Source organism: Hordeum vulgare, chromosome 7H (genome assembly GCF_904849725.1).
Source record: "Hordeum vulgare subsp. vulgare chromosome 7H, MorexV3_pseudomolecules_assembly, whole genome shotgun sequence".
Lineage (NCBI taxonomy): Eukaryota > Viridiplantae > Streptophyta > Magnoliopsida > Poales > Poaceae > Hordeum > Hordeum vulgare.
In genome coordinates, this window is record NC_058524.1 from 497,333,303 (window position 1) to 497,405,391 (window position 72,089).

General features: G+C 44.1%; 1 protein-coding gene and 1 long non-coding RNA gene across 3 annotated transcripts; one reads left to right on the top strand and one right to left on the bottom strand.

Moving 5' to 3' along the window:
* Nucleotides 1-5,318: 5,318 nt before the first annotated feature.
* On the bottom strand, nucleotides 5,319-17,814 carry LOC123412455 (aldehyde dehydrogenase family 2 member C4-like). 2 transcript variants are annotated; one of them, XM_045105403.1, is made up of 8 exons: nucleotides 17,591-17,814; nucleotides 7,331-7,473; nucleotides 6,856-7,239; nucleotides 6,505-6,768; nucleotides 6,282-6,419; nucleotides 6,032-6,169; nucleotides 5,874-5,935; nucleotides 5,319-5,779 (listed from the first exon to the last, which is right to left on the bottom strand). In XM_045105403.1, exons 1-8 carry the CDS (start codon nucleotides 17,727-17,729, stop codon nucleotides 5,506-5,508), a joined length of 1,542 nt encoding a protein of 513 aa, XP_044961338.1. In that variant the 5' UTR covers nucleotides 17,730-17,814; the 3' UTR covers nucleotides 5,319-5,505. The 2 variants fall into 2 exon arrangements, with proteins under 2 accessions (XP_044961338.1, XP_044961339.1); XM_045105404.1 differs by lacking the exon at nucleotides 17,591-17,814 and adding an exon at nucleotides 14,908-15,173.
* An 859-nt stretch (nucleotides 17,815-18,673) lies between these two features.
* LOC123408786 lies at nucleotides 18,674-23,362 on the top strand. The gene is made up of 2 exons (XR_006612788.1): nucleotides 18,674-19,013; nucleotides 19,741-23,362. It is a non-coding gene; the product is annotated as an uncharacterized LOC123408786 (long non-coding RNA).
* Nucleotides 23,363-72,089: the final 48,727 nt, after the last annotated feature.

The window sequence follows — 72,089 nt, forward strand, 5'->3', positions numbered from 1 at the left end:
AATAGTTATTCTATTTGCTTGAATAATTACCTTCAATGGTTTATTAAATCTCGATCTTAGTGTTACACATGTTCATAATATTGGTGCCAAAAGATACAAAGCAATAATGATAGTACCACTTACTTTTGGCACTGCCACTTGAGTCATGTTGGTGTAAAATGCATGAAGAAGCTCCATGCTGATGGATCTTTGTACTGACTCATTTTTGGAACGTTTGAGACATGCAAACCGCACCTGTTGGTATAAACGCATGAAGAAACTCCATGCGGATGGATCGTTTGGATTCACTTGATTTTGAATCACTTGAGACATGCAAAATCATACCACATGGAACAACAAAACTTGTTGGAAGCAATGCATTTTGATGTGTGCAGTCCAATGAGTGCTGATGCACACAGTGGATATCGTTGTGTTCTTACTTCACTGACGATTTGAGTAGATACAGCCACGAGTATTTACTTGATGAGTCACAAGTCTGAGATATTGAAAATTTCAAAGTTATTTCAGAGTGAAGATCGTCGTGACAAGAGGATAAACTGTCTACGATATGATCGTTGAGATGAATATCTGAGTTGCAAGTTTTTGGTACACACTTAAAGACAATGTGGAAATTGTTTCGCAATTCATGCCACCTGGAACACCATAGTGTGATGGTGTGTCCGAACGTTATGGCCGTGCCCTATTTGATGTGGTGCAAACTATAATGTCTCTTATCGAATTACCACTATTGTTTACGGGTTATGCATTAGAGACAACCGCATTCACTTTAAATAGGGAACCGCGTATTTCCGTTGAGATGACACAGTATGAAATATGGTTTGGAGAAACTTGAGCTGCCGTTTCTTGAAAGTTTGGGGCTACGACGCTTATGTGAAAAAGTTTCAGTCTGACAAGCTCGAACCCAAAGCAAATAAATGCATCTTCATAGGATATCCAAGACAGTTGGGTACATCTCCTATCTCAGATCCGGAAGCAAAGTGTTTGTTTCTAGAAACGGGTCCTTTCTCAAGGAAAACTTTCTCTCGAAAGAATTGAGTGGGAGAGTGGTGGAACTTGATGAGGTTATTGAACCGTCACTTCAACCAGTGTGTAGCAGGGTGCAAGAAGTTGCTCCTGTGGCGCCTACACCAATTGAAGTGGAAGCTGATGATGGTGATCATTAGAGCTTTGGATCAAGTTACTACAAACCTCGTAGGTCGACAAGGTCGCGTACAACAACAAAGTGGTATGGTAACCCTATCTTGGAGGTCATGTTGTTGAACAACAATGAACCTACGAGCAATGGAGAAGCGATGGTGGGCCCAGATTCCGGCAAATGGCTGGAGGACATGAAATCCGAGAGAGGATCCATGTATTAAAACAAAGTATAGACTTTAGAAGAACTACTTGATGGTCGTAAGACTATTAAGCAAATATGGATCTTCAAAAGGAAGACAGACGATGATGGTGAAAAGTCACCATTAAGAAAAGCTCGACTTGTCGCAAGGATGTTTTCGACAAGTTCAAAGAGTTGACTATGATGAGACTTTCTCACTCGTAGCGATGCTAAAAATATGTTGGAATTATGTTAGCATTTGCTGCATTATTTATGAAATATTGCACATAGGATGTCAAAACATTGTTTCCTCAACGGTTTCCTTGAGGAAAGGTTGTATGTGATACAACCAGAAGGTTTTGTCAATCCTAAGGATGCTAACAAGTATGCAAGCTCCAATGATCGTTCTATGGACTCGTGCAAGCATCTCGGAGTTGGAATATATGCTTTAATGAGATGATCTAAGCTTTTGGGTTTGTACAAGGTTTATGAGAAACTTGTATTTCCAAAGAAGAGAGTGGGAGCACTATAGAATTTCTGATAAGTATATGTGGTTGACATATTGTTGAACGGAAGTAATGTAGAATTTCTGTAAAACATAAAGGGTTGTTTGAAAGGAATTTTTCAAAGGAAGACCTGGATAGAGCTACTTGAACATTGAGCATCAAGATCTATGGAGATAGATCAAAATGCTAAACAGAACTTTCAATGAAATGCATGCCTTGACAAGTTTTTGAAGGAGTTCAGAATAGATCACCAAAGAAGGAGTTCTTGGCTGTGTTATAAGGTGTGAATTTGATTGTGACTCAAAGCCCAACCACGACAGAAGAAAGAGAAAGGACGAAAGGTCGTCCCCTATGCCTTGCCATAGACTCTAAAGTATGCCATGTTGTGTACCACACCTGATGTGTGCCTTGCTACAAGTCTGTTAAGAGGTACAAAGAGTGATCCAGGATTGAATCACTGAACAACGGTCAAAGTTTTCCTTAGTAACTAATGGACTAAGGAATTTTTCTTGATTATTGAGGTGGTTAAAGAGTTTGTCGTAAAGGGTTATGTCGATGCAAGCTTTGACACTAATCTGAATAACTCTGAGTAGTAAACCGGATTCGTATAGTAGAGTAGTCATTTGGAATATTTCCAAATAGCACGTAGTAGCAGCATCTATAGGATGACATAGAGATTTGTAAAGCACACACGGATCTGAAAGGTTCAGAACCGTTGACTAAAACCTCTCTCACAAGCAAGACGTGAACAAACCCCAGAACTATATGGGTGTTGGATTCATTAAAATCACATAGTCATGTGAACTAGATTATTGACTCTAGTGCAAGTGGGAGACTGCTAGAAATATGCCCTAGAGGCAATAATAAATTAGTTATTATTATATTTCTTTGTTCATGATAATCGTTTATTATCCATGATATAATCTTATTGATTGGAAACACAAATACATGTGTGGATACATAGACAAAACACTGTCCCTAGTAAGCCTCTAGTTGATTAGCTCGTTGATCAAAGATGGTCAAGGTTTCCCGGCCATAGACAAGTGTTGTCACTGGATAACGGGATCACATCATTAGGAGAATCATGTGATGGACAAGACCCAAACTATGAACGTAGCATGTGATTGTGTCATTTTATTGCTATTGTTTTCTGCGTGTCAAGTATTCATTCCTATAACCATGAGATCATGTAACTCAGTGACACCGGAGGAATACCTTGTGTGTATCAAACGTCACAACGTAACTGGGTGACTATAAAGGTGCTCTACAGGTATCTCTGAAGGTGTCCGTTGAATTAGCATGGATCAAGACTGGGATTTGTCACTCCGTGTGACAGAGTGGTATCTCGGGGCCCACTCGATAATACAACATCACATACAAGCTTTGCAAGCAATGTGTGTAAGTCACGGGATCTTGTATTACGGAACGAGTAAAGAGACTTTCCGGTAACGAGATTAAAATAGGTATAGGGATACCGACGATCAAATCTCGGGCAAGTAACATACCGAAGGACAAAGGAAATGTTATACGGGATTATATGAATCATTGGCATAGAGGTTCAACCAATAAGATCTTCGTAGAATATGTAGGATCCAATATGGACATCCAGGTCCCGCTATTGGATATTGACCGAGAAGTGTCTCGGGTCATGTCTGCATAGTTCTCGAACCCGCAGGGTCTGCACACTTAAGGTTCGATGATGTTTTAGTATAGTTGAGTTACATGTGTTGGTGACCGAAGGTTGTTCCGAGTCCCGGATGAGATCACGGACGTCACGAGGGTTTTCGGAATGGTCCATAAACGAAGATTGATATATAGGAAGTTGGTGTTTGGATTCCGGAAAGTTTTCGGGCATTACTGGCAGTGTACCGGGAGTGACGAATGGGTTCCGGGGGCCCACTGGATGGGCCCACCACGCCCCAAGGGGTCCACGTGGGTTTATTGGATGTACAATAAGGTATAATGGGCTGACAAAGTCATCCAAGGAAAGCCCATGAGGAAAAAGTGGAAAAACCAAAAGAGGTGGGAAAATAAGGAAGGAGTCCTAATCCAAGTGGGATTGGAGAAGGACTCCTCCCTCCCACTTCGGCCGACCCAAAGAGGGTTTCCTTGGTGCGACAAGGATGCCCAAGGCTACCTCTCCCCTCCTCCTACATATACTAGAGGTTTAGGGCTTTTGAGACACAACTTTGCCACGTGCAACTCAAACCTACACCTCGTAGTTCTTCCTCTAGATTAGATTTCTGCGGAGCTCGGGCGGAGCCCTGCAGGAATAGACCATTACTAACACCAGCGCGCCGTCACGCTGTCAGAGAACTCATCTATTTCTCGGTCTCTCTTGCTGGATCAAGAAGGCCGAGATCGTCATCGAGCTGTACGTGTGCTGAACGCGGAGGTGCCGTCCGTTCGGTGCTAGATCGGAACACATCGTGGGACGACGGTGATTTGAATCACGAAGCTGTACCACTACATCAACCGCGTTTCTTAACGCTTTCCGCTTAGCGATCTACAAGGATACGTAGATCTAATCTCCTCTCGTAGATGAACATCACCATGATAGGTCTTCGTGTGCGTAGGAAAATTTGTATTTCCCATGCAACATTCCCCAACAGGTTTGACCCAGCTTTTTTCCATTGCACTGGAACGAGAGGTGAAAATAAGCTAAGCCAGCTTTTTCAAAACCAGTTCTTTTCAGCTTATGCCTTATTTTGACAATAAGCTGTAAAAAGCTACAAAAGAACTGATCCTAAGTTCGCCCAGAGATACTATATCACTAAGCTCATTAGAATTAGAGATCTTTCATCTATTTGAGGTCATCAATTTAAAATTGACCGGATCAACAATCTCTTACTTACACCCGCAAAAAAACAATTTCTTACTTAATTATTTTAATTAAATATGCTCTTCTTTTTCCTTGAGAAATTAAATATTAGATTTTGTTAACTGGGTCAACAATTTTTTAAATAAATTGAAAGCAACCGGTCTATAAAAACTTATTAATCCTAGACACCGTCTCATTACCTAAAAAATAATGTCAGCATGTGGTACTATAGCATAAATATAATACATGCAACTATTGACGCAGATATTTTCCACATAAATATGAATTGATTAACAAATTAAAAAATCACACCGTGAAACCCCACATTAAATGAATTGAAAAATGACACTCCATCATCTTCCCCACTAATCAAACCTAATACTCAATCCGTTCTAAAATCCAAGGTGTATTAGTTTATTGTAATGCCATTTCTTTGAACTTTGATCAAGTTGGGAGGCAAAAATTGCAACATCCACATTACAATTAATAAAATATGAAAATTCATTTCATGATCAATCTAAGAATCCGATTTTATATTACGAATACTAATATACATTTATAAAAATTTGATTAAATTTAAAGAGGTTTGACTTTTGAAAAAACTAATACACCTTATATCTTAAGATAGATGGAGTATAAAATTACGAAAAATCTAAAAAACATCAACAACGCCAGCAAAACACGCACAAACCTTCTAGTATATATGAAGCACCAATGCAAATTACTTGCACGCATTATTGCCATGGCATCAACAAATAACACCTCTAAAATGAACAATGTTCCTCGATTTCTCGTCATTGCGGATTCTCCTGGTAAACTAAATTTGCCAGACAAGAGAAGCAAACAAGCTAGAGAGAGGTAGCCTAGAGCCAGGGCGAGTCGTAGACGGGCGTGACGACGGCCTTGACGGCGAGGAACTTGTCGAGCGCGTGCATGCCGTCGTCCTTGCCGAACCCACTCATCTTGCGCCCCCCGAACGGGCAGTCGCTGTCCATGGCGAAGTAGCAGTTCACCCACACCACCCCGGCACGGATCGACCGCGTCATCCTGTTGGCCACGTCGATGTTCTTGGTCACCACCCCCGCCGCCAGCCCGTACCTCGTGTTGTTGGCCCTCGCGATCGCCTCCTCCACCGTCCTAGTATAAACATAGATGGATGTAACTCTTTCCCTGTCATCATAGATTCAGAGTGCGATAACCATTCTTTGACGATGAACCGGGATGGACTTACGTGAACTTCATCAGGCACATGACGGGCCCGAAGATCTCCTCCTTTGCTATGATCATGTCATCCTGTTCGCCATGAGAGGCTTCCTACCATGTCAGAAGCTAGATAGAAAATGAAGAGTTTTGCGGACTACAGTTTGAGATTTCGCGGTGAAATTTGACCTTGACATCGGTGAAAACTGTGGGCTCGATGTAGTAACCTCTCTGGCCACAGGGCTTCCCTCCTGTCAGAACGGTGGCCCCTTCTCTCTTGCCATGGTCGATGTAGTTGAGCACCCTCTCATATTGAGCCTTGTCCACCTACACACACACAGGACATGAGCGGCACCTACTAAGTTTCTGATACAACCAAAAAATCAACTTGTGACTTGTGTCGCACAAACAACAGGGGATGGATATCTGAATTCTAAACCTGAGGCCCTTGATTGACACGGGGATCGAAAGGGTCCCCGACTACCCAACTCTCCATGCGCTGCGCCAGCTTCTTCACGAATCGATCGTAGATGCCTTCTTGCAGGTAGACACGGCTCGCTGCAATGCAAGCTTCTCCCTGAGAATTCCCGGTTCAGTATTCAGACCCATGAATGATCCGTGGTCCAGTACGACCACGATGGCATCATTTAGATTTTGTTCACCTTGTTGAAGAAGTTGGCGCTGATGGCGAGTTCCACGGCTATGTCTACGTCCGCGTCGTCGAAGATGATGAGCGGAGATTTGCCGCCCAGCTCCAGGGACACCGGCTTCAGGTTGCTCCTCGCCGACGCCTCCATTATGAGCCGCCCAACTGCTGTTGATCCCGTGAAACTGACCATGTCGACGTCCATGTGAGACGCGATCGCTGCTCCCGCTGTTGGGCCAAAGCCGGTGACCACATTGATCACCCCATCTGGGACTCCCGCCTGCACAAGAACAGAACCCCAAATGTTCAGAACAGAGGAGTCATACATCAATACATTGTGCGTGTCGTGTCAAGTGACCGATCTGACCTGCTCGGCTAGGTGAGCGAAGTAGAGCGCGCTGAGCGGGGTCTGCTCGGCCGGCTTGACGACCATGGTGCAGCCGGCGGCCAGCGCAGGGGCGACCTTGGCGAAGAACATGATGGCAGGGAAGTTCCAGGGGATGATGAGCCCGGCGACGCCCATGGGCTCGCGCAGGGTGTGCCCCTGGAACTGCCTCGACATCTTGAGCGTCTCGCCGTGGATCTTGTCGGCCGCGCCGGCGAAGTAGCGAAGGGACCTGACGGAGGTACCAATGTCGACCGCCCTAGTCGCCATGCACGGCTTGCCGGCGTCCAGGCTCTCCAGCAGGGTCAGCTCCTCCGCGTGCTGCTCCACTAAGTCCGCGTACTTCATCATGATCCGTCCTCTTTCCTGCGCGCCATTGATCGTTGTTTTCAGATTGGTAACGTAAACATTCTTCGGGACATTCGTGATGAGTTGATTGATGAAGAAAGAATCCTACGGATCCGGGCATGCGAGGCCATTTGCCATGATCGAAGGCTTCCCTTGCCGCTTTGACCGCCAAGCCCACATCCTCCTTGTCACCTTCGGCGATGCTGGCGATCACATCCCCGGTGCGGGGATCCCTGGTCTCGAATGTCTTACCTGATCAATAAGAAGCCCGACATGGCAGCCATGAAGTTCAGAACGGGACGAAAACTACGGAATACAATACCACGATGGCACGATCAGCCAGTGGCGGATCCAGCCTACTAAACCAGGGTGCGCCAACAGTCGATACACTCATAAAAAATATTATTTATTTATTTATTCGATTTGTTTTGCTATAGTATAAAGTCTGAATATTAAGGGCCTGTTTGGGATCGATTCAATTCATCAAAATCAGCTTCACTTCATCAAATTCACTTTGAAGCAGTTTTAGAGAATGTTTGGCTTCCATCTAGCTCCAGCTTTAAAAATAGAAAATCTGATGGAAACAATCTATTTGATTGGTTGAGGGAAAATAAACGAATGGGTATCCACTTACTGGTGACAGTGCTGGGTAATTTTCCTCCAACTCTAGCTTCTAGAGTATTTTAGAGCACCCTCTCAGGAGCTTCATAAAAACTTTGAAGTTATATCCCAGATTCTTTTTTTTTTACGGAGCGGCATATCGTGAAGCTACCCCGTTTGGCTTGTCTTTTCTGGAGCAGAGCTGAATTTTAAGGAGCAGGGCAGTCCCCTATAGCTCCGCCACTGCGATCAGCTACTTAAATCTTACTCCTGTTGTTACCCGTGGGGCCGTACTTGACACGAACTGATTAGTCTTTGCAATTTCAAATGGCGTACGGATTTCTTTCTCTTCGGTTTTCCAAAAATACTTGGTTGTTGTTGGATCAGGATCTAACGGCTTCATATTTCTTACTAAACTGACAAAATCTTAGTTGATCAAGCTATAGATTCTTATAAGAGCGATCACAAGATTTCGATGTTCTTATAGGAATACGAATACATCTCTCAGCTATTAATTGAGTTAGGAAACTTTTTTTTTTTTTGAAATGTTCACCGGGGGAAGGCTCCCGACCTGAATATATGCTCATTTCAAAAACTGCCGGGTGTTACAGAGTTAAGACAGTTGTGTGAATAGGTAGTCACGCCACAGGCCGGCATGGCCCTTTAGAGTTTCAAGTTTTTTTTTTTTTTGAGGGAAGAGTTTCAAGTTTTAAGTCCATGAGACCAAACAATCAAATCATCTAGGATAGCTCTCAAGGATTGGAACATTACAATAACACGTCTCTTGAAGATTGTAGCAATGGGCGACGCGACGTCATCTGATGTCAGAGATTGAGTTTGCTTGGCTCTCTGAAAACCGAGTTGTGATCTCTTTGTTTTCTACTTCTTTCGTTTCAAAATATAAATCTTTCTCGAGGTTTACTAAAAGACAACATATGGATGTATATAGACATACTTTAAAGTATAGATCCACACATTTTGTTTCATATGTAGTCTCGTACTAAATATCTTAGGAATGGGAAGTATATCTTGTGTGTACTATTGAAAGCCTTTAATACAAATGCAGAGAATTGTTTTCAAGAAAACATCTGACAAAAGGGCAGTCCTTTTTAACGGGGAAAGGCGGAAATTCGCAAGGGCACACACCTGCCCGGCCATTTGATTGTCTCGCGAGTCGTGATGTAGTTAAATCCCGCATGAGGGCACAATAAATTAAGTTTCAGTTATCGAAACTTATGATTTTGCATCTGAAAATTCCAGTTCTCTTGCTTGCTTGTACAAGTTCCAGAGATAAGACTTCAAAGGATGTTTTGTCGGTCATAGCACAAACTACGTGATTTTATCAGTCCGCTCGTACTAGGTTTCAACAGTTAAAACTTAACATGTTTTTAGAAGTCATTATTACATATTTAAAATGAATCTTATTTGAAAGCATGGTCACAAAAAACAAGAATATGAAAATAAAATTTAATTTAAAATTTTGATTCAAAAGATATAACAGTTTGAAAATGGAATGCCAAAATAAGAAGCCCATGCGAGGGACTCCTGCCGTGGGACTTGCATGTCAAATCCTCTTCGATGGAAATAGCGTCCTTTTTTCCTTTTTAGGCCAACTCCTACGCACGCATAATTCCAAATGGTCCGTGTGTGGCTAAACTGGCACAAACATGACACAACACGTAGGAGCAAACGGACAAAACATCTGTTTTTTGTCCGCCAACAACCCTTTTTTGACATAAATTTTGACCAGGTTTGCGTTGAAACGGACACGCGCGGAAGGACGGGACGCATGCCCTTGTCCTCCCCTAGCCCGCCCGTCGAGGACACACCATTCGTTCTTATCTTCACACACGGCCGGACACTGCCTCTCCCTCCTACACCACCTCGCCATAGACGCTGCTGTCGCTGCCACGACCATCGGATTTGTGCCTCTTGCCCCGTCGCCGGCACACTACGTGTAAATCTATGGCTGCTGCAGACGCTGTCGGAGTTAACACATTCGGCCCCCGACGACGACGCCTTGCCATGGATTGGTCGGGTAGCGGACCGCACAGCCCCGACTACTCCTCTGTGTCGCATTCAGGTATTGACCCCGCTTCTAGCCACTCGGATCTCTCCCGTCGACGGTTCACCGGCAAAGAATCGCCCGTCCGTCCCCCGGGCTCGGTATTGGACTAGCGGCTCATCGGCTCTTCTTTACCGGTCATTAAGTGTGACGACTGCCTGTGGCAAATCTTGCACCGCGTTTCTACCACGTCAGAACATTCCGGATGGGTGTTCTTCAAAGTGCAAAAAAATGGGGTATGTGCTTCTTCTGAATCGGTTGTGCTCAACGTATTCAGCGTAATTTCGTTGGCTAATTGCTTTCTTAAATTGATGTGTAGGACGGATGGAAGTTTTGATTTTAGAAAGAATAATACATCAATCTATTGATAACATGAAAATCGATAGAGCTTGTGCATTCTTTGCTAGAATAGAGGCTAGAGATAAGACTAGATTCGAAATCAAAAAAGAAAGAAGTGTGCAAGCTCAAAATCCCTGAATTAACAATGAATACATAGAAAAGATATTAAACCAACTAATGAGAGCAGTTATGAAAATTAGATATCTATTAAAATATGAAATTATGATTATTGTTTTCTTTGATTTTGTTCTCATAGCAAATAATTAATTAATTATGTACTCTAATGTATCAAAATATTGATGATTGAAATACAGTAATAAAAAATTATGTTTCGGTGACAAAAATGAAATGAAAATGAAGAAAAAACCAAATATGAATTGATGGATGGAATGCGTCCGTCCCGTTAGACGCACAGCCAACGCAAAGAACAAAACGACCGTACGCCGTCCATTTATTCGTTTCAAATGAATAAAATCCAAATAAAACAGACATTTGTTTAGAAATCGTGCATAGGATTACAACCCGTGGAGGGACCGCGCTCTGACTCACTCCTTACTCCAAACAGATTTGTCATATTGCGTTTGGGAACGTACGTACGCCGGTACCGGCATCCTAGCCGAGCAGCCTGGAAGGCTGGAGCATGCAGACGAGCAAAGGGGCCAAGCGCCATCCGAACGTGAGGCTAACTCCACCGCGCTACTCGTCCGATCCCGTTTGTTTCGGTAAAAGAAAAAAAACGGGTCGGCCTAGCACGAGACGGCCGGACCCATCTTGTCTGTTTTATGTCTAGGACGACCAATTTCAAGCGTAAACTTGCGCGGGGTTTGGGTTGCGACGGACATCAAACGAACGCACGCTCGTCCGCGTTGGGGACGCGTGGCAGGCGGCCACCTACCTTCCACCCGTCCACATCAATGTGCACGAGCGGCTGGGCCCGTCTGTCATCCGTTCAGGAAACGGTCGCGGTCCTTCTTAAATGGGGAAGCCGTGGACCTGTCGTCGTCCACAGTTCCCATCGCCACCCCCGCGGCCTTCTCGAAACCCGACAGCCAAACCCTAGCCTCCTCGAACTCGTCGGCCGTCCACCTCGCAGCCATGGGGTTGTGGAACTACGGCCACAAGAAGAAGCACGACCGCGAGGCTGACTCCTCGTCGGGACGCCGTCGCGGCTCCGTGAAGGAGGAGGCCGCATCGCCACTGCGTCGTGCCTCCGCCGCGACTCCCTTCACCATCGGCCCTAGGCCCGTCGGACAGCGCTGAGGTATGCCGGCGCTACTTGGAGACGATGACGTCGGCCCCGTGGAGCGACGTCCACCTCCCCACACGTGGCACCTCTCCGCCGACCGGGTCCCTATCCCGTCGGTGCCGACGAGCGGCCGTGCGCGTCGCGACGAGATTGAGCGCCGCCACCGCCTCCTCCCCGACGACCTGTACTACGACGACAGGTACGCCGCCGACTCCACCCTCTGGGACACGTGGCTTAGGGACGAGCACGACGTGTGGCGCGCCTCTTAATTCGCCGGCACGGTCTTGGGGCCGCGGCGAGCATGGGAGGTACGCGGGCGTACACGGGTGCATGGCCTCACGCCCACGCCGTCGCCTTCCCCGTCTCCGTCACCACCTCCACCTCCTCGCACGACGGAGGAGGAGGAGGCCGGCTCATGCAGCGCGTCATGGAGGACCCCATGATGACGCATGATGAGCGCCAATGGCCGGCCTAGACCGCGCGATGGCCCTCTGTGCGGCCGACGAAGTCGTCATCCCCGAGCAGATGGAGGAGGAGGAGGTGGCCGCATTTCCTCCGGATCTGGTGGGCGTGTCATGGAGCAGGTAGTGGGGGGTCGTGAACTGGCGCCCCACGCCGTCGCGGTCACCGGAGCGGGTCGCCTCGCCAGGGAAGGAGGTGCTGCATGCACCTGCCAGCTTCCAGCCCGTCCCCGCGCACCAGGGACCGCCGGCCCACCTCTGGACGCCGTCGGCCTACGTCGACCTCATCAGCGACGGCGACAACGACGACAACGACGGCCAGTGAAGACGGCGATGGCCACAACCTTGACGGGCGGTCATGAAAATTGGACCATTTTTATGTTAATGTTATTATGTTTTAAGTTTTTTAACTGCGTTTATTCACTTTTAAGTTAATTTTTTTTAATCACGTCCAACACGAACATGATTTGGGGTGCGGTTGCGCGGAAGCGGACATAGACGAATCTATTACCGTTTCAAACGGACAAAATTCGACCAAACCGAACCTCCGTTTAAAGTCGTACGGTGGAGTTTGCCTGAGCGTCCGCTTCTAGAAGGCGACGGGGCTCGACAACGACGGACCCTATTCGTTGCCCGTCCCGTGTCGTGTGCCGTTGGAATTGGATTTACAGGATCGACCCGGAGGCGCATCTGACGATCGAATTTTCACGGGCGCACGCTCAGTACAAACGAGTAACGCCCCCCCGCGTCACAACTCACAAGGAACAATCGGGACCAGAACGGAAGCAAGCACACGCGGGAGTACGGGTACTGCATCGCTGCACCGCGCTGCGGATTCCGCCATGCCCTCCCCGTCCCCTGCCGCACGTGAAATGGTACCAGGACTGCACTGCACTGCACTGCACATGAGCTTCTAGAAGAACACATGTATTGTTTTGGCCATTTTAACATGCCCAGTGGCTCCTACGAGTTCATCAGTCCCATTTGGGTAAAATAAGCAGGTCAGACGGGCTACAGCTTGATTACCAAATTTAGGTTAGCCCCCACTGTCCTGTGTTTTGCCACTCTTCTCCGTCTCGATGCATAGGACATCTAATAAAAATCAAATGATCTTAAAATGCTAGGACGCCAAACAGTACTACTAGTTACATTCATATCTTTTACTCTCCCCGTTCCTAAATATAAATCATTTTTAAAGATTTTGCTAGAGGACTACATACCAATGTATATAAACACATTTTAAAATTTAGATTCACTCATTTTACCTCGTACATAGTCCTCTAATGAAATCTCTAAAAAAAACTTATATTTAGGCTCATCGTAATGAAAGTATTATGGCTAGTATCATGCATGTCAACTAAAAAGTTGTGATGAAGTATCATAGAATTAAATGAAGAAAGAGATCGTTGAGTATCATATCAGTATGATACTGTATCACAATAAATATTATACTACTCTGTGTTATGCATGTCAATAAATAAAGTGATCTATGATAATAATATAGGATGTTAACTTATAATACACTATTATCATATACATGATACTAGCTTATGATACCACCCATTACAACCAGTCTTAGGCCCTGTTTGGAACCATAATAGATTATAATAATCTAGATTATGAAGATAGATTATATAATCTGGTTTATAAAAATAATATAGGTAGGCATGTTTGGAGGCCAGATTATATAAACTGTAATCCAGCTTTTATATCGTACAATGGCATGTTTGCCCTTTGTTTTTTAGTTGCAAAGGTAATAATCTAGGTGGACATGTTTGGAGGACGGTGGGGGTGGCAGTAGGTAATTATCTTCAAGTTTCAAAGGGTAATGGGTCATTAGTAATCCATAATCTGATTTTAGCTGGGGTAGAGTAGATTATGAGTTTTTAATAATCTGGCCATCTAGTTTTTATAAACTGCAATATAATCTGTTATGTTTGAAGACATAATAGATTATAAAAACTGAATTATATAATTTGGGTGGTTCCAAACAAGACCTTACGAACAGAGGAAGTAGACCATATCTATTAATTGAAGGACAAATGCATACAATTTCTGTGACACACTATTGAGATTTGAAGACATCTTCTAATTAATAGCATGTTTTTAGTAGGAAAAGAAATGATGTGATTGGCTTCCTTCGCGATTCAATTTTGTTCCTTGCCCAATCTCTTTTTAAGTCTAGGTTACGATGCACCTAGAGTACTAAAATTCAGGCTGCATCGGATAGAATAGACAATTTCCGTACCTTTTTCTATAGAACTAGAACGCGCTTTATTTAATGTCTCAAAAGTTTATAGGAAAACGAAGATGATCCGGTGGATCGATAAGAACGGCCATAGTCTAAGGTAGTCGCCATTCTAGCTAATTATGTGCCTCACCATCACTTGCGATTTGTTCGTGGACGAGATCACAACTCTGAAACTGCTGCTTCCTGTTAATTCACAGGACATTTTTCTAGCTAAGCACCTCGTCACGCCAGCTAGCCATCTTGTGGCTTGTTCTTTTTAATCTGTTTGTCAGTGTTCTACTTTGATGACTGGCTTTATTTTTTGAGAAAAGCAAAGGGGAAAATTCTGGGTACCGCTGGCTTATTTGGCTGCGGAGAGCGGACATGCCATGTGTCCCCAAGAACTGTGCGTCGTCATGGACCTGCGGCACGGAACCGAAAACTGACCTCATATCACGCCCCTTTCTAGCTCGATGATCGAGCATTCACTATTCAGGATTCAAGGTTCAGCTAACCGCGACCGAAGCTTACAGCAAACTAGCCAAACAGCAGCTATTTAGTTTGCAAATTGCGCCTTAGTTCACCACAAAAGTGGTGTTAAAAATATTTGCGTTGACTGCAATAATCGTTCCCAAGCACTTTCGTGAGATGACTAGCATCGATCCGGCCTATCTTACCAAGGCGACCATGATAGTGCAGGCAAGTAGATGTGTGCGCAGGAGAAAAGAGAAGCGTAGGCACGCACCGGAGACGGCGTCGACGAAGGCCCCGTTGATGAAGAGCTTGGTGTACCTGATCTCCGGCATCTCCATGCACACGCCGCCGCCGTTGCCGTTCTCCGCGGCGCGCTCCTTGCTCCCATCGCCATTGCCCTCGCTCGCCATGGCCTCCTCTCCCAGACTGAGACCGGTGTCGGTTCTCCGTTCTCGCGCAGTGTGTGTGTGTGGGGAGAGTGGACCGTGGCGTCAAGACAACAAGAAGTGATCCCTTCCCGTTTTAATTATGCGGCTTGGCTGTGACCTCTGCCCGTTTTGTTAGCTTGTGGAGCGGTGGAGGGGTCTCACACACGGCGCGCCCGTGTCAAAAACTAACCATGCCCCGCCGACAGGTCTGACTTCTCAACTGTTAACGTCTGTATCAGTCCGCGCCGGGCGCGACCGCATGCAGACATCACACCAAATTCCTTCCCACAACCGCATGCATTTAAATCCAATACTGAAATCCATATTAACGAATGCAGATGCAAGATAGCAAGAGCATTACGCCCCAACGCCTTAAATAACCTCTCGTACATTCACATTCACAGACGCATTCGAAAAAAAAAATCCCCAACCGGACCCCTTGTAGCATCGGTGACTGTACGGTCTGCCCGGGAACCCTTATTCCCTGTCGGTCGGCAGCGCCTGACAAAGGTGGTGCGTGCTTGGCGGCTCCGGTGGTTGGAGCTCGTCGGCCGGCGTGGGAAGGGCAGCGGGCGGGCGTGGTCGTTGCTCCGGTCGTGGGAGGCGGCGCAGGGAGGTCCAACATGGTGCCTCCCGGTGTCGTGGGGTCTTCACGATGGTTTGACGGTCTGCCTGCGGTGGCGGCCGACTTCTTCGACGTTGGTTCGTCTACATGCAAACCGTTTTGATCTTCGTCCCATTTCCGCATCATCGGGCGCTACTTCCATGAAAGGGCTGGACCTCTCCTAGCTACGGTTCATCGCTCATCTCGCGCCCCGTGCAGCAGGACCGAGCTCGTCTCGCGTATGTGCAACAGGACCGAGCTCGTCTCGCGCATGGTGCAGTAGGACTGACCTCGTCTCGCGCAAGGTGCAGCAGGACCGAGCTCGTCTCGCGCTCGGGGCTGCAGGATGGGTTGATGGAGGCCAGCGCTGACCGGCCTATCGGGTCTCAACGCTGGGGGTCTCCCAGGGGGTGCGAAAGGTGGAACCTTTTCGCCCATCTCTTTGGTTGGGATGTGTCAGGTCTCGCGTGAGGTGGTGGCAAGGTCTTAGATGCCGGGGCGGTGGCTTTGGTGATGGTAGCGCGGTGCTCTTGGGCGGAGCTGTGGCTTGGTGGTGCTCGGTGGCCATGGCCGCGTGGGCGGCGTGGTCGCCGGGGTGTTGCGTCCGATGGTGGTGAGTCTTGGTCAGGGTGAAACCCTGGTCCATCTTCGGATGGACCGGCAGCGGCGTAGCTTGTTCCCTTCTTGAAGACGTCGTCGCGGCTTTCATTGCCCATTGTGTTGCTACAGGGGAAACATTGATCATCGGTTCGGGCGATGGCGGCATTCTGATGTCATAACCTTTCTGAAGGCGCCGTCTTGAAGCACACGATTCGTCATATATGACTTCATTTCTTCGCGGTGCCATGTTCACGGTTGAGAACTCCGGTTGTTTTTATAGTACTAAGGATAGTGTTGCTGCGTTTAACGTCTAGGTTCTAGCTTTGGGTGTGTGAATGTATTGTCGTGACGTGTGTTTGTATTTGAGCTGTGATCGATCGTTGCTTTATATATAGAACGAGATGAAAGTCTTTTTCCTGGAACATGTAGGCAAGCAAGGGAGCCATTGACGTGCACGTAGGCATTCGGCCTCGACGACGACAAGCTCTACGGTCATTCGAATCGGGTTTCAAGAAGCATCATCGATTGGCATCTCACGGGCGCAGGCTCGTACAAACGAGACGGAAACCGGGACCAGATGATAACGAGAATGAAAGGACCTGACCTTACAGACGTGTAGCACAGCAGTACCAAGCAGATTCTGCCAGGCCATCTCCGTCACGTACTGCACGGCCAATGGTGCAGCCGTACAAGTACTGCACGCGAGCTTCTAAAAGAACACGAGACAATGGGGTCCTACAAGGCTACAAAGCTCATCAGTCCCATCTGGGTAGAGATCAGATCCCTGCAGCTTGACCGCCGAGTTTTGGTTAGCCAGTGTTTGCCCTTCTACCATCTTAGATACGCCCTATAGAACTAGGGGACACTATTTTAGCCAAGCTATAAGCACCCCGTCACCCAAGCTAGCTTGTGGCGTCTTCTCTCTTAATTTACACAAGCTAACCATGTTACTTCCGTGGATTCCGCTTAGACGATGAATCTTATCGCTCTGCTGGCCCGTGAAAAATGAGCGCGACGCGAGGTCGCGGACATGCTATGTTCGCCATGCGTCGTGAACATGCGGCTGGGCGCCACAACTGACCTCAAATACTGCTCCCTTTGGCACTTGAGTACTCACTAATCAGTATTCAGGATTACAGGTTCAACCAACCACGAGCAAATAAGCCTACAAGGCTACAACACACTAGACCAAGCACTAACAGTTTACCCCCAAATCTGCAAATCGGGCCTTACTTAACCACCAAAGTAAACAACTAATCCGGCCTATATTACCAAGGCGAGACGGCTATAATAGATGTGTGCGCAGGAGAAAAGAGACGTACCGGAGACGGCGTCGACGAAGGCCCCGTTGATGAAGAGCTTGGTGTACCTGATCTCCGGCATCTCCATGCACACGCCGCCGCCGCTGCCGTTCTCCGCGGCGCGCCCCTTGCCCCCGTCGCCATTGCGCTCGCTCGCCATGGCCTCTTCTCCTAGACCGAGACCGTTGTCGGCGCTCGCGCAGCGTGATGTGTGTGGAGAGTGGACCGTGGAGTGAAGACAACGGGGACGGGGGCTGCTCTTCGTTTTATAAAGAAACGTAAACCGCGACCTGTCCGTAGCCATCCGCGCGCGAGGCAACACACACCTCTCGGCTGCTAACGCGCGTAAAGGCAGCTCCAAACGCACCGTTTGGTTCAAAACATACCGATGAGATAACACAACTGCGATTCATTGTCTGTTTCGTGCTCGTTCAGCCTCATCTGTACTATAAAAAAAACACGAAAAGGCACATCCAACTCATCATCTCAGCCGTTTAATTACATAATTAAGGGTCTTAAATTGTCGTTAACGAAATCTTTCGTTAACACCGTGAAGCCCCACGTTCTCTTCGCGAAGCGCCCTGAAACCGCACAAGCCCCGACTCCTCTCCAGTCTCCCCTCCCCTCCCCTCCCGGCCCGCCGCCTCCCCCCCAGCTCGCTTCGCCCGTCGCCTGCTCGCCCCGCCCCGACTCCTCTCCCCTGCCTTCCCGGCCTGCCGCCTCCCCCCAGCTCGCTCAGCCCGACGCCTGCTCGCCCCGCCCCGACTCCTCTCCCCTCTCCTCCCGGCCCGTCGCCTCCCCCCAGCTCGCTTCGCCCGTCGCCTGCTCGCCCCGCCCCGACTCCTCTCCCCTCCCTTCCCGGCCCGCCGCCTCCCCCCAGCTCGCTCCGCCCGACGCCTGCTCGCCCCGCCCCGACTCCTCTCCCCTCTCCTCCCGGCCCGCCGCCTCCCCCCAGCTGGCTCCGCCCGTCGCTTGCTCGCCCCGCCCGCCGCCTCTACCCCGCTCAGCCCCGCCTACTCGCCCCGCCCTCCGCCGTACCCCACTGCGCGATGGAGCGGGCTCGACCGGGCGATGGATTTCTCCGACGGGAGCTTGCCTCGGCCACCACGTCGTCCTCCTACTCCTCCTCAATTCCACTTGTCAGTGCGGTGGACCCAACGGGCGTCGAGGGCGTGCGGACGGAGGTGGCGCAGATCCAGGGTGGCCACAACAATGGGCGCCCCCACCCCCTTCATGCGCCACTGCCCAATCCTCCTCTGAATCTGTGGAATGCAGAAGGGATCCCAATCATGTTCGTGGGTCATCGGACGATCCACCGTCCCAGCTCCCTTAGCATGCTGCCTACACTTCCTCTTCTTCGCCGCAATAGTTGGATCACCAGTTCATCTATTCGTTCGTGGACTGTCGCCGACTGCATCCTGCTAGGGAGTTGCTCTGTTGCGAGGTACGTTCGTCCATGCCGGAGGCTGTGATGCATGATGATCCGTGTTTAGGATCACTTAATTTGCATGAACTGCTTATGCCATGTGCATATTAATTAATATGTAGCTAGGGTCTGCTCTTGATAGCCAGATGATCTATGCACTTGACCAATATTCGGGATCAGAAACAAAAAAAACCTCAGTAGAACAAATCTGTATTATGTAGCACGTGCAAGGGATCGTATTAGAAGCTTCTACGTGGTCGTAAACAAAGCCTGAACCCAACTTCAATTTAATTTGTGTGGCAAAACTATTCACTTTTACGAGAGTCAACACTTCTATCTCATAAGATTTTAGTATAAATAAAATTTTGGTTTTGATGCTCATGCCGCTGTACCAATTTTCATGGCCTGAAAATGATAATAATATGCATATCTATTGATTCTTCACATGGATCGTAAAAATATGTTTGATGTGGCATAAATCTTTGTCTTGTCACTTTCAACTTAAAGAGCTTGAGAAGATTGATTCTAGAAAGGGACTGATCAACCAGTATGTAAATAAACTGCCCATAGGTTGATCTTATTTGTATATTTTTTATATAATGTGATCTGCCAAAAGATATATTCAAATTTAGGACAGTAAAACTGAGCCTAATCCCTGTCCTCTCACGCCATGAGACGTTTGGACTGTTAATTTTTTTGATCAAACCGTTTCTGGCCGTTCGATCTGATATGTGTGCTTTCCTAGGCTGGCTGTCCTAATGGGAGGCTACTCCCGTGGCCGAAACGCAGTATGCTGGTTGATTAGGCCCAAGCGACCGGCCCATTAAGCACCGAGGGATGACGAGCGTTTGTGCGACACCGGTGCAGGTGCGAAGGCGACGGTTCGAGAGCGACTCCCCTGTTCTCCCCCATCTACGGCGACGGCAGCACCAACAATCGGAACCCCGCGGCGACCCCCTTCGCCCCAGCCTCCTCATGCAGCAGCATGGACGATTGGGATGGAGCTGCCGCCACCGTTCCTGGGCCACTTTGTAAGTTCGCGGATTTCCTGCTCTACTCCTCACCTGGTCTTTCTCGGTTTTGAATTCTAGGTGTTGTGTTTGTACTCTCCTAAATGATTTTGTGGATGGACCTCACGTACTCGAAAAAGTATGTTGTGACTGAATCAAGAACAAGTATAATATTTTCACTCCGATGTCCAATCTATCACGATGGTTCTTGATCGACTGGTTAGAGAGATAGAAAGCAAACAGATGATGGAGAAAAGCATGATGGGGCCGAGTAACAAGCACACCTGATCCTCGTTGTGTGATCTAAACACGGTTTGTTGTTTCTTCCTACTGAGAACTACATGGACGTCATGACAAGTTGTAAGATTGATTAGTTTGTGTTGGATTTCCTCATGACCGACTACCTTTCTTTGAACCCTTAATACAGACACTAGAATCTCTCACTGCAGGCGCAACAGATGAAACTTTACTATTGCAGGTGTGTGTCTTTGCAAGGTTAGCCCGATACTCCATTTTACATTCAGTTAAATGCAATACCATATTTATCAATTGTTAATAATCTGATTGCTGCTTCTACATAAAAAGGTGATTTTTTTTTTCAAAATTATTTCATTGTTTATGTTGATTGATGACAGAACAAACACTGGGATTATGGGCAAATTAATGACGAGCATGATTCTTGCACCTCCTATTTCTTTGAGGCTTCATGTCTTCACGATCTTCTCATTCATGAGACCGGGCTGGAGCAATGGATCCTCCTCTTTTTTCTTCTTGATTGAATCCCGCACCATTTTTTTCCATGGTTGGATCCCATTATGGGCGTGTTTACCTTGATCATCTCTTATTGTTTTTTTTCTTCCAGTATGTTCTTTTTGTAGCTTCAAATGAATGGAAGGCTGAAGGGTGATATAAGAAATTATTATGGTAGTCACGAGGACATCAGGCAAGAGGTAATTGGTTTCAAGTGCCATTAATCAGACTGTATCTATTGTTTCATACGAATCCATATTGTTTATGACGACCAACAAAAATGATGGCATGATAGATAGACAGTGGTTCGGTAATGAAAGGGACATGAATAGTTAACTAATTGCTTAGCACAAGCCAAGTTTTTGCGGGATATGTGCACCAAGCATTACAATTATTTTTCTAGCGGTAGCATAATTTCCGCACATAATTTTCTTCAACTGCTTGATGGAAGGAACACACAGGAATGTACAAGAGGATGGTGTGCTATTGAGATGTTAAAAAGGTACCTTCTGGATGTCATTCCTTGTATTTGAATCTGTGATGTCAAGTGTAGCCCTGGACATGTACTCTTTATTCCATACATTTGCATGGCCACGAACACATATTGTAAGGCCACTGCACCAATATTTTTTTTCATATTTTTCATCTTGGCATGGCCTTTAGTGCATCATTGTTCTTGATGAAAGTTTCATTTCCATGCTTCATGTCATAATTTATTTCTTTAAATTCCTACCATTTACCAAATGGACGGGCGCGGCAATGCGCGCCATCATGGTCTACTATGTGTCATAAATCCTGTCGTCTTCAACGATCCGGCGCCCCTATCACACTGTGTAGCACTTGTCTAACCTGTACAGCGGGAGGCAAGCGAGCACCCGAAGATGATAAGGTGACACATGTGACAATTTTTCTGAATCAAATGTGATTTTGCTAATTTGTTGTATCTTTTTTCACAAGTATTTGCAAAGGTAAAGATAGTGGATAGTACCAACATTTATTCCACCTTTTCATTTTTCATTATGTACATGTGCTTCCAGACGAATAGCGCGATAGGTGTCAGGTATTCATGGTCTGTTCTTTGTTTCATTATTTTCATACGATGTAGTATTTATATTCTGTTGCATTATTCATACATGATATTCTTTGCAATGACTGTAAATGCAAAGGGAGATCTCAGTTTCCTTGGCAAATTCTGGACATGCTAATCCCCATCCACCTCCTTAGTTCAGAGTCATTGTTCTATATTAGTGGAGATTAAAAATAATTCTGACTATCCTTTCCGGAAATTAGTTGGTGGTGTCAAGTGTAGACTAAGATTTGATCTGGCTATACTTTCCACAATTATGTACATCTCATCCGTAAGATAGAAAGAGATCAATTGATAGCATATATTTCAGTAAAAGGTAAATTACAGCCTTTGTTGAACCATTGATTTGCAAGTATCTAAGATCAAGACTGGCCTACTAAATGAGGAACCAACATCGCTGAGATTCAACATTCAGGAATGTATCACATACGGAAAATCCTCTAAAACCGACTAGACTGTTAGAATTGTTTTTGATAGTCTTTTGTTTGAATTTTGAAGTGTGAATAAGCAGGAAACCTTTGAGAGATATCAGTGCATCATTTCTTATACAATTTCTATTAACTTTTTCTGAATGGATGATCTTTATTTTAACTATTAACTTGGTTGTCATCCAGGAGTTACGTTTTTGTAATCTAGAATATCATCCTATAGTTTTTAAATTGTTTGCATAGCGTGAAAGTGTTTATTTTAATAAGGCACAAATATGTACTCTCTCCGTCCCAAAATAAGTTACTCGACTTTGTACTAACTTTAGCACAAAGCCGACTCACTTATTTTGGAACGGATGGAGTAGCACATAAAGGAGATGCATGCTGTTCTAAATGGATACTTTTTCTCTTTGTTGGTTAGCTTCACGAACCAATAATTCTGATAGCCAGTAATCTGCTCACGTCATTCCTTATTATACAATTTTCCATCCTACAATAGTAGTACACTTTCTCCGGTGCTAATATGTTGATATCATGGTGACATCTTTAGCTCATGTTTAATCTTGCCAGAACTAAGCTGGTTTATAAAGTATTAAATTCCCTCTGTATTTTATTATTATGAATCTAATGCTTTATTGATTTGTTTTTGGCTTCGAGATGTCCTACAACAATATACATAATAGGAATCTCTCTGAATCGTAGTTCTACTTTAGAATAAGCCGCAAGAAAGTGAGTGGGATAAAACTGTTGCCATTATCGATATACTCTTCCAGCTCGTAGGCGGTGCCCGCTGTAACTCCCATGTGTGGCCTTACCGCCATCATCAGTCCTTCAACTTGCGAAGATGAAAAGCAGCATGAATCCAAGAAGGAACTAATTAATTTTTTCCAAGACTGATTTGTTTTTTGTATCTTCGCTCCAAGTTTGTATCTCCACCATGTTCACTTGGACAATGTTTATATGTACCTTCCAAGATCACCCAAGAAAATTAGACATTCTGAAATCTTCATCGGATGTTTGATTCCATTTTTGCTATAAAATAGACTAAATAGGCTATGACATTATCTTCTCTATGAAGAAGTTGTTCATCCAGTCGATTGTCCTTCATCTCTAACATGTACCTATACAATTGTGATTTCTACTTGGTGTGCTCCAACTTCACATGACATCCACAAAAGATAATTGATAGGTTTGTATTCCCTCTTCCCTCTTTTCTTTAGAGATAATAAGGCGGTCATCGAATAATATGATTTCAATTTTTTATACTCACTTGAACTTCATGTTTGTGGACACGTGCATTGCACGTGAACTGTTACTAGTTTCCAATTCAAACTTGCGCTAGAATTGCGTTTAAAGCGAATGCAAACCGAACGCTTTTCTCCGTCCCGTGTCTGTCGATGTCCGTTGCATGCAGAGGATGGCCCATCTGTCATCCAAACGAAGAGACCCACCACACCCACATTGCTCTCTCTCCTCTTTTTTCACCCACCACGGTAGGCCGACGGTGCATCGCTCGGTGCATAGACGAGCAGTGGCGATCTGCGGGGAGTACATGAAGACGGCCTACGACGACCAGCTCCGGGGCGAGGCGTGGCGGGGTGGCGCGAGCTCGAGGCGGTGGCGAGTTGCGGTGATAGAGTGCGGCGAGCTCCAGGGCATAGACGAGCAATGACGGGCAGCAGGGCGGCACGGGCACATGCGAGGTGGCGAACGGCGAGCTGCGGGGTGGGCAGCGGCAGGGCGAGGTGGCGCACAGTGAGTTGCAGGACAAGAATGACAGGGCACGAGCGTGGGCGGGGCGGGTTGGTCGAGTGCAGGCGGGGCGAGCGCGGGCAGCATGGGCGTGGGCGTGGTGGGCGCGGGCGCGACGGGTTGGGTGAGCGTGGCCGGCGCACGGCCAGGGCGGGCTGGGCAAGCGCGGCCGGCGCGGTCACGAGTTGGGCGAGTGTCGCCAGAGCGCAGCCAGCGCGGGCGTACGCGGGCGAGGTGCAGCCGACACGAGCGCGTATAAGAGGAATTGTTGCGGTAAGCGTATTTCCTTCTCGACAGGGATGCGTTCGTGTTATATAGCCAGAAAGATTACATGGTAGTGCAGGTTATGACTAGCTTTTCTTCTACTCTAAGTTTACATTAGATACTATCTACTTCCTAACAAATCTATCATTTGTAACAACCTGTCAAGATACAACATGGTATAAAAAAACGAAACGTGATATATCACCTGTACAAGCCTATCGTTTAACATCCTCCCTCGATCTTAAAAAGTCAAGGTTCAAATTATTCTTGAAGGCTTGAAGTTGTCTAACTTGCAAGGGTTGGGTGAAACCATTAGCAACTTGATCTCCTATTGGAATAAATCGTATCTCCCAAAAAAATTGTGCAACTCTTTCTCGAACGAAGTGATAGTCAATTTCTATATGCTTCATTCTAGCATGAAACACAGGGTTTGCAAACACATATGTTGCCCCAAGATTGTCACACCATAACTGTGAAACATTTGATCTTCCAACGCCCAGTTCATCAAGTAAAGTTTATATCCACATTACCTCAGCTGTTGCATTCACGAGGGACTTGTATTCTGCTTGGGTGCTGGACCTAGAGAGAGTTGATTGCTTCTTGGCATTCCATGATATGAGATTAGAACCAATAAATATAGCAAAGCCCCAAGTAGACCTCCTATCATCAGGACACCCAGCCCAATCAGTATCAGAAAATGCACTAACAACCATGGAGGAAGACTTGCGGATTCTCAGCCCTGTTTCAGAACTTCCTTTAATATACCTCAATATTCTTTTTACAGCTGTCCAATGCACAGAAGTAGGAGCATGTAAAAATTGATAGACCTTGTTAACATCAAAGTATATATATGGTTTAGTCAAAGTTAAATACCGAAGTGCACCCACAACACTTCTATACTTGGTCCTTTATTCTGGGCTAAGTAATTTTCCTTCATGTAATGATAATTTTTCAGTAGTGGACATGGGTGTATTCAAAGATTTGCAATCTTTCATTCCTACAGGTTTGACCACATCTCTGGCATACTTTTCCTGAGTTAACACTATATCATAATGCATGTGCTTTACCTCAATGCCTAGAAAGTACTTTAATTCTCCAAGATCCTTAAGTGCAAACTCATTTTTCAGATTTCTTAGTAATGGTGAGGTAGCCTCGTGAGATGAACTAGATACAATTATGTCATCAACATATATTAACTTAAAAATCATCACCTTCCCTTTTTTGAAGAAGAACAATGAGGTATCTCCATTTGAAGCTCAAAACTCAAGTTGTTGTAGCTTTGCACTCAATCTTGAGTACCACGCTCTAGGCCTGTTTCAGGCCATACAAAGCCATATACAACTTACACACATGATGTGGTTTTGACCTAGCCTCAAACCCAGGTGGTTGTCTCATATAGACTTCTTCCTGGAGAATGCCATGTAAAGAATGCATTCTAAATATCCAACTGCCGAAGATTCCATCCCCCGGACACAACAATACAAGTCTAATAGTAACAGCTTTAACAACTGGATGGAACGTGTCCTCATAGTCAATACCATACCGTTGATTGAAAAATTTATGACCCATTGGCTTTGCAACGTCCTTTACAAGATTGCATCCAAGGTCTTGGCCAACCGTCTAAAGGTATTCCTACCAGTAGTGTTCTCTTATTATCAAAGTGCTTTTGTTCCTGGAAGACTCATCACCGACAACACTTTGATTGCATTCGAGTGCTTGCAAATAATTTGATGAAAATGTTCGAAGCAACCTTGCTTTTCTTTGAAGATTGACATGATGAAGGTGTATGATCGTGTGGAATGGTGTTATCTTCATTGTTGTTGAAAGTGCGTTATATCGACTAGAGGGGGGTGAATAGGAGATTTTTAGAATTTCATCACTGAGGAAATTCCTCACTGATGACTAACTTGCAGCGGAAACATCAAAGGATCATGGGTGCAAAGTATCGCTACAGCAGTTTTCAAGATGAGGAATGAAAAATAGTTTGCACAATACGGAGGCACAGAGAAAGCAGACGAGGATTAACTCGCGTGAAGAATTTGAGGTTGAGGAATTTCAGAGAAAGTCTTCAACAAATTCTTCAAACAGTGACAATGAAAATATTCAACATACAATATTGAGGAATTGAAAGAGTTGAAGAAATAGAACCCGTATCACACTGAAGACATTGGTTGATAACCCAATTCCAACTATTGTGATAGTTGTACGTCTGGTTTGGAGCGGCTTGGTATTGAAACCAAAGGACACACAGTCTCGAGACACACAGTCCCTACCGTATTCTCCTTGAGCTAAGGACACACAGTCCTCGCCCAACACTCGTGGTAAGTCTTCAGGGCAGACTTCCAAACCCTCACAAACTTGGTCACCCGGCGATCCACAATTGACTGATGGATTGCTCTAGACCATGACGCCTAACCGTCCGGAGGATGCACAATCCTCAAAGGTTAAAGGTTTCAGTCCCACACAGGAACAAATTCTTCAGTGATGCTCAATCACTTGGTTTTTGGTTTGTGGTTTGGTGTTTGGGGTATTTCCTCACTCATGATTTACTCTCGAAGACTCTGAGGAATTTGGGTTGCTCTAAATGACAAGTGTCAGTTTCTCACGGAGCAGCCAACCAGCTAATGATTGTGGGGGTGGCTAGTTATAGCCAGATAGCATCGCGAGATGATTTGACATTAATGCCCTTAAATAATATGATCGTTGGTGTGGATAAGATCGGTGATGTGGCGCAAATTGCGACAACGGTCGGGACCCTCAACTGTGAGAGTCCTCATGTCTCTCATATTCCTCACTTGAGGCTTTTGGTAGGATTAGGCTTAGGTTGAGCATCATGAGGAAATTCATTCCGAGGTGTTACCTCGACCCCCTTTAACAGTATGGTGTTCCTATGACTCAAGAGTGCAAAAACTGAAACAGAAAGGATAAATCTTCACGCTTCAAAGTCTTCAGATCGTTTTTCTTCACGACACATCGAATTCCTCATCTTCAATGTCTTCATGAGGAATTGATATTTCTTCGCGATCAAAGTCTTCAGCAGAAGACCAATTTCTTCATCCGAAGATATACATTTTTAGGGGTCGATATTCATCGAATATTTTAAACTCCTCAGCGACTTATAGATCCTGTGTACACTCATGAACACATTAGATACTTAACCTATAAGTCTTCAAGCCACCAAAATCACTAAGGGGCACTAGATGCACTTACAATCTCCCCCTTTTTGGTGGTTGATGACAATTAGGTTAAGTCTTCAACGGGGATAAAAATATGAAGTGTAAATACTCATTTTGAGGAATTTGAAATCAAGATACAGAGAGACTCCCCCTGAAGATGTGCATATCTTGAGGATTTTGCTTTTCACAGCAAATGCACATTGATGATTTATATCATGGAGATCTCCCCCTGAGTCTTGTAAATCATGCATACATATGACATATAATATGAAGATTTTGAGAATGCATGCTGCTGGCTACGCCTATAGGGATTTCCTTGGCAAGTATGCAAAGGATTCCCGGCGGCCTTGGAGTCTTGCCTTGGTGTTCCCTTGAAGAGGAAAGGGTGATGTAGCACATCGCCGGTAAGTATTTCCCTCAGTTTGAGAACCAAGGTATCAATCCAGTAGGAGGATCGCGTCAAGTCACAAGTACCTGCACAAACACAAAGAGCTTGCACCCAACGCTATGAAGGGGTTGTCAATCCCTTATAGATTGTTTGCAAAGTGAGAACTGAAAGCAAAAATTAAACAAAGCAAAGTAAAAGTAAAAGCGGAGATGATAATTGTGAGTAGACCCGGGGGCTGTAGTGTTCACTAGTGGCTTCTCTCATGAAAGCAAGTAGACGGTGGGTGAACGAATTACTGTCGAGCAATTGATAGAACCGCGCAAAGTCATGACGTTATCTATGGCAATGATCATGCATATAGGCATCACGTCCAAAACAAGTAGACCGATACTTTCTGCATCTACTACTATTACTCCACACGTCGACCGCTATCCAGCATGCATCTAGTGTATTGAGTTCATAAGGACAGAGTAACGCCTTAAGCAAGATGACATGATGTAGATGGACAATCTCAAATTTATGATGAAAGCCCATCTTGTTACCCTTGATGGCAACAACATGATGCGTGCCTTGCTGCCCCTTCTGTCACTGGGAAAGGTCACCGCGCGGTATGAACCCAAAACCAAGCACTTCTCCCATTGCAAGAATCATAGATCTAGTTGGCCAAACAAAACCCAAGACTCGGAGAGACTTACAAGGATATCAAATCATGCATATAAGAAATCAGCAAAGACTCAAATATAAATCATAGATAATCTGATCACAACTCCACAATTCATCGGATCTCAACAAACGCACCGCCAAAGAGGATTACATCGGATAGATCTCCATGAAGATCATGGAGAACTTTGTATTGAAGATCCAAGAGAGAGAAGAAGCCATCTAGCTACTAATTATGGACCCGTAGGTCTGAAGTAGACTACTCACGAGTCATTGGAGAGGCAATGAGGTTGATGTAGAAGCCCTCCAGCTCCAAAGTCCCCTTCGGCTGGGCACCGGGAAGGGTCTCGAGATGAGATCTCGCGGAAAAGGAAGCTTGCGGTGGTGGAAAAGTGGTTTCGTGGACGCCCTGATTTTTTCTGGGATTTTAGGGAATATATAGGCGAAAGAGCTAAGGCAGGGGAGCTCTAGGGGGCCACAAGCCTGGTAGCCGCGGGCCCCCCTGGCCGCGGCTACAGGGCTTGTGGGCCTCCTGCCTTGGCCCTCAAGTCCCCCGATCTTCTTCTGTTCTGGAAAAATTCATTTCGTGGATTTTATTCCGTTTGGACTCCGTTCCAAAATCAGATCTGAAAAGAGTCAAAAACACAGAAAAACAGGAACTGGCACTTGGCACTAAATTAATAAGTTAGTCCCAAAAAAAGATATAAAAGGTATATAAAACATTAAAAGTTGACAAGATAACAGCATGAAACCATCAAAAATTATAGATACGTTTGAGACGTATCAGCGCATGATGACAAATGGTATCTGACAAATTTCAGCATGCGTGCATTAATATTTTGAGGAATAAGCATGCGAAGAAAAATGTTCAAAAGCGTCAGGGTACCATCGGGCTTAAGTTACAACTCATTACATAAAACACTTCAGAAGAACCAAGAGTTTGTAACTTAATAAAGTTCATAAGCCCCAAAATATATCCCGCGTGAAGACTAACTCTCAGATTTCTCCCCTTTGTCATCAAGTGACGAAAAGGGACAAAACTGAGGACTAACGCCCCTTGAAGACTTTCACTTCTTGGCAGTTGAGGAATACGCATGAGGATTCTTGGGTGCGGGCTTCCTCCTTGGACCAATGGCAGTATCTTCTTGGTCTTCATCAGGTTCTGCAGTGCGGAATGAAGAAAATGAACTGTCCTCAAGGTCTGGAACTGGAATTGGCTTTAATTTCTTCTTTGGTGGCCATGACCAGTCAAAGTCCTGTGTAAACTCCAATTCATCAAGTTGTGCTTGAGTCTTCAAATGAGCCATTGTGGCCCAGGTGCGATCAAAAACCTCATGAAGATAGTGGTGATTAATCTGCACTGCATTCTGAGTTTCATTGAGGGTTTTCACAATGGCACCGAATTGGTGTTTGACCCATTTGTGATTGCGATCGACCTTCTGATGAAAACTGAGGAGTAGCTCTGTGTTAGTCATCACCCTTGGGGCAACTGGGCTGGGCGGCTCTTGAGTTTCAGTATCATCCCATGAAGAATATGCATCTGGCTCACGAAACTGGCCATCAAGGGGCCGACTTCCTTCATCGATCATAGACTTGACTTTACCTTCAACTGGCTCGAAAGTCTTCTTATTGACTCTGATTGGAGGCATATATCCAATGTGATTATTGAAATCAACATGATAGTTGATGTATGACCTGCGTTTGATGAATCTCATGATCCATGGAGCGTAAATCTTCAGGTCGAAGGGTGACATAGCATTGTGAGCCAGAGTCCTCAAGAAGAAGTCATGAAGGTTTATGGGGATGCCATGGATGATGTTGAAGAGGATATTCTTCATGATGCCTACAACATCTTCTGCATCATCATGGCCCTTGATTGGAGCAATGACACTGCACAAAATCCTGTAGACAGTCCTGGGTTCATACTTCAAATCTTGGACCAGGAATGTCGTTCTTGGTGGTTGATCCTTGGCCAAAGGCTTCATGAGGACTTCCATCAGCTTATTGGGCAATTCCCAATCATCATACATCTTCACAGCATGTTCTGAAGGAATTGAAACAGGAAGTACTCGCAACCCCTCATTTGCAGGGGCTTTGAAGTGTGTGTGTTGCGTCATCCAATCCAGCACCCAAGTGTTGATATCTGTTGGATCTCCAGAGATGTGCAAAGTTGCATAGAATTGAAGAACGATGTCGCTATTCCAATCACAGATATCAGTGCAACGTGGCAGCAGTCCGACTTCATGAAGAATGTGAGGACTCGGGCGAAGCAAGGAATTTCTTCAAGCTCAACATGAGGAATATGCATGTGCTGAAATATTTTGTTTCTTCCACAGAGCACAGATGCATAATAGTTGAGCTGAGTCCTTGTCCAAAACTTCATGTGCCTCATGCGAAGCTTGTCATAAGGATTGTCTCCAATGAAATACATGCGTTCTTCATAGAACGCCTCCTTCTGAAACTTTGGCCTCTTTGAGAAGGGCTGATGTTGCATAGGCTGAAGATTTTGCTGCTTCTCTTGAGGAGAGACGATCATGGCAGTCTCTGTGTTGACAACCATAATAGCAGTTTTTGTATTGGGCGCAGGAGCATTTTCTTCAACATGTTCCTCAGGTTGGGAAATTTCATCAGCCTGTGCCTCAGGTTGAGGGTTTTGCTCAGGGTGAGGATTGTCTTCAGCCTGAACCTCAGGTTGAGGATCTTGCTCAGGATTAGGATTTTCCTCGGGCTGAGGATATTCTCCTTGGTTTTCCTCAGCTTGAGGAATTTGCTTGGACGAGGAGCCAAATTCTTCAACTGTTGCGGCTAATTCATGAGCAGGTTCTTCAGAAGGAATGAATGTCTGAGGAATATCATCAATTTGAATTTTCTCATCTGTGTGTTCCTCACACTCAGCAGTTTTCATTTCCTCATCGGTCAGATGCTCCTTATCTTCGCTTTCGAAGGGAATCATAGCGTAGGATGGAGCAATCCTGAGAGGCACAGCATCCAAAGGAGCATTTTCATCAAGAGATTTGAGGCACTTGGTCTCTGATGATTCTGGTGTTGAAGAAGCTTTTCTTTTCTTTGCTTCTTTTTCTGCAGCCCTGGTTTTCTTCACGTCTGATGCAGATAGAGTCATTTTCTTCACCTTTGAGGATTTTGGTGAAGGCATTTTCTCTTCAGGAGGCGGAGCAGTTACCGTCCTAGCAGTTTCCTCAGCTGGAGCATTTTCTTCAGCTAGAGCAGATTCATCAGCTGGCTTAGATGCATCAGCTGGAATATCCTTAGCTATTTCCTCAATAGCCGATGCATCAACACGGCTTTCTTGAGGCATTTCCTCAGCAGGGGTTGCTTGTTTTTCCTCTTCTTCAGTGTGCTGAACAGAATAGCTAGGCTCGGACTTCTTAGGCTGCTGTGGTTTTGCTAGAGGAGTAGCCTTCTTGTTGTAATCATCAACTCCATTGGTTGCAAATTTGATGAAATTGGTCTTGAGACTTTGACGATCAGATAGTCTGGTATACTTGTTTGTCAAAGTCTTCAGTTCTGCCTGGGTTGACACAAGAGCATCAGGCGTTAAGCTGAGGAGATTCTGTCTGACGAATTTCTCCTTCTTCAGCTTTGCAGCCTTTGCTTGTTTGGCTTGCGTCTCCTTCCATTTGGCCTCATTGATGAATGTGGCCACCATATGGCTGATACCTGGGGGAAGCTTCAAGTCATCAATGCGCGTGTTAGGGTCATCATACCAGACATTGATGTAGTCCAACATGACTTTTGGGTCCATGGCAAGAGGAATGGCGATGCCTGAAGCTTGAGCGACCCGTTCCTGCTTGTTTCTAATGATTGCTTGCAGTGTTTGATCATCATATTCATCACTTCCTTCTGATGCAGAAGGGACTTTGATGACTTTGCTTGGGCTGGGTCTGTTTCCTCTTCCAGCAGTCATCTTAGTCTTCAACAGTGTTGGTGAAGATTTTGTCTTTGAGCTCGTTGCAGATGGAACAAAGGAGCTGGAGACAATAGGTTGTTGCTTCACAATCTTCTTGTGTTGAGGCTTTGAAGCCTGTGTGGTTGTTGAGGGTTTTGGCGCTATCGCAGGCGCAACCTTCTGAAGCAATTTCTCTTGAGGCTTTGAAGCCTTTGATTTCTGTGGCACAGGCTTCACTTGAGGAATGGCCGTGCCATAAGTTTCAACAGCTGAGGAGGTGGCTGCGGCAGCAACATCAGCAGATTCGTCATTGAATTTCCTAACAACAGCTTTTTCTTGCTTTTGAAGCTTTGACAAGTGTTTGTTCTTTTCCTCAGGATAATCATCAATCATCTTGAGGCTTGAAGGATGGGCATTTTGATGATCCTCGAGAGGAGGCCTTTTGCGAGGTGGCTTAAGAGCAAATTTCTTCGCGTACTTTGGAGTGACGAAGCAGTATTCCTTCCACTCCTTAGCCCACCCGCGTTCTATCTTTCGGAGCCTGATTTTCCTTTTGGGCATTGATTCTTGCTCATCTGGTGTGCAATAGTCCAAGTATATATCCTCAGGAATATCAATGGCAGTGTTTTGTTCGAGTTTCTTGCCACCCTTTTGCTTCCTGTATCTTCCATTTTCTTCAGCTGAGGCTTTTGCTGAGGAAATTGAGCTCTTGAGGATTCTGATGACACTGGCAGATTTTCTTCAAGAAACGATGCAAATGAGTTAAGTTGATGAGAACCTAGAGATTCATCAGCTGACATTTTGAGAGGTAATATGCGTTCTCAGATTTGAAGAAATTGAAAACATTTAAAGTTGAGGAATTTGACGAGTGGGTTGAGGAATTTTTCTAAGCACTCTGATCTTGGGTTCCAGAGTTGTACAGATTCGAAAATTTGCACAACTGAGGAATCACGTGAAGAATTTTAGTTGCTTAGTGAAATTCATCAAGTGTTTGAGGAATAAACAGTGTTTGAGGAATAGAGACTGATTGACACTGAGGAAAAAACAGATTCCACGAATCTAAGGTAAAATAGTAGATTGAAAGGGACTGTAAAAATAGGATTTTATTTACCCTATATAACAAGCACGAAGAACAGAAGAAGTAGTAGCAGATGCTCTTCGGTGCGAGTCCACTGTGCCCTAACTTGGCGGCATAAGACGGCTACGGCAGTGGCGGACGAAGATGTTCCGGCTCCGGCGTGTTTTCGGCGACGGAGAAGTCGAGGCAGTGAAGCAGTTCCTCGTCGGCGACGAAACTTCTAGTGGTGGCGCTAGGTGTTTGCTGTAGCAGAAAGAAGGTCGAGATAGAACGAAGAGTTTTGACCGGAGGGGGTTAGGACGTATTTATAGCTCAGGTGAAAACTGTCCGGCCGATTCTTTCGGACCGAACTGCCCTTGCCCTTTCGTCTCCGCACGACACGTGTAGCCACAGTTTAAAGCGGTGGCGATCGTGCTTATCTGATCGTGGGAAGTGGGGTTCAGTTACTGTGTAACAATATAAAAATCATTTTTGAGGATTTGAGGATTTTGTTGCAAAATCATCAACTGACAAGGACGTAGTGAGGATTTTGAACAAAGTTTCAAGTAGAACGCATATGAAGAATTGAATAGACTGGGCGACCCACCGCATAAGAATGATGATTTCTGGCGCCGCGTACAATTGTCGTAGGGCCCTGAGAACCAAATTATACATTAATTTCCTCACAATAAGAGTGATATTCTTCATTGGTTGAAGAAAATCGATTCTTTGTGTGTTGCACATCTAAGTCATCAATTTTGCATAAGTGTTTGGATGTGTGCATGTTTTTACAAAACATTTGAAGATTCTAAGATATTTATCTCACACCGCAACTTGCAAAACCTTTTCTCATCCAAGGGCTTAGTGAAGTTATCTGCTAGTTGATCATCAGTCTTCACATGGTCGATGGTGATATTGCCCTTGAGGACATGGTCCCGAAGAAAATGATTACGAATCTGGATGTGCTTAGTCTTCGAGTCTTGTATTGGGTTGTATGCAATCTTTATTGCACTCTCATTGTCGCAGTAGAGAGGCACATTCTTCATGTTGATGTCATAGTCCTTGAGGGTTTGCTTCATCCATAGCAATTGAGCACTGCATGATTGATGCCTCTCCATCGTATCTACTTTTCAAACTCTTTTGCCCTTGTTTTGAACTCTAATTTGCATGATTTGAATGGAACTAACCTGGACTGACGCTGTTTTCAGCAGATTTGCCTTGGTGTTATTTTTGTGCAGAAATCAAAGTTGTCCAAACGTCCTGAAAATTTACGGGGAGCATTTTTGGAAAATATGAAAAATACCTGCGCCAAGATCCACCTGAGGGGGTGGGCCAGTGGGCCACAAGCCCTGCCTCCGCCACCCCCTGATGGCGGTGGGCAAGCTTGTGGGGCCCACATGGCTCTGCCGCCCCCAATCTCAGCTCTATAAGTTCATTTTCGTCCCAAAAAAATAAAAAGAGAAGATTTTGTCGCATTTGCGATACGGAGGCGCCGCCACAACCCGTTCTTCATCTGGAGGGCAGATCTAGAGTCCGTTTTGGGCTCCGGAGAGGGGAAACCGTTGCCATCGTCATCATCAACCTTCTTCCCTCTCCAATTCCATGAAGCTCTTCATCGTTCGTGAGTAATCTATTCATAGGCTCGCTGGGCGATGATGAGTAGGATGAGATCTATCATGTAATCGAGTTAGTTTTGATGGGGATTGATCCCTAGTATCCACTATGTTCTGAGATTGATGTTGCTACTACTTTGCCATGCTTAATCCTTGTCACTAGGGCCCGAGTGCCATGATTTCATATCTGAAATTATTATGTTGTCACCAATATATGTGCGTTTTAGATCCGATCTTGCAAGTTATAGTTACCTACTATATGTTATGATCCGGCAACCCCGGAGTGACAATAACCGGAACCACTCACGGTGATGACCATAGTTTGAGGAGTTCATGTGTTCACCAAGTGCTAATGCGTTGGTCCGGTTCTTTATTAAAAGGAGAACCTTAATATCCCGTAGTTTCCTTTTGGACCCCGCTGCTACGGGAGGGATGGACAATAGATGTCATGCAAGTTCTTTTCCCTAAGCACGTATGACGACACATAGAATGCATGCCTACATCACATTGACGAACGGGAGCTAGCCACATATCTCTCTGTGTTATAACTGTTGCAAGATGAGTATCATCCAAACAAATCACCGACCCATTGCCTAAGAGTTTGTCCTACTGTTGTTGTTACTTGTCTTGCTCTGCTGTTACTACTGTTGCTACTACTGTCGCTTGCTACCGTTGCTCCTTGCTACTGCTGTCACTACTACTATTCCTTGCCACTGCTATTACTCGTTACACTGCTGCTACCTGCTACAATCTTGATCGCTGGTCGTTGACGGGAACTGACAAATTCCGTTCACGAGGCAACTTGGCGCCATTGATACATTCGTTAGAAATAGTCTGCCGTGTCAACAGATCGTTTCTGACACCGTTGTTATCATACTACTTTGCTGTTACTACTTTGCTTGCAGAGACTAATCTTTCAGGTGCGGTTGAATCAGACAAATTCAGCTGCTAATACTCGAGACTATTCTCTCACCTCCTGCCTAGCATACCAACAAATTTGGGTTGAATACTCTACCCTCGAAAACCGCTGCGAACCCATGCGCTGGTGGGCCATCAGCAACATTCTTCTAGTTTCGTTGCCGGGGAGTGCTAGCAGCATTCTTCTGGTGCCGTTGCAGGGGAAGGTTTGTTGTCATCAGCATTCGTCTAGCTATTGCCAGAGAGTGCTAGTCAGCATTTTTCTGGCGCCGTTGCCGGGGAGGTATTGCTATAATCTCTGAGTCACTTGGGATTTATATCTGCTGATCAATATGAAGAATCTGAAGGATCCAAAAACCAAAGTCTTGCCCTCAACAATGAGGGGAGGTAAGGAATTGCCATCTAGCTCTGCACTTGATTCACCTTTAGTTATGAGTAAGTTTGCGACATCACCTCCTGCTAGAAATCTTGATATGTCGCGTGTGCTTGATGATGCTTATGATTCTACTGCTAGAGATGCTATGCTTGATACTATGCCTGATGATGCTATGCTTGATATTGCTAGAGATGCTATGCCTGATACTTCTTTGCCTGATGATGCTAGAGATGCTATTTTTCTTGATGATGCTATGCTTGATACTGCTAGAGATGCTATGTTGCGTGATGATGCTATGCTTGATACTGCTAGAGATGCTATGTTGCCTGATGATGCTATGCTTGATACTGCTAGAGATACTACTTTGCCTGATGTTCCACTAGGGGTATTACTTGATGCTCATATTGCTAGAGTTACTGCCAATGCTCGTGGTGCTTCTAAAACTGCCAATACTATTGAGATAGAACCTGCTTTTGCTCCTGCTAGATCTAGCTCTCCAAGATATGAATTGCCTGATATACCTGAGGGTTACGTTATGGAGGGAGAGATAGCTGAGGATTTTCTTGCGTGTAAGGATGCCTATGACGCTAAGAAATTACTTCTCAAGTGGAAGGAAAAATCTCTGAAAGCTAGGATGAAATACGACCCGAAGTTTGCCACTTCACCTATCTTTATCATCGTTAAGGATTATGAATTCTTTGTCGATCCTGAGATAATCTCTCTAGTCGAATCTGATCCTTTTCACGGTTATGAGTCTGAGACGGTCGTAGCCCATCTTGCCAAACTACACGATATAGCCACCCTTTTCACTAATGAGGAGAAGATCCGCCACTACTATATCCTTAAGCTGTTTCATTTCTCTCTAAAGGATGACGCTAAAGCCTGGTTCACCTCTCTTGCTCCTGGATGTGTGAGTAGTCCCCAGAATATGGTCTATTACTTCTGTGAGAAATATTTCCCTGCCCATAAGAAGCAAGCTGCCTTGCAGGAAATATACAACTTTGCTCAACTCCAAGAAGAGAGTCTCCCACAAGCTTGGGGGAGGCTCGTCCAGCTACAGAATGCTTTGCCTGATCACCCTCTTAAGAAGAACGAGATACTTGATATCCTCTATAACGGACTTACCGATGCCTCTAGAGACCACCTAGATAGTTGTGTCGGTTGTGTTTTTAGGGAACAAACTGTAGAACAAGCTGAGACCCTACTGAATAACATCTTGATCAATGATAATGCTTGGACTATTCCTGAACCACCTCCTAAGCCAACTCCGAAGAAAAGAGGTATTCTATTCCTCAATCCTGAAGATATGCAAGAAGCCAAGAAATCTATGCAAGAGAAAGGCATTAGATCTGAAGATGTCAAAAATCTACCACCTATCGAAGAGATCCATGGTCTCGATAACCCGATACAGGTAGTAGAAGTGAATTCTCTGCATAGGTTTGATGAGAGTGATATTCCTTTTGACAAACCTGCTAGCCTATGCTTTGCTGAATTTGACAACTTTGTTGCCAAACAACAGAGTTTCAATGATTACGTTAGCAGACACTTGGAACAAAGTACTCGTATGCTTAGCCATTTAAGTGCTTGTGTAGACAGAAATGTCAATGATCTGAAGCTTCTTAGTGAACATGCCTCTATGATTACTACTCAGGTAGAACAAGTACTTAAAGCTCAGAATGACTTGCTCAATGAATTAAATGACAACTCTGTTAGAGTCATTACTAGAGGAGGCAAAATGACTCAGGAACCTTTGTATCCTGAAGGTCATCCTAAGAGAATTGATCAAGATTCTCAAGGAATCAATGCTGATACACCCAGTCATCCTAAGGAGATGAAGAAGGATGATAGAAACCTACATGCCAGTTCACAAAATACTGTCACACCTAAAGAACCTAATGATATTTCTGCGTCTGATGCAGAAACACAATCTGGTGATGAACATGAACCTGGTGACAATATGGACAGTGATGTTCATAATAATGCTCAACCTAGCAATGATGAGGATGTGGAGATTGAACCTACAGTTAATCCTGATAATCCACAACCTAAGAGATACGAGAAGAATGACTTTACTGCTAGGAAGCATGGTAAAGAAAGGGAGCCATGGGTTCAGAGATCTATGCTCTTTCCTCCTAAGCCATCCAAGAAAAAGGATGATGAAGATTTTGAGCGCTTCGTTGAGATGATAAGACCCATCTTTCTGCAAATGCAGTTAACTAAAATGCTCAAGATGTCTCCGTATGCCAAGTACATGAAAGATATCGTGACTAATAAACGGAAGATACCAGATCTTGAGATCTCCACCATGCTTGCCAATTACACTTTCAAAGGTGGAACTCCTAAGAAACTTGGTGATCCCGGAGTGCCCACTATACTTTGCTCCATTAAAGGAAACTACGTAAGAACTGCCTTATGTGACCTTGGAGCCGGTGTTAGTGTTATGCCGCTCTCTCTTTATCGTAGACTTGAGTTGGATAAGTTGGCACGCATTGAAATTTCTCTGCAAATGGCCGACAAATCAACTGCTTTCCCTATCGGCATTTGCGAGGATGTGCCTGTTGTGGTTGCTAATACCACTATCTTAACAGACTTTGTTATCTTGGATATTCCCGAGGACGATGCCATGGCTGGCATCCTCGGAAGACCCTTTTTAAACACTGCAGGGGCTGTTATATATTGCAACAAAGGCAATGTCACTTTCCATGTCAACGGTAATGAGCACACAGTGCACTTTCCGAAGAAACGATATCAAGTACATTGCATCAATGCTATCGAAAAGACTTCATCGATTCTTATTGGGAGCTTTGACTGCCCTATTCTTCGTGTTAAGATGAAGTATGATTTGCTTGTTGGGGAGATACATATCCCCATTGAGGTGACTTAGTGGTTATTAGAAAATTCTCCGTTCTCTCTTGAGATTCGAGAAGGTTTTGTCATGAGGACTTGATCAATCATATTGACGGATTTCTTTCGATGACCATGAAATGGATGAATCAAAGAGTCACATACCTCTGTTTTGAGCTTTCATTTTCTTTTGCTTAGAAGAAAAATGATGGAATTAGTTTAGTTTTTCCTGTTTTCTGTTTTAGCTCCCCGGAGAAAAATACCTCGAAATAAAAGTTCTCCGATGGTCCTGAAAATTTAGTATGATTTTTTTGGAATTTTTGAAAATTACTGGGCCTAAGAGCTAGCCTGGGGGCCAGACCAGTGGGCCACAAGCCCTGCCACCACCACCCCCCTGGTGGCGGAGAGCAAGCTTGTGGGGCCCACAGGGACCCCCTCCACTCATTCCAGCTCCCAGCCTCTTCTTCCACCTCTAGAAAAAATTGTTTCGCAGCTCAAACCCGTGCTCTTGCTCATTTGGCTGTGATTTTCGATCTCCTTGCTCAAATCACCATTCTCCGAACCGTTTTGGGGAAATTACTCCTTGGTAAGTGACTCCTCCATTGGTCCAATTAGTTTTTGCTCTAGTGCTTTATCCTTCACGTATTCTTGCTACCTTGGTGACCCTGTTCTTGAGCTAGAAAGGTTGATTTTAGCTGGTTCCAAGTAGTTTTAGCACGTGATACGGTCTCTAGGCACTACTAGGAGTAGTTGCTACAAGGTATGGATGGTCTTCATTCACTTTTCTCTTGAACTTCAAAAATTTCAGCAAAAGGAAATTATGTTCAGGAGGAAGTTTCATGGTGGTTCCTCAAGTAAGAAGGGTCCCCGTCTTTCTTTTCGGGAGCCCGAACCTTTTCAACTAAGGGACGCACCGGTGCAACCATGTGAATGGCCTTCCGATGAGTTCATGATCGAAGCAGGTTTCAAGGATTAGTTTGATACACTTGTCCGCAATGCCGGGTTAGAAGAGTTCCTCTCAGATAAATGTGAACAGTATGCTATGCTCACTGCCTCTTTCGTGCGTAGATTTAAATTTTCAGTTGGCCGTGACACATCCATACTGTTTGATCTGTACGATAAATCCTATGGCGTGGATTTGGAGGATTTCAATAGGATTTGCAAGATACCCGATGGGGGTAGTATTAATGATCCTTCTAAGTCTTTGGTCAGAGACTTTGTCTCTAGTATAACTGTTGGAGAAACCAGAGATATCACGCAAGCCACCATAGGAAGCATCCATTTCCCTGCCTTGCACTACTTTGCCCTCTTCATAGGTAGGTGCATTAACGGCAAGGGTGCACATTGTCACCTATGCACTTCTGACCTTAGTATCCTTAAGAGCGCAGTAACACGTGACAGGAGCTTCAATATGGGAGCTATAATAGCAAGGAGGCTAAATAAAAATGCCAGTGAGGGGGATTTCTTTGGTGGAGTTTATGCTACACGCTAAGCAAATTTTCTTGGAGTATCCATCCGTCCAAAAGACCCTCCTCTCCGTACAGCCTACCTTGATCATGTCGCTCTAACACGCTACCAGTTCCTTGAGAGAGATCATGGATCCCTCCTATACCGCTTGATATTTAACCGACAACGTGTTTTCCATATTACCCTTCCTGCTCCTGCTTTCTTTGACTTTCAGGTTAAACGAAGATACTACATAACCATAGGAGAGGCAGAGGAGTATGAGAGGGAGGCGACGGCTGCTCGACTTCGTGAGGCAGCTATTCACGCAGTGGTTGCAGCACTCCCGTATAACACCCATTATGATTTTGGGTTTCGCGAGGACCATCCATGGGAGCAGACGAAGCTAGGCCAAAAGCCTAAGCTTGGGGGAGTACGTGTTCTCACCGACTTTACATTCATGCTTATGCTTTCACTTTGTTAGCCGGTGTTTAGACTTTGCCACTGTATCATCCACGCTAGTTTATTTTCGTTTTCTTGTTTTCTTGTTTTGTGTCCTTTTGAGAAAACCCAAAAATATTTTTCTTTTTTCTTTTGCTTGTTGGGAGCTTTCCCGTGTAAATAGTTTTCTTTTTCTTTGGGTCAAGGTAGAAGATATTGGTTACAATGTTTAGTGGTTCTTGCATGCATACCTGTTTAGCTTTCAAAGAGCCATATTACTTTGTCTTCTCCTTTGTGTTTTCCTGCAGATTCAGCTTAGTCCAATGCACGAGCACTCTTATTATTGTTCACAATGTTCGGCCGTGCAAGTGAAAGGCAATAATGATGATATATGATGAAGTGACTGAGACTGAAAAGCTGGTATGAACTCTATCTATTTTGTTTTTGTAAATATGACTAGCTTGTCGACCCAGATTTAGCTTTGTTGTGAGAGAACCATGTTTGCAATGACAACTTAGAGATCATAGTTTCTGATGCCATGCTTATTTAGCTAGGAGCTTATAATGGTTTGTCTTGAATGCCATACTTGATTTTGAGATGACTATGATGTAGTATGATAGGATGGTATTCTCCTTTGAATGTTTCAAGTGGCTTGACTTGGCACATGTTCATGCATGTAGTTGAAACAAAATCAAAATAGCCTCTATGATGTTCGTGTTCATGGTGATTTACATCCTGTTCATGCTTGCATTCAATGTTAGTCAAACTCATTGCATCTTGATGACTGTTGTCACTCTCTAGTTGGTCGCTTCCCAGTCTTTTGCTAGCCTTCATTTGTACTAAGCGGAATACTGCTTGTGCATCCACTTCCATAAACCCAAAAGTTTTTCCATGAGAGTCCACCATACCTACCTATTTTTCGGTATCTACCTGCCGTTCCAAGTAAATTTGCATGTGCCATTCTTTAAATCTTCAAGAAATAATCTGTTTTGCATGCCCGAACCGCTCATGTGGTGATAGAGGGCTATTGGTATCTTCCATGCTAGGAGTGTTATCCTCGACATGTGTTTCTTCACTGTCATTCACGAGAAAGGGGCCGGTAATTGGAATGCCCAGTTCCACGCTTAAATCGAAAACATAACTATAAAACAAGACTCCCCCCGGATTAATGTTAGTATGGACGGTACCGAGGATTCGGCTAGCCGTGGAGTGTGATTTATTGGTGGTGGGGGAGTTAAAACTTTACTTTTCTATTTGGGAACCGCCTATAGCATGAGTAGCATGGAAGATATTGAGAACTCTTGGTCATTGCATTGACAATGAAAGCATGCCACCCAAAATTATTATCTCTGTTTTCAAAGCTTGAGCTCTGGCACCTCAGCAAATCAATGCTTCCCTCTGCAAAGGGCCTGTCTATTTATTTTCCCGTTGAGTCATCATCCCCTTTTATAAGCACCAATTAGAGAGCACCTCTGTCATTTTTATGCTTTGCTTTTGATTGATATTGAGTATGACTATGACTGGATCTTTGTTGCTATGAATTACAATGTTTAGTCAGCCCTTGATCTTTGAAAGTGCTCTGCATTTATGTTTTGCGGTCTCAGAAAGAGCTAGCGAGATACCACCTATTCATATTGCTTCATGCCTGTTTTGATTGAAGTGTTGGTATTTGAAACTCATTATTATTTGCTCGTTAGCTGATTATGCCATTGATATTAGTTTACCATGAGACCTTTGTGTCATTTGCTTATGTGGTTAACTTGTGATCTTGCTGAAATTCTGGTTATGAGTTAGACATAGTTGCAACAACAAGATCAAATAGAGTTTGTCAAAGTTTTTCTTTCTCTCTCAGTTTGTCAACTGAGTTGCTTGAGGACAAGCAAGGTTTTAAGCTTGGGGGAGTTGATACGTCTCCATCGTATCTACTTTTCCAAACTCTTTTGCCCTTGTTTTGAACTCTAATTTGCATGATTTGAATGGAACTAACCTGGACTGACGCTGTTTTCAGCAGATTTGCCTTGGTGTTATTTTTGTGCAGAAATCAATGTTCTCCAAACGTGCTGAAAATTTACGGGGAGCATTTTTGGAAATTATGAAAAATACCTATGCCAAGATCCACCTGAGGGGCTAGGCCAGTGGGCCACAAGCTCTGTCTCCGCCACCCCCTGGTGGCGGTGGGCAAGCTTTTGGGGCCCACACGGCTCTGCCGCCCCCAATCTCACCTCTATAAGTTCACTTTTGTCCCAGAAAAAATAAAAAGAGAAGATTTCGTCGCGTTTGCGATACGGAGGCGCCGCCACAACCTGTTCTTCATCTGGAGGGCAGATCCGGAGTCCGTTTTGGGCTCCGGAGAGGGGAAACCATCGTCATCATCAACCTTCTTCCCTCTCCAATTCCATGAAGCTCTTCGTTGTTCGTGAGTAATCTATTCGTAGTCTCGCTGGGCGGTGATGAGTAGGATGAGATCTATCATGTAATTGAGTTAGTTTTGATGGGGATTGATCCCTAGTATCCACTATGTTCCGAGATTGATGTTGCTACTACTTTGCCATGCTTAATGCTTGTCACTAGGCCCGAGTGCCATGATTTCAGATCTGAAATTATTATGTTGTCACCAATATATGTGTGTTTTAGATCCGATCTTGCAAGTTATAGTTACCTACTATGTGTTATGATCCGGCAACCCCGGAGTGACAATAACCGGAACCACTCCCGGTGATGACCATAGTTTGAGGAGTTCATGTGTTCACCAAGTGCTAATGCGTTGGTCCGGTTCTTTATTAAAAGGAGAACCTTAATATCCCGTAGTTTTCTTTTGGACCCCGCTGCCACGGGAGGGATGGACAATAGATGTCATGCAAGTTCTTTTCCCTAAGCACGTATGACGACACACGGAATGCATGCCTACATCACATTGACGAACGGGAGCTAGCCACATATCTCTCCGTGTTATAGCTGTTGCATGATGAATATCATCCAAACAAATCACCGACCCATTGCCTACGAGTTTGTCCTACTGCTGCTGTTACTTGTCTTGCTCTACTGTTACTACTGTTGCTACTACTGTCGCTTGCTACTATTGCTACTTGCTACTGTTGTCACTACTGCTGTTCCTTGCCACTGCTATTACTCGTTAGACTGCTGCTACCTGCTACAATCTTGATCGCTGGTCGTTGACGGGAACTGACAACTTCCGTCCACGAGGCAACTTGGCGCCATTGATACAATCGTTAGAAATAGTCTGCCGTGTCAACAGATCGTTTCTGACACCGTTGTTATCATACTACTTTGCTGTTACTACTTTGCTTGCAGATACTAATCTTTCAGGTGCGGTTGAATCAGACAAATTCAGCTGCTAATACTCGAGAGTATTCTCTCACCTCCTGCCTGGCGTACCAACAAATTTGGGTCGAATACTCTACCCTCGAAAACTGCTGCGAACCCACGCGCTGGTGGGCCATCAACAACAGTCTTCTAGTTTCGTTGCTGGGGAGTGCTAGCAGCATTCTTCTGGTGCCGTTGCAGGGGAAGGTTTGTTGTCATTAGCATTCGTCTAGCTATTGCGAGAGAGTGCCAGTCAATGATCCAGCAGCAATGTACTCAGCTTCGGCAGTGGAGAGAGAAATGCAGTTCTGCTTCTTTGAGGACCACCAGACTAATGATCTTTCGAGGAAATGATAAGTGCGAGAAGTTGAATTGCGATCCACACGGTCACTAGCATAGTCAGAATTAGAATATCCCACAAGATGAAGATTTGAGCCCTTGGGGTACCATAATCCTAGTGTTGGTGTGTGAGCTAAGTATGGAAGAATATGCTTCACAACCTTATGGTGTGATTCCTTTGGTTTTGCTTGAAAACATGCACACATGCAAACACTAAGCATTATATCTCGCCTAGATGCACACAAATACAGTAAAGAGCCAATAATGGAGCGATATACCTATTGATTGAATTCTTTACCATTTTCGTCAGTGTAGAGATGGCCGTTGGTAGTCATGGGAGTCTTGGCACCTTTTCATTCATGCATGTCGAATTTCCTCAGAACATCCTTGAGGCATTTCTCGTGTGATACAAAGATGCCATTGAGTTGTTGACGAATTTGAAGACCTAAGAAGAATTTCAGCTCCCCCATCATAGACATCTGATATTCTTCACTCATCATGTAAGCAAATTCATCACTGTAACGTTTGTCAGTACACCCAAATATGATGTCATCGACATATATATGGCACACAAATTGTTCATTATCATAGGATTTTGTGAAAAGAGTTGGACCGAGTGAACCAGGTTTGAAGCCTTTCTTCATGAGGAATTCCTTCAATGTATCGTACCACGCCCGAGGGGCTTGCTTGAGACCATAGAGCGCCTTTTAAAGTCTGAAGACTTTGTCTGGATTCTTTGGATCCTCAAAACCTGGGGGCTGAGCAACATATACTTCTTCCTCAAGCTTACCATTGAGGAATGCACTTTTCACATCCATTTGATATGATATAATGTTATGATGATTAGCATAAGCAAGTAGTATTCGAATAGCTTCAAGTCTAGCAACAGGTGCAAAAGTTTCATCGAAATCAATTACTTCAACCTGTGTGTAGCCTTGGGCTACAAGTCGTGACTTATTCCTCACAACTTGACCATCCTCATCTTGCTTGTTTCAGAAAATCCACTTGGTGCCGATGATATTGTGCTTGCGAGGATCTGGTCATTTGACGAGCTCCCATACGTCATTCAGCTTGAATTGAAGAAGTTCGTCTTGCATGGCTTGAATCCACTCCGGTTCCATGAAAGCCTCAGCAACTTTTGAAGGTTCTGTGATAGACACAAAAGAAGAATGCCCACAAAAGTTAACTAAGTGTGAAGCTTTTGAGCGAGTGAGAGGACCTGGCGCGTTGATGTCATCGAGGATTTTGTCAAGTTCTACATCATTTGCAATCCTTGGATGAGCTGGTTGAGGATTTCGTATGGGCTGAGGAATTGGTTTTGGAGCAATTTACTCAGGAGCATATTCTTGATTTTCATCAGTGCTGGGAATGATTTTTTCAGCAATTTCCTCAATAGGAACAATGTCTTCAGTAGCTTTGAGCTTTATTGCTTCCATAGGAGACAACTTATCTGGATCAGGAGGGAATTGCTCTCTTTGCGAGCCATTAGTTTCATCGAACCGCACATCTATAGTTTCAACAACCTTGTTGTGATAGGTGTTGAAGACTTCGTAGGTGTGCGAGTCCTTTCCGTAACCAAGCATAAAACCCTCATGTGCCTTAGGTGCAAACTTTCAGCTATGGTGAGGATCTCTAATCCAGTATTTTGCACCGAAGACTTTGAAATAACTTACATTGGGTATCTTGTCAGTGAGGAGTTCATATGAGGTTTTCTTGAGGAATTTGTGAAGATATACCCTGTTGATGATATGGCAAGCAGTGTTGATTGCTTCAGGCCAGAAACAACGAGGAGTCTGATATTCTTCAAGCATGGTTCGTGCCATCTCAACCAGAGTCCTGTTCTTTCTTTCGACGACTGTTGGGGAACGTCGCATGGGAAGCCAAATTTTTCCTACGCGCACGAACACCTATCATGGTGATGTCCATCTACGAGAGGGGATGAGTGATCTACGTACCCTTGTAGACCGTACAGCAGAAGCGTTAGTGAACGCGGTTGATGTAGTGGAATGTCCTCACGTCCCTCGATCCGCCCCGCGAACAATCCCGCGATCAGTCCCATGATCTAGTACCGAACGGACGGCACCTCCGCGTTCAGCACACGTACAGCTCGACGATGATCTCGGCCTTCTTGATCCAGCAAGAGAGACGGAGAGGTAGAAGAGTTCTCCGGCAGTGTGACGACGCTCCATAGGTTGGTGATGACCTTGTCTCAGCAGGGCTCCGCCCGAGCTCCGGAGAAACGCGATCTAGAGGAAAAACCGTGGAGGTATGTGGTCGGGTTGCCGTGGAAAAGTCTTCTCAAATCAGCCCTAAAACCTCCGTATATATAGGTGGGACAGGGGGGACCTTGCCTTGGGGCTCAAGGAGCCCCAAGGGGGTCGGCCGAGCCAAAGGGGGGAAGGACTCCCCCCCAAACCGAGTCCTACTCGGTTTGGTGGGTGGAGTCCTTCTTTCCTTTCCCACCTCCTCCTTTTTTTCCTTTTCTCTTTAATTTTTTCTTCCAATGCGCATAGGGCCCTTTTGGGCTGTCCCACCAGCCCACTAAGGGCTGGTGCGCCACCCTCAAGGCCTATGGGCCTCCTCGGGGTGGGTTGCCCCCCCAGTGAACTCCCGGAACCCATTCGTCATTCCCGGTAACTCCGAAAACCTTCCGGTAATCAAATGAGGTCATCCTATATATCAATCTTCGTTTCCGGACCATTCCGGAAACCCTCATGATGTCCATGATCTCATCCGGGACTCCGAACAACATTCGGTAACCAACCATATAACTCAAATACGCATAAAACAACGTCGAACCTTAAGTGTGCAGACCCTGCGGGTTCGAGAACTATGTAGACATGACCCGAGAGACTCCTCGGTCAATATCCAATAGCGGGACCTGGATGCCCATATTGGATCCTACATATTCTACGAAGATCTTATCGTTTGAACCTCAGTGCCAAGGATTCATATAATCCTGTATGTCATTCCCTTTGTCCTTCGGTATGTTACTTGCCCGAGATTCGATCGTCAGTATCCGCATACCTATTTCAATCTCGTTTACCGGCAAGTCTCTTTACTCGTTCCGTAATACAAGATCCCGCAACTTACACTAAGTTACATTGCTTGCAAGGCTTGTGCGTGATGTTGTATTACCGAGTGGGCCCCGAGATACCTCTCCGTCACACGGAGTGACAAATCCCAGTCTCGATCCATACTAACTCAACGAACACTTTCGAAGATACCTGTAGAGCATCTTTATAGTCACCCAGTTACGTTGCGATGTTTGATACACACAAAGTATTCCTCCGGTGTCAGTGAGTTATATGATCTCATGGTCATAGGAATAAATACTTGACACGCAGAAAATAGTAGCAACAAAATGACACGATCGACATGCTACGTCTATTAGTTTGGGTCTAGTCCATCACGTGATTCTCCTAATGACGTGATCCAGTTATCAAGCAACAACACCTTGTTCATAATCAGAAGACACTGACTATCTTTGATCATCTGGCTAGCCAACTAGAGGCTTGCTAGGGACAGTGTTTTGTCTATGTATCCACACATGTAAATGAGTCTTCATTCAATACAATTATAGCATGGACAATAAACAATTATCTTGATATAGGAATTATAATAATAACTATATTTATTATTGCCTCTAGGGCATAATTCCAACAGTCTCCCACTTGCACTAGAGTCAATAATCTAGCCCTCACATCATCATGTGAATTACATTGTAATAAATCTAACACCCATACAGTTCTGGTGTTGATCATGCTTTGGCCGTGGAAGAGGTTTAGTCAGCGGGTCTGCTACATTCAGATCCGTGTGCACTTTGCATATATTTACGTCCTCCCCTTCGACGTAGTCGCGGATGAGGTTGAAGCGTCGTTTGATGTGTCTGGACTTCTTGTGAAACCGTGGTTCCTTTGCTAAGGTAATGGCACCCGTGTTGTCACAGAACAAGGTTATTGGATTCAGTGCGCTTGGCACCACTCCAAGATCCGTCATGAACTGCTTCATCCAGACACCCTCCTTAGCCGCCTCCGAGGCAGCCATGTACTCCGCTTCACATGTAGAATCTTCTACGACGCTTTGCTTGGAACTGCACCAGCTTACCGCACCCCCATTAAGAATAAATATGTATCCGGTTTGCGACTTAGAGTCGTCCGGATCTGTGTCAAAGCTTGCATCGACGTAACCTTTTACGGCGAGCTCTTCGTCACCTCCATACACGAGAAACATCTCCTTAGTCCTTTTTAGGTACTTCAGGATATTCTTGACCGCCGTCCAGTGATCCACTCCTAGATTACTCTGGAACCTACCTGCCATACTTATGGCCAGGCTAACGTCCGGTCTAGTGCACAGCATTGCATACATGATAGAACCTATGGTTGAAGCATAGGGGACGGAGCGCATATGCTCTCTATCCTCATCAGTTGCTGGGCACTGAGTCTTACTCAATCTCGTACCTTGTAAAACTGGCAAGAACCCCTTCTTGGACTGTTCCATTTTGAACCTCTTCAAAATGTTATCAAGGTATGTGCTTTGTGAAAGTCCTATCAAGCGTTTTGATCTATCCCTATAGATCTTAATGCCTAGAATGTAAGCAGCTTCTCCTAGGTCCTTCATAGAGAAACTTTTATTTAAGTAATCCTTTATGCTCTCCAAAAACTCTACGTTGTTTCCAATCAGCAATATGTCATCCACATATAATATTAGAAACACCACAGAGCTCCCACTCACTTTCTTGTAAATACAAGATTCTCCAACCACTTGTATAAACCCAAATGCTTTGATCACCTCATCAAAGCGTTTGTTCCAACTCCGAGATGCTTGCACCAGTCCATAAATGGATCGCTGGAGCTTGCACACCTTGTTAGCATTCTTAGGATCGACAAAACCTTCGGGTTGCATCATATACAATTCTTCCTTAAGGAAACCGTTAAGGAACGCTGTTTTGACATCCATCTGCCAGATTTCATAATCGAAAAATGCAGCTATTGCTAACATGATTCTGACGGACTTAAGCATCGCTACGGGTGAGAATGTCTCATCGTAGTCAACTCCTTGAACTTGTGAAAAACCCTTTGCCACAAGTCGAGCTTTATAAACGGTCACATTGCCGTCAGCGTCCGTCTTCCTCTTAAGGATCCATTTGTTCTGAATAGCCTTGCGGCCCTCAGGCAGTACCTCCAAAGTCCACACTTTGTTCTAATACTTGGATCCTATCTCGGACTTCATGGCTTCTAGCCATTTGTTGGAATCTGGGCCCACCATTGCTTCTTCATAATTTGCAGGTTCATTGTTGTCCAACAACATGATTGATAAGACGGGATTACCGTACCACTCTGGAGCAGCACGTGGTCTCGTTGACCTGCGTGGTTCGACAGAAACTTGAACCGGAGTTTCATGATCATCATCATTAAATTCCTCCTCAACCAGCGTCGCAGTGACAGAGGTTTCGCCTTGCCCTGCGCCACCATCCAGAGGGATGAGAGATTCGACAACCTCGTCAAGTTCTATCTTCCTCCCACTCAATTCTCTCGAGAGAAACTCCTTCTCGAGAAAAGCTCCGTTTTTAGCAACAAACACTTTGCCCTCGGATTTGAGATAGAAGGTGTACCCAACTGTCTCTTTAGGGTAACCTATGAAGATGCACCTTTCCGCTTTGGGTTCCAGCTTTTCAGGCTGAAGCTTTTTGACATAAGCATCACATCCCCAAACTTTAAGGAACGACAACTTTGGCCTTTTGCCATACCACACTTCATATGGTGTCGTCTCAACGGATTTTGATGGTGCCCTATTTAAATTGAATGCAGCTATTTCTAATGCATAACCCCAAAATGATAACGGCAAACCGGTAAGAGACATCATAGATCGCACCATCTCTAGTAAAGTACGATTACGACGTTTGGACACACCATTACGCTGTGGTGTTCCAGGCGGTGTCAACTGTGAAACAATTCCACATTGTCTTAAGTGAGCACCAAACTCGAAACTCAGATATTCACCCCCACGATCAGACCGTAGGAACTTGATCTTCTTGTTACGATGATTTTCAACTTCACTCTGAAATTGCTTGAACTTTTCAAATGTTTCAGACTTGTGTTTCATTAAGTAGACATAACCATATCTACTCAAATCGTCAGTGAAGGTGAGAAAATAACAATATACGCCACGTGCCTCTACGCTCATCGGACCACACACATCGGTATGTATGATTTCCAACAAGTCACTTGCACGCTCCATTGTTCCGGAGAACGGAGTTTTAGTCATCTTGCCCATGAGGCATGGTTCGCACGTGTCAAGTGAATCAAAGTCAATTGACTCCAAAAGTCCATCGGCATGGAGTTTCTTCATGTGCTTTACACCAATATGACCTAAGCGGCAGTGCCACAAAAATATGGCGCTATCATTGTTAACTCTAACTCTTTTGGTCTCAATGTTATGTATGTGTGTATCGCTATCAAGATTCAATATGAACAATCCTCTCACATTGGGTGCATGACCATAAAAGATGTTACTCATAGAAATAGAACAACCATTATTCTCTGACTTAAAAGAGTAACCGTCTCGCAATAAACAAGATCCAGATATAATGTTCATGCTCAACGCATGCACTAAATAACAATGATTCAAGTTCATAACTAATCCTGATGGTAACGGAAGTGAAACTGTGCCGACGGCGATTGCATCAACCTTGGAACCATTTCCTACGCGCATCGTCACTTCATCTTTTGCCAGCCTTCGTCTATTCCGCAGTTCCTGTTTCGAGTTGCAAATATGAGCAACAGAACCGGTATCGAATACCCAGGCACTACTACGAGAGCTGGTTAAGTACACATCAATAACATGTATATCAAATATACCTGATTTTTCTTTGGCCGCCTTCTTATCTGCTAGATACTTGGGGCAATTGCGCTTCCAGTGACCCATACCCTTGCAATAGTAACACTCTGTTTCAGGCTTAGGTCCATGTTTGGGTTTCTTCGTCGGATTGGCAATAGGCTTGCCGCTCTTCTTTGAATTACCCTTCTTGCCTTTGCCGTTTCTCTTGAAACTAGTGGTCTTATTCACCATCAACACTTGATGCTCTTTACGGAGTTCAGACTCTGGGACTTTCAGCATCGCAAACAACTCGCCGGGAGACTTGTTCATCCCTTGCATGTTGTAGTTCAACACAAAGCCTTTATAGCTTGGCGGCAGTGATTGAAGGATTCTGTCAGTGATAGCTTCTTGCGGTAGTTCAATCCCCAGCTCAGCTAGACGGTTTGAGTACCCAGACATTTTGAGCACATGTTCACTAATAGACGAGTTCTCCTCCATCTTGCAAGCATAGAATTTATCGGAGGTCTCATACCTCTCGATCCGGGCGTTCTTCTGAAAGATAAACTTCAACTCCTGGAACATCTCAAATGCTCCATGACGCTCAAAGCGATGTTGAAGTCCCGGTTCTAAGCCATACAAGACTGCACATTGAACTACTGAGTAGTCCTCCTTACGTGCTAACCAAGCGTTCTTAACATCCTGATCAGCCGTAGCGGGTGGTTCATCTCCTAGCGCAGCATTAAGGACATAATCCTTCTTCCGAGCTTGTAAGGTTAGCTTAAGATTATGAGCCCAGTCTACAAAGTTGCTTCCATCATCTTTCAACTTAGCTTTCTCTAGGAACGTATTAAAATACAGGGTGACTGTCGCGTGAGCCATGATCTACAACACAAATACATTCAAAGTGGACTTAGACTATGTTCAAGATAATTAGAGTTAAACTTAATCAAATTATTCGCTAAACTCCCCTCAAAAAGTACATCTCTCTAGTCATTTGAGTGGTTCATGATCCACTTATACTAGCTCAAGTCCGATCATCACGTGAGTTGAGCATAGTTTCGGTGGTAAGCATCCCTATGCTAATCATATCATCTATATGATTCATGATCGACCTTTCGGTCTCATGTGTTCCGAGGCCATGTCTGCACATGCTAGGCTCGTCAAGCTTAACCCGAGTGTTCCGCGTGCGCAACTGTTTTGCACCCGTTGTATGTGAACGTTGAGTCTATCACACCCGATCATCACGTGGTGTCTCGAAACGACGAACTGTAGCAACGGTGCACAGTCGGGGAGAATACAATTTCGTCTTGAAATTTTAGTGAGAGATCACCTCATAATGCTACCGTCGTTCTAAGCAAAATAAGGTGCATAAAAGGATTGACATCACATGCAATTCATAAGTGACATGATATGGCCATCATCACGTGCTCCTTGATCTCCATCACCAAAGCACCAGCACGATCTTCTTGTCACCGGCGCCACACCATGATCTCCATCAATGTGTCGCCATCGGGGTTGTCGTGGTACTCATGCTATTACTACTAAAGCTACATCCTAGCAAAATAGTAAACGCATCTGCAAGCACAAACGTTAGTATAAAGACAACCCTATGGCTCCTGCCGGTTGCCGTACCATCGACGTGCAAGTCGATATAATCTATTACAACATGATAATCTCATACATCCAATATATCACATCACATTGTTGGCCATATCACATCACAAGCATACCCTGCAAAAACAAGTTAGACGTCCTCTAATTTTGTTGTTGCATGTTTTACATGGTGACCATGGGTATCTAGTAGGATCGCATCTTACTTACGCAAACACCACAACGGAGATATACGAGTTGCTATTTAACCTCATCCAAGGACCTCCTCGGTCAAATCCAATTCAACTAAAGTTGGAGAAACTGGCACTTGCCAGTCATCTTTGAGCAACGGGGTTACTCGTAGCGATGAAACCAGTCTCTCGTAAGCGTACGAGTAATGTCGGTCCAAGCCGCTTCAATCCAACAATACTGCAGAATCAAGAAAAGACTAAGGAGGGCAGAAAAACGCACATCACCGCCCACAAAAACTTTTGTGTTCTACTCGAGAAGACATCTACGCATGAACCTAGCCCATGATGCCACTGTTGGGGAACGTCACATGGGAAACAAAAAATTTCCTACGCGCACGAAGACCTATCATGGTGATGTCCATCTACGAGAGGGGATGAGTGATCTACGTACCCTTGTAGACCATACAGCAGAAGCGTTAGTGAACGCGGTTGATGTAGTGGAACGTACTCACGTCCCTCGATCCGCCCCGCGAACAATCCCGCGATCAGTCCCACGATCTAGTACCGAACGGATGGCACCTCCGCGTTCAGCACACGTACAGCTCGACGATGATCTCGGCCTTCTTGATCTAGCAAGAGATACGGAGAGGTAGAAGAGTTCTCCGGCAGCGTGACGGCGCTCCGGAGGTTGGTGATGACCTCCGCCCGAGCTCCGCAGAAACGCGATCTAGAGGAAAAACCGTGGAGATATGTGGTCAGGCTGCCGTGGAAAAGTCGTCTCAAATCAGCCCTAAAACCTCCGTATATATAGGTGGGAGAGGGGGGACCTTGCCTTGGGGCTTAAGGATCCCCAAGGGGGTCGGCCGAGCCAAAGGGGGGAAGGACTCCCCCCCAAACCGAGTCCTACTTGGTTTGCTGGGTGGAGTCCTTCTTTCCTTTCCCACCTCCTCCTTTTTTTTCCTTTTCTCTTTGATTTTTTATTCCAATGCGCATAGGGCCCTTTTGGGCTGTCCCACCAGCCCACTAAGGGCTGGTGCGCCACCCTCAAGGCCTATGGGCTTCCCCGGGGTGGGTTGCCCCCCCGGTGAACTCCCGGAACCCATTCGTCATTCCCGGTACATTCCGGTAACTCCGAAAACCTTCCGGTAATCAAATGAGGTCATCTTATATATCAATATTTGTTTCTGGACCATTCTAGAAACCCTCATGACGTCCATGATCTCATCCGGGACTCCGAACAACATTCGGTAACCAACCATATAACTCAAATACGCATAAAACAACGTTGAACCTTAAGTGTGCAGACCCTGCGGGTTCGAGAACTATGTAGACATGACCCGAGAGACTCCTCGGTCAATATCCATTAGCGGGACCTGGATGCCCATATTGGATCCTACATATTCTACGAAGATCTTATCGTTTGAACCTCAGTGCCAAGGATTCGTATAATCCCGTATGTCATTCCCTTTGTCCTTCGGTATGTTACTTGCCCGAGATTCGATCGTCAGTATCCGCATACCTATTTCAATCTCGTTTACCGGCAAGTCTCTTTACTCGTTCCGTAATACAAGATCCCGCAACTTACACTAAGTTACATTGCTTGCAAGGCTTGTGTGTGATGTTGTATTACCGAGTGGGCCCCGAGATACCTCTCCGTCACACGGAGTGACAAATCCCAGTCTCGATCCATACTAACTCAACGAACACCTTCGTAGATACCTGTAGAGCATATTTATAGTCACCCAGTTACGTTGCGATGTTTGATACACACAAAGTATTCCTCCGGTGTTAGTGAGTTATATGATCTCATGGTCATAGGAACAAATACTTGACACGCAGAAAACAGTAGCAACAAAATGACACAATCAACATGCTACGTCTATTAGTTTGGGTCTAGTCCATCACGTGGTTCTCCTAATGAAGTGATCCAGTTATCAAGCAACAACACCTTGTTCATAATCAGAAGACACTGACTATCTTTGATCAACTGGCTAGCCAACTAGAGGCTTGCTAGGGACAGTGTTTTGTCTATGTATCCACACATGTAAATGAGTCTTCATTCAATACAATTATAGCATGGATAATAAACAATTATCTTGATACAGGAATTATAATAATAACTATATTTATTATTGCCTCTAGGGCATAATTCCAACAACAGCGTCATTCTGTTGAGGAGTATAAGGAGCAGACAATTCGGGAGTAATACCAAGTTCATCAAGATAATTATCAAGACCAATGTTTTTGAATTATGTTCCATTATCACTCCTGATGTGTTTGATCTTGACGCCGAAGTTCGTCGACGCCCTTGAAGAAAATCATTTGAAGACTTCCTGCACTTCAATTTTATACAGAATGATATGCACCCAAGTGTATTTGGAAGAATCTTCAATTATGACAAAGCCATATAAAGATGCAGCATTTGTTAGAGTGGCATAATGAGTAGGTCCAAATAGATCCATGTGAAGGAATTCAAATGGACGAGTAGTGGTCATGATAGTCTTCGAGGGGTGTTTGGATCTGGTCATTTTTCCAGACTCACAAGCACCGTAGAGGTGGTCCTTGAGGAATTTGACTGATTCAATGCCAATGACATGATTCTTCTTCGCCAACGTGTGCAGATTCCTCATGCCTGCATGACCAAGTCTTCGATGCCACAGCAACCCTTTTGAGGTTTTTGCTAGTAAGCAAGTGGCTGGTTGAGGACTTGTAGAGAAATCAACAATATACAAATCCCCTCTTCTAACACCTTCGAAGACTTTGGATTTGTCAGATTCCATGATGACAACACATCTACATTTTCCAAAGATAACAACCATATCAAGATCACAAAGCATTGAGACTGACATGAGGTTAAACCCAAGGGATTCAACAAGCATCACTTTGTCCATGTGCATGTCCTTGGAAATAACTACTTTGCCAAGTCCCAATACCTTGCTTTTACCTTTGTCAGCATAGGTGATTTGCTTCACGGGTGATGGAGTTAGTGGCATATTCATCAGCAAGCTTTTGTCACCAGTCATGTGGTGTGTGCAGCCACTATCAAGAACCCACTCAGTACTCTTGGGTCTGTCATCCTACAGATGAATTAGTACAGCTTACCATCTCATATGCTTCAGACTTGAAGAATATGATATCAATTGCATCAGATAGGAATTTCATCATAAACAGTAATTATGAGGACGTGTGAAATGTTTTTCATTTCATCAATTGTTAGCTTGCGTCCTATCAAGCATTTTCCTCAGGTCTCCAGCAAATTCTTCAGATTAGTTCAATTTCTTCACCACCCACATCTGAAGGGGTGGTAAAGAATTCATCATCCTGCGAGCACCATATGAGAAAGGGGGCATTGAAGCTAATGCACTTCTCTTCACAGTAGAGGGGTTAGAGTACTCAAATGAATAGGCAGATAAATTCTTTGAGGATTTATGAACATAATGATTTGAAGAGTAATACTCATATTCATGTCCCTTGTAATTTCCCTGCATATTAAAAGCATTAGCACGGGTACGAGCATAGTTTTGACCAGTTGAGGATTTTGATCCTCTTGAAGACTTTGGTCCTCCTGAGGAATTTGATCTGGGGTTCACATTCTTGATACGTCCATTTTGCATCATGCTTTCATGTTGATATTTATCGCTTTATGGGCTGTTATTACACTTCACGGTACAATACTTATGCCTTTTCTCTCTTATTTTGCAAGGTTTACATGAAGAGGGAGAAAGTCGGCAGCTGGAATTCTGGCCTGAAAGAGGAGGCTTTCAGGAGGAATCGCCGCCGTCACGAGGCAGAACTTGAGCAGAACCAATCTAGAGCTCCGGCAGGACGATCCTGCCAGGGAAATTTCCCTCCCGGAGGGGGAAATCGTCGGCATCGTCATCACCAACACTCCTCTCATCGGAGGGGACTCATCACCATCGACATCTTCATCAACACCATCTCATCTCCAAACCCTAGTTCATCTCTTGTAACCAATCTCCGTCTCACGACTCCGATTGGTACTTGTAAGGTTGCTAGTAGTGTTAATTACTCTTTGTAGTTGATGCTAGTTGGATTACTTGGTGGAAGATTATATGTTCAGATCTTTGATTCTACTCATTACCTCTCTGGTCATGAATCTAATTATGCTTTGTGAGTATTCACTTTTGTTCCTGAGGACATGGGATAAGTCATGCTATAAGTAGTCATGTGAATTTGGTATTCGTTCAATATTTTGATGTGTTGTATGATGTTTTTCCTCTAGTGGTGTTATGTGAACGTCGACCACATAACACTTCACCATTATTTGGGCCTAGAGGAAGGCATTGGGAAGTAGTAAGTAGATGATGGGTTGATAGAGTGATAGAAGCTTAAACCCTAGTTTATGCGTTGCTTCGTAAGGGGCTGATTTGGATCCACTAGTTTAATGCTATGGTTAGACTTTGACTTAATTCTTCTTTCGTAGTTGCGGATGCTTGCGAGAGGGGTTAATCATAAGTGGGATGCTTGTCCAAGTAAGGGAAGTACCCAAGCACCGGTCCACCCACATATCAAACTATCAAAGTAGCGAACGCAAATCATATGAACATGATGAAAACTAGCTTGACAGAAATTCCCATGTGTCCTCGGGAGCGTTTTACCTCCTCTAAGAGTTTGTCCAAGCTTGTCCCTTGCTACAAAAGGGATTGGGCCACTTTTCTGCACTGTTATTACTTTTGTTACTTGCTACTTGCTGCGAATCATCTCACCACACAACTACTTGTTACCGATAATTTCAGTGCTTGCAGAGATTACCTTGCTGAAAACCACTTGTCAGATCCTTGTGCTCCTCGTTGGGTTCGACACTCTTACTTATCGAAAGGTCTATGATAGATCCCCTTTACTTTTGGGCCATCAAGACTCTTTTCTGGCGCCGTTGTCGGGGAGTGAAGCGCCGTTGGTAAGTGGAATTTGGTAAGGAAACATTTATATAGTGTGCTGAAATTTATTGTCACTTGTCACTATGGAAACTAATCCTTTGCGGAGCTTGTTCGGGGTATATTCACCTCGAACGAAAGCACAAGGAGTTGCTCCTCAACCTGCTGCACCTACTGAAAATATTTGCTATGAATTTCCTTCGGGTATTCTTGAGAAACTGTTGGCTAATCCTTTTACAGGAGATGGAACACCACATCCAGACTTGCATCTAATCTATGTAGATGAAGTTTGTGGTTTATTTAAGCTTGCAGGTTTCCCGAGGATGAGGTCAAGAAGAAGGTCTTTCCCTTATCTTTGAGGTATAAGGCGTTGACATGGTATAGGCTATGTGATGATACTGGATCATGGAACTACAATCGGTTGAAATTGGAATTTCATGAAAAGTTTTATCCTATGCATCTAGTACATCATGATCGGAATTATATTTATAATTTTTGGCCTCATGACAGAGAAAGCATCGCTCAAGCTTGGGAGAGGCTTAAATCAATGTTATATTCATGCCCCAACCATGAGCTCTCGAGAGAAATTATCATTCAGAACATCTATGCTCGGCTTTCTCATGATGATCGCACCATGCTTGACAGTTCTTGTACCAGTTCTTTTATGAAGAGAGATATTGACTTCAGATGAAATTTATTGGAAAGAATTAAATGCAACTCTGAAGACTGGGAGCTTGATGAAGGTAAGGAGTCAGGTATGAATTTCAAGTTTGATTGCGTTAAATCCTTTGTTGAAACAAATACCTTTTGTGATTTTAGCGCTAAATATGGACTTGACTCTGAGATAGTAGCTTCATTGTGTGAATAATTTGCTGCTCATATTGATCTCCCTAAAGAGAAGTGGTTTAAATATCATCCTCCCTTAGAAGTCAATGTAGTTAAACCCAATCCAGTTGAAGAGAAAGTCATTGCTTATAATGATCCTATTGTTCCCAGTGCTTACATTGAGAACCACCTTTCCCAGTTAGGATAAAGGATCATTCTAAAGCTTCAAATGTGATACGTAGGGGCTACATTAGAACACCTACACCCCCTGAGCAAATTAGAGTTGAAGCTAGAATTGCTATTATCAAAGATCTCCTGTCCGACAATGTTGATGGCCATGATATTCACTTTTGTGAAGATGCTGCTAGAATTGCTAAACCTCACGCTAGAGACAAACATAGGCCTGTTTTCTGCACGCATGTTGTTTCTATTAAGATAGGAGATCATTTTTATCATGGTTGATGTGATGTGGGTGCTAGTGTTAGTACAATACCTCAATCCTTATATGATGACATTAAAGACGAGATTGCACCTGTTGAGATGGAGCCTATTGATGTCACTATTCAGCTTGCCAATAGAGATACTATCTGCCCTGTGGGAATTGTTAGGGATGTTGAAGTCTTGTGTGGTAAAACAAAGTATCCTGCTGATTTCCTCGTTCTTGCTACCACCCAAGATAGATTTTGTCCCATCATATTTGGCAGACCCTTCCTCAATACCATCAATGCTCATATTGACTGTGAGAAGCAAACTGTCACTGTTGGTTTTGAAGGTGTGTCACATGAGTTCAATTTCTCCAAGTTTGGTAGACAACCTCATGAAAAAGAGTTGCCTAGTAAGGATGAAACTATTGCCTTAGCTTCTATTGTTGTGCCTCCTACCAATCCTTTAGAGCAATACCTGCTTGAGCATGAAAATGATATGCATATGGATGAAAGGGATGAGATAGATAGAGTTGTCTTAGAACAATATACTATCCTTAAGAATAATTTTCCTGTTGAACTGCTTGGAGATCCACCCCCACCAAAGGGTGATCCTGTGTTCGAGATTAAACAGTTGCCTGATACTCTTAAGTATGCTTATCTTGATGAAAAAGAGATATCTCCTGTTATTATTAGTGCTAGCCTCTCAGAGCATGAAGAAAAGAAGTTACTAAAAACTCAGAGGAAGCACCGTGCTGCTATTGGATATACTCTTGATGATCTTAAGGGCATTAGTCCCACTCTATGCCAGCACAAGATTAAAACTGATTCTGATTCCAAACCAGTTGCTGATCATCAAAGGAGATTAAATCCTAAGATGAAAGAGGTAGTAAGAAAAGAAATACTAAAGCTCCTGGAATCAAGTATTATCTATCATGTTGCTCATAGTGATTGGGTGAGTTCGGTGCATTGCGTCCCTAAGAAGGGAGGTATTACCGTTGTCCCTAATGATAAGGATCAATTGATCCCATAGAGGATTATTACTGGCTATTGGATGGTGATCGATTTTAGGAAATTGAATAAAGCCACTAGGAAAGATCATTACCCTTTGCCTTTTATCGACCAAATGCTAGAAAGACTGTCTAAACGCACACTTCTGCTTCTCTATATGGTTATTCTGGTTTCTCCCAAATACCAGGTGCACAATCTGATCACGAGAAAACCACTTTCACCTGCCCTTTCGGTACCTTTGCTTACAACGTATGCGTTTTGGCTTATGTAATGCACCTGCTACCTTTCAAAGATGTATGATGGCTATATTCTCTGACTTTTGTGAAAAGATTGTTGAGTTTTTCATGGATGACTTCTCCGTTTATGGGTCTTCTTTTGATGATTGCCTCAGCAACCTTGATCGAGTCTTGCAGAGATGTAAAGACACCAACCTTGTCTTGAATTGGGAGAGGTGCCACTTTATGGTTAATGAAGGCATCGTCTTAGGAGATCAAATTTCTGAAAGAGGTATTGAAGTCGATAAGGCTAAGGTTGATGCGATCAAAAAATGCCATGCCCCACAGATATCAAAGGTATAAGAAGTTTCCTTCGTCATGCTAGTTTCTATAGAAGGTTCATTAAAGACTTCTCTAAGATTTCTAGGCCTCTTACCAATCTCTTGCAAAAGGATATTACTTTTGTTTTTGACGATGATTGTGAGGAAGCCTTCGAAATACTTAAGAAGGCCTTGATAACTGCACCTACTGTTCAACCACCGGATTGGAACTTACCTTTTGAAATCATGTGTGATGCTAGTGATTATGCTGTTGGTGCTGTTCTAGGACAAAGAGTTGATAAGAAGTTGAATGTTATTCACTATGCTAGTAAAACTCTAGACAGTGCCCAAAGAAACTATGCTACTACGGAAAAGGAATTTTTAGCAGTCGTGTTTGCATGTGAAAAGTTCAGATCTTACATAGTTGATTCCAAAGTCACTATTCACACTGATCACGCTCTATTAAGTACCTCATGGAGAAGAAAGACGCTAAACCTAGACTTATCAGATGGGTTCTCTTGCTACAAGAATTTGATTTGCATGTTGTCGACAGAAATGGTGCTGATAACCCATTAGCAGATAACTTGTCTAGGTTGGAGAATGTTCTTGATGACCCACAACCTATTGATGATAGCTTTCCTGATGAGCAATTGATTGTCATCAATGTTTCACCTAGTACACCGTGGTATGCTGATTATGCAAACTATATCGTTGCCAAATATATACCACCTAGTTTCACATACCAGCAAAAGAAGAAATTCTTCTTTGATTTGAGACATTAGTTTTGGGATGACCCTCACCTTTATAAGGAAGGAGTAGATGGTGTTATTAGACGCTGTGTACCTGAACATGAGCAGGGACAGATCCTACAGAAGTGTCACTCCGAGGCCTACGGAGGACACCATGCGGGAGATAGAACTGCACACAAGGTATTGCAATCAGGTTTCTATTGGCCCACTCTCTTCAAGGATGCCCGTAAGTTTGTCTTGTCTTGTGAAGAATGTCAAAGAATAGGTAATATCGGTAAACGTCAGGAAATGCCTATGAATTATTCACTTGTCATTGGACCATTCGATGCTTGAGTCTTTGATTATATGGGACCTTTTCCAAAATCCAACGGGTATACTCATATCCTAGTTGTTGTTGATTACGTCACTAAGTGGGTAGAAGCTATCCCAACTAGTGGTGCTGATCACAACACCTCTATCAGGATACTTAAAGAAGTTATTTTCCCAAGATTCGGAGTCCCTAGATATCTAATGACCGACGGTGGTTCACATTTCATTCATGGTACTTTCCGTAAAAGGCTTGCTAAGTACGATGTCAATCATAGAATTGCATATCCCTATAATCCTCAGTCCAGTGGTCAAGTAGAGCTAAGTAATAGAGAGATTAAACTAATTCTGCAAAAGACTGTCAATAGGTCTAGAAAGAATTGGTCTAAGAAGCTCGATGATGCACTGTGGGCTTATAGAACTGCCTATAAGAATCCCATGGGCATGTCTCCGTACAAAATGGTTTACGGTAATGTAACATCCCAAATTTTGGAATGTTAATATAATTATTATATTGTTTGTTTGTTTGCTTGAGTGATTGAAACTTGAGTGAAATTTGAAAATTTTCAAAAACTTTTGAATGAGAGGGAATAAAATGACTTTCCCCTTCTCCGGTAAATTCAAATTCAGCGAGTTAAAAGCAATGAGAGAAGATGACATGACTTCTTCAACTATAAAGAATTTGAATGGAGTTTGCATTTGAATTCTTTCAAATTTTTCTTTTGCATTTCTAATTTGTTTTCTTCGTGCAAGAAGTGCCGAGAAATAATTTCTTGCAAGCTAGAAAGAGAGGAGGAATATGACCCTCCAAAATGACCAGGGGCACTTTTGATATATTTTGAGCCAAGGAAAAACACAAACCTTGTGGAGAAAATAATTTCAAAAAGAAAGTAAAGCCTTAGGGGTTTTTTCTGAAAAAACAATTTATTTTAAAAAAAGTTTTTTTTGGTTTTGGAAAAATGATAATCAACTAGGAAATATTTTTCTGATCGATTTGGTATATAATACCCCATATAAATTATGTTGTTTCCTTTTATTTCCTTCTCTTGTTGTTTAAAAAAAATCTTTTAAAAGGAAACCGCCCTAGGGCGTTTTTTTTTCTCTGGGCCAGATCCCCTGGCCGATGCAACCCCACGCACGCCACCCCCTTTCTTCCTTTTCATTTTTTCCTTTTTTTCTTTCCTTCCTTCTTCTTCCTCTTTCCTTTCTTTCTCCCGTGACTCTTTCCTTCCCCAGCGCACGGCCCTTTCCATGGCGCCACCCCCTGGATCGTCGTGATCCTCCCCGATTCGGCCTCCCCTTCCTTCCCTCGGCCACCCCGTGCCCCTATATAAGCCGCCTCCCCCAAGCCCCCCTCGGCCCCCTCCTCCCCACGCCACACCCCTCGCCCCACGTACCTCGCCGGAGCCTCCAGTAGAAATATCGCCTCGCCACCCCGAGCCACCCCGAGCCTACCCGCCCCAACCGACGCCGCCACAAGCACCCTCACCTCCACCGCACTCCATTTTCCCCCTAGACCGCCCCTTCGCCGCCCCATGCTGCCGCACCTCCCCTCGCCGGAGTTCGGCCGCCGCAGAAGCTTGAGGAGCTCGTGCTGCTCGCCCCCGACACTCCCTCGACTCCCCGACACAGCAAACGGACGGAGGAGCTTCGCCGCATCCCCCTGGTGCTCTCGCCGTCGCCGGAGGATCACCGGAGCACCAGCCACGACCACCTCCACCTTCCTGTCTCGCTAGAGAAGAAACAACTCACGGTGAGCCCCCCAACTTCCTGTAGCCGTTCGATCTAAGTCAACGCCCGAGATTAGACAAGATGATACCCCTTCGGTTTTGTTAGGAAAGCCGTTCGATTTTCTATTAGTAATTTTTAGCCGAGAGGTTTTACTTACATAGCGGCTGTTTGCTAGAAAGCCCCGCAGCACACACCACCTAGACCAACCAGAAGCTGCCACGTGTACCCCTGTCCGTTAGAATCAGTTCTATTTTTTCTGTTTTAATTCCAAAACAGAGAAAGTTCCAATCATGTTTTGATCATAACTTTTGATCTAGAGATCCAATGAGGTTGATTCGTTTTCCAGTAGATCACAATTTCTCTGTAGTTTTTAAAAACATATAATTTGTCTATGTTTGAAATTTTGAAATTTGAATTAGATCAGATTTAGTTTAAACCTTGTTTTGCTTATTCTAGGAGTTTAAAAATAGATTTTAATTTGATTATTTTTGCTACTGATCACTAGTGATCTTAGATAACAGTGGTAAAATTTTAAGAATTATTTGAGTATTTTAGCTCATTGTTTCTTGTGAAACAATTTCTTTTTCACCTCTTTTAGGATTATGGCTATTTCCTTTTCTATAATTGTTTTTAAACTATTTTCTTTTATATTTCAGAAAGATTATGTTTTGTTTATGTTAGTTAACAGTAGGTTTGCAACAAGTTTTTATTTTTATTTTTATATGTTATCATGAAATCAATTCTAGTTCTCTAATAACTTGCAATTGGTTTCTCCACTGTTTCAAATCCCGTTTGGAAATACTTTCAAATAGTTTTGTGAAAAATACTTTATTTTATCTTATTTAAATTTATATCTTAGTTTCCTGTTATTATTTTCTGTTGGACAAAAACTATTTAGTGTTTGATGTAGTAGAAGACTCCCTAGTCTTATTTGAAGTTTCCTTCGGATTCTTATTCACTCTCTCTTTTGTTTTGATTGCTAGAATGATTGCTAGTATGAGTGCTTATGTGAATGATATGTTTGTTATATAGATTTCATCGGAGAGTGACGAGTAGTCTATCAAGTCATTTCTCGAGAAATTCTTCTTCATCAACCTCACCAGGCAAGTCATTTGATCATGTATCACCTATCTTTTATGCATCGTAGTTCTACCATCCTATGCCCAATTGCATGCTGAGTAGGTACTTGGAAATTATGGTCACATATTGTAGTATCATGTGGTAGGCACCCAACAACCCCGTTACTTGGCCCGGGACGACAAATTTCATATTGCTATGCTTGAGTAGACGGGATTCTGGTTGAGAGTTTATCACGAGTGATGCGAGAATAATTTAATAACCAAGACCGGTTAAGTCAAAACTTTTCAAGACCTCGTGATGCAATGCAACTCTGGGTGAAGGACGGTTGATCGGCTCCCTGGAGAAACCAGTGGATGACCCGGGATGCTGGAGACGGCCATGACATCTTGCGGAAAGCTTCACCCAGGCTCAAAGAGACGGACGAATATTTTCAAGACCCAAGGCTTACCTGCACAGCCACAAGTCATTATGGGCTCTGGCTTGGTTGGACAACGCGGCGACTCTAGACAGGCGGTGCTAGCAGATGTAGAAGAACGGTAGGATTGGATGGGCACCGAAACGGATTCAGAGGGACCCGTTGAAAGACCATGTTTTGATCATACGGTCTTCAAACACCCTGAAGTGCGAGGACATACACGGAGGCGATCAAATCTTGTGGGGAACGTGTGCAAAACTCTGCAGAGTACTCAAACCTAATCGATTAGCCGTGTCCACGGTCATGGACAACTTGATCCAAAGGAACTGTGGTTATCTGAAATTCTCAACACAAATAATAATATTGATGTGGGTATTATTGACAACATGGGTACGAGAATTGGTTGGTGGAACCATCTCGTTAACAACCAACAATGTAGTAACATTTTGCTTTTAGCCCTCTCTTGATGTAGGAGAAAACTTGCTTTTCGCTAAAAACTTATAGCCCCACCTGCCATATATGCATATAGTATAGATGATTACTTTTCACCCCTCTCTTATGTGACTTGCCGGCATATTCAATATGTTGACCTACACGGTTGCAACGTCTTATGTTGCAGATATTTTTCTTCGACGAGTAAGAGTACGATTCAGGGTTACGGTCTACACTCAACTTACCGTTGGTGTTTATTCGGACTCCACTCCCTTGACTGCTTCCGCTGAGATATTTAAGGTATATATCAGTTTTATGCTATTTCCATGTGATTGCACTTTGATATATACATTGATGTACTATGTGTGCCAGCATACTGATCCAGGGATGGCACAGATACACAGAGGCTTGACTCGTCTTGAGTCGGTTCGCTACAAGTAAAGCATGTCATTTACCTCTTGAGCTAGAGCACAAGGCTTATTGGGAAATCAAAGAGCTCAACTTTGATTTCAAACTTGCTGGTGAGAAGAGGTTATTTGATATTAGCTCACTTGATGAGTGGAGAAGTCACGCATATGAGAATGCCAAGTTGTTCAAAGAAAAGGTTAAGAGGTGGCATGATAAAAGGATACAAAAATGTGAGTTCAATGTAGGTGATTATGTCTTGCTATATAATTCTCGTTTAATATTTTTTGCAGGCAAGCTTCTCTCTAAATGGGAAGGTCCTTACATTGTTGAGGAAGTATATCGTTCCGGTGCCATCAAGATCAACAACACAGAAGGTAATTTTCCGAGAGTGGTAAATGGGCAGAGAATCAAGCATTATATCTCAGGTACTCCCATAAATGTTGAAAGCAATATTATCAATACCATAACTCCGGAGGAGTACCTAAGGGATATTTATCAGCCTGTTTCAGACTCCGAAAACGAAGAGGTATGTGATTCAGTAAGTAAGCAGACTCCAAATTTTTCCGGTAAGAATTTTTCTCCATTTTGGAATTTTTGAAAAAAATAGAAAATTTTAAAGCAGTCCGGAAAGCGCACCAGGAGGCCGCAAGCCTGCTAGGCGCGGGCCACCCCCCTGGCCGCGCCTGGGGGGCTTGTGACCACCTCGTGTGCCTCCCGTACTCCGTTTTCTTGCGGAGTACTCCTTCTGGTCGGAAAAAAATCTTTATATATTCTCCCGAAAGGTCTAACCCTCGTATCATGCAAATTTCCTCTATTTTTGTTTCGAGCCTGTTTCTGCTGCAGATCTAGTTTTCTGCGTGTCAAGTATTTGTTCCTATGACCATGAGATCATATAACTCACTGGCACCGAAGGAATACCTTGTGTGTATCAAACGTCACAACATAACTGGGTGACTACAAAGGTGCTCTACAGGTATCTCCGAAGGTGTCCGTTGAGTTAGTATGCATCAAGACTGGGATTTGTCACTCCGTGTGACGGAGAGGTATCTCGGGACCCACTCGGTAATACAACATCACACACAAGCCTTGCAAGCAATGTGACTAAGTGTAATTCACGGGATCTTGTATTACGTAACGAGTAAAGAGACTTGCCGGTAACGAGATTGAAATAGGTATACGGATACCGATGATCGAATCTCACGCAAGTAACATACCGAAGGACAAAGGAAATGACATACGGGATTATATGAATCCTTGACACTGAGGTTCAACCAATAAGATCTTCAGAGAATATGTAGGATCCAATATGGGCATCCAGGTCCCGCTATTGGATATTGACCGGGGAGTACCTCGGGGCATTGATACGTCCCAAACATATCTATAATTTTTGATGGTTTCACGCTGTTATCCTGTCTTCTTTGGTTGTTTTATGTACCTTTTATATCTTTTTTGGGACTAACGTATTAATTCAGTGTCAAGTCCCAGCTCCTGTTTTTTCCGTGTTTTTGACTCTTTTCATATCTGATTTTGGAACAGAGTCCAAACGGAAGAAAAAACCCCAAAATGATTTTTTCCCGAACGGAAGAAGATCAGGGTGCCATTGGGCCAAGCCAGGTGGGCTCCAGGGAGCCCACAAGCCCCCACTCCTCCACGAGGGGGAGGCGATGGTGGGCAGGCTTGTGGCCTCCCTGGCCGCCCCCTGACCTAGATCTTTGGCCTATAAATTCCCAAATATTCGGCAAAAAAATCAGGGGAGCCTCGAAATACTTTTCCGCCGCCGCAAGCTTCCCTTTCCGCGAGATCTCATCTGGAGACCCTTCCCGGCTCCCCGCCGGAGGGGACTTTGGAGTTGGAGGGCTTCTTCATCATCATCATCGCCCCTCCAATGACTCGTGAGTAGTTCACTTCAGACCTACGGGTCCGTAGTTAGTAGCTAGATGGCTTCTTCTCTCTCTTGGATCTTCAATACAAAGTTCTCCATGATCTTCATGGAGATCTATCCGATGTAATCTTCTTTGGCGGTGTGTTTGTCGAGATCCGATGAATTGCGGATTTGTGATCAGATTATCTATGATATATATTTGAGTCTTTGCTCATTTCTTATATGCATGATTTGATATCCTTGTAAGTCTCTCCGAGTCTTGGGTTTTGTTTGGCTAACTAGATCTACGATTCTTGCAATGGGAGAAGTGCTTGGTTTTGGGTTCTCCCATGTGGTGACCTTTCCCAGTGACAGTAGGGGCAGCAAGGCACACATCAAGTAGTTGCCAACAAGGGTAAAAAGATGGGGTTTTTATCATTGGTTTGAGATTATCCCTCTACATCATGTCATCTTTCTTAAGGCGTTACTCTGTTCTTATGGACTTAATACACTAGATGCATGCTGGATAGCGGTCGACGTGTGGAGTAATAGTAGTAGATACAGACAGTATCAGTCTACTTGTTTTGGACGTGATGCCTATAGAAATAATCATTGCATAGATATCGTCACGACTTTGCGCGGTTCTATCAATTACTCGACATTAATTTGTTCACCCACCGTCTACTTGCTTTCATGAGAGAAGCCACTAGTAAACACTACGGCCCCCGGGTCTATTCACATCCATCGTTTACATCTCTGCTTTTACTTTGCTTTGTTACTTTGTTGCTTTCAGTTCTCACTTGGCAAACAATCTATAAGGGATTGACAACCCCTTCATAGCGTTGGGAGCAAGTTTTTGTGTTTGTGCAGGATCTTGAGATACTCCTCCACTGGATTGATACCTTGGTTCTCAAACTGAGGGAAATACTTACCACGGCTACGCTACATCACCCTTTCCGCTTCGAGGGAACACCAACGCAAGGCTCCAAGGCCACGGGGGAAATCCTTTGCATACTTGCCTAGGAAGTCTCTTAAGGCGTAGCCGTAGCAGAAAGATCAAACCAAGTATTCTCCGGTCTACGTGCCTATTTCTGGTGCCGTTGGAACGTCTTTTGTTGCAGTAGCAGAAGTATTTCTGGCGTCGTTGCCGGGGAGGAGAAATCAAGATCTATCCAAGTAGGTCTCACAAACTCTTCTCTTGCATTTACTTTTGTTGCCAGTTGCCTCTCGTTTTGCTCTCCCCCACTTCACATTTGCCATTTTCATTTGCCTTTTCGTTCACCCTTTTCTCTCGCTTCCTTGCTGTTCGCTTGTGTGCCATGTGACTTCAATATGCTTGCATCTTCGCTTGCTGAAAATCCAGCGATATGGATCCTCATCCACTAGCTAATCTCTTTTAGAGACCCACTTATGTGGAACGAATTGCTAGTGAGTTGAGGGAAATTGACTATCTTTATGGTGTTTTGCTTGAGATGCGTGAATGTGAAAATCGTGATGAAGAAACTTATGAAGTGATTCACGAGAGCTCCTTGGATGCAAAGCATGATTGCAATGGTTTCACTATAAATTCTATTAGTGACAATCATGCTAAAAATATGCAAAACCCTAAGCTTGGGGATGCTAGTTTTGCTATGTCCACTACTTGTTGCAATAATCATGACTGGGGTGATGATCTTTCTTATGATCTTGAAAATTTGTTCAAACCTCATGATGAATATGATATTTGCAATATTATTGAAAGTGGGTTTGGAGAAGTCATTACTTTAGATTATAATCCCACTATTTTTGAAGAGCGTCAACGTTGCATGCATGTGGATCATGAAAACAATATCCTATGGGATAGCTATATTGTTGAATTTGAATATGATCCCACATGTAATTGCTATGAGAGAGGAAAATATTTTGGTAGAAACTTTCATGTTACCAAATTACCTCTAGTTATGTGGAGATTGCTATTGTCTCTTTCTTGTTCCTTGCATATGGTAACTATTGGTTGTCTTGCCAATTTGTTTTCCTATAAAATGCCTATGCATAGGAAGTATTTTAGGCTTAGATGTGATTTTCACATGCTTTATGATGCTCTCGTTGTGCTTCGATTCTTGTCTTTTGTGTGAGCATCATTGAATGCCTAGCTAAGGGCGTTAAACAAAAGCGCTTGTTGGGAGGCAACCCAACGAATCTATCATTTTTCTTTCTGTTTTGTGTTTTCCACACTTTCATAATTCTGTTATGATTTTGTTTTTTGTGTTTCTTTTTGTGTTTGTGCCAATCAAAATCGTTATGATTAGTCTTGGGGATGATCGTTTGGTCATGCCGGAAAACACAAAAACTTTCTGCTCACGAAAAGAATTTTCGGTTTTTTTCTGTAAGAGATTTTGAGTTGATTCTTTTTGCTGCGGATTTTTACGCAAATTATTCAAACTTTCGTAATTTTTCAGAATTCTTTAAGTACAAGAGGTATACGAAATATACGGATTTCTACAGATTGGTCTGCTGTTAACAGATTCTGTTTTTGTTGTGTTGGTTGCTTATTTTGATGAAACTATGGATATTATCGGGGGGTATTAGCCATGGAAGATCGAAAGTACAGTAACCCAACATCAGCACAAGTAGAATTTTAGTTTGCTACAGTAACTAAGGAAGTGGTGGTTTGCTTTCTTGTACTAATGTTATCACGAGTTTCTGTTTAAGTTTCGTGTTGTGAAGTTTTCAAGTTTTGGGTGAAGTTCTTATGAACAAAGAGATAAAGAGTGGCAAGAGCTCAAGCTTGGGTATTCCCAAGGCACCCCAAGAGACTCAAGGATGCCGTAAAAGCCTAAGCTTGGGGATGCCCCGGGAAGGCATCCCCTCTCTCGTCTTCAATCCATCGGTAACGTTACTTGGGGCTATATTTTTATTCACCACATGTTATGTGTTTCTGCTTGGAGCGTATTGTATCGTAGGAGTATTTTATTTTTGTTGTGTCACAATCGTCCTTGCTGCACACCTAGAGATAGAGACATGCACACACCGTGATTTTGTCGAGCTTCACTTATATCTTTTGGTAGACAATTCAGCTCACATGTGCTTCACTTATATCTTTTGAGCTAGATACTTTTGCTCTGTGTGCTTCACTTATATCTTTTAGAGCACAGAGGTGCGTGGCTTGGTAGTTGATCTATGCTTTGAAAGTAGTCTCAAAAGGGGAGTTATCCAAAGGGATACAAAACTTCCACCTTCATGTGCATTGAATAGTTAGAGAAGTTTGATTCATCTCAATTAGTTTTGAGTTGTGGTTATGGTAATATTGAAGTCATGCTAGTAAGGTTTTGTGGATCTAGAAATACTTGTGTTGAAGTTAGAGATTCCCATAGCATGCACGTATGGTGAACCGCTATGTGATGAAATCTGAGCATGATTAGTCTATTGATTGTCATCCTTTGCGTGGCGGTCGGGATCGCGCGATGGTTTATACATACCAACCCTTCCCCTAGGAGTATGCGTTGAATGCTTTGTTTCGATTACTAATAAAACTTTTGCAACAAGTATATGAGTTCTTCATGACTAATGTTGAGTCCATGATTTATATGCACTTTCACCTTCCATCATCACTATCTTCTTAGTGTCGTGCAACTTTCGCCGGTGCACAAGACCCACCATTAGCCTCCCTCAAAACAGCCACCATACCTACCTACTATGGCTTTTTCAAAATCATTCCGAGATATATTGCCATGCAACTACCACCATGACATGTGCCACCACGTCTACATTGCCATTGCATGATCGTAAGATAGCTAGCATGATGTTTCCATTGATTTCTATGCCATGCTAAATCATTGCCACGGTACACTACCGAAGGCATTCCATATAGAGTCATCGTTACTCTAAGTTTTGAGTTGAAAGTGTGATGATCATCATTAATGGAGCATTGTCCCATGTGAGGAAATAAAATAGGCCAAAGAAGCCCACCAAATTTTTTTTTAAAAAAAGAGGCCAAAGAGCCCGCCAAAATTAAAAAAATGAGAGAAAAAGAGAGAAGGGACAATGCTACCACTTTTTCCACACTTG

Excerpts from the sequence above, each read along its gene's own strand:
- LOC123412455 (XM_045105403.1), bottom strand. The coding sequence starts at position 17,729 with ATGGCGAGCGAGCGCAATGGCGACGGGGGCAAGGGGCGCGCCGCGGAG. Across the intron at positions 6,420-6,504 it reads GCGCCAACTTCTTCAACAAG|GGAGAAGCTTGCATTGCAGC; the intron begins GTGAACAAAATC and ends GGGAATTCTCAG. Across the intron at positions 5,780-5,873 it reads ATGTGCCTGATGAAGTTCAC|GACGGTGGAGGAGGCGATCG; the intron begins GTAAGTCCATCC and ends TGTTTATACTAG.